Source organism: Eumetopias jubatus, unplaced genomic scaffold (genome assembly GCF_037043125.1).
Source record: "Eumetopias jubatus isolate StellerSeaLion01/CBP00866 unplaced genomic scaffold, mEumJub1_p1.0 scaffold_7, whole genome shotgun sequence".
NCBI classification, from domain to species: Eukaryota; Metazoa; Chordata; class Mammalia; order Carnivora; family Otariidae; genus Eumetopias; species Eumetopias jubatus.
The window spans coordinates 58871126-58943214 of record NW_028274813.1 but is presented as its reverse complement, the minus strand read 5'-3'; positions in this window follow the sequence as shown (position 1 = coordinate 58943214).

Below are 72089 nucleotides of genomic sequence, written 5' to 3'. Positions count from 1 at the left end.
AACGTGTGATGGTGATCAACTAGTTACATTTGATTTACCTCCTAACCTTCCCATTGAGATATTTATGAAAGTGCATGCCATTGCTGAGGCAAAATGTCGTGGAAACATAAAAATAATTTTCTGATTTGGCAACATCTGGGGGAATTGCCTCTATTGTGTGGATGATCACAAACTGAGGGTTGCTGGGGGGAGAGGTGGGTGGGGGAATGGGGTCACTGAGTGATGGACATTAAAGAGGGCAAGTGATGTAATGAGCACTGGGTGTTATATGCAACTGATGAATCACTGAACTCTACCTCTGAAATTAATAATAAATACACTATATGTTAACTAATTGAATTTAAATAAAATTAAACTAAAAAATAAAATAAAATGGAATAAAATAAACAGAGCAATGCTCTCTTCAAAAAAAAAAAAAAAAAAGAACCTTGATCTGTGTATCACCACCAAGGAAGTAGTAGGAAAAAGCAACTGCCCATGTGCTGTGTTCTATCTCAAATAACTGTCACAGTCAGGAGTCTTCTTCTGTCCTGGATCACAGTTGCTTTCTAATGTGGCTGAAGCTATTCCTTTGTCTCTAGTCAGGACCTTGGGAAAATCTACAAGATATATATATGTGTGTGTGTGTATATATATATATATATATATATATATATATATATATATATATACATACCATCTGTCTGGGCTTTTCTGTGCCTCACTTTTGATTGAATACCATGATGCCAAGCAGCAACAGTGAGTGTGAAATGGAAACTCTTCAGAGACAGATTTATAAGGCATTCCACATTTCCTGGACTCTTCAGACAGGATTTTGCAAAGGGATCACTGAAGTTCTGTCTAAACTGGTGTGTCAGAATGGTATAAGTTCCTCCCCTACTCTGGGATGGCAGGGCGCTTTGCTTAGAGAGGGAGCGTCAAGAGGATCAGTCATGAAGAGAATTGTGCCACATGCCTATTTGAGAAAGCTAAAGAGATAGTGGATATCAGAGATATCAGAGGTGTTAATATGATCTGATGATTTGTAATATACATGTATATACACAAAGTTGGACAGATATAGAAATAAATCATAATGGTTGCATATAAGAATCATTGATGGATGCTAAAATTAATGGGTGAAAGTGTAATGAAGAGCCGGATATTTGCATAGTTTGCGTCTCTCTCCAGAAGATGGTTAAAACGCATATCCTTGGTACTCCTGGGTGGCTCCTTTGGTTAATTGTCTGCCTTCGTCTCAGGTCATGATCCCAGGGTCCTGGGATTGAGTCCTGCATGGGGCTCCCTGCTCAGTGGGGAGCCTACTGCTTCCCCTGCTTGTGCATTCTCTTTCTCCCTCTCTGTCTCTGACAGTTAAATAAAATCTTTAAAAAATGATTAGAAAACATCAGACAAACCCAAATTTAGGGAAATTCAGAGAAACAATTGGTGGTACTCTCTCCAAAAGTTTCAAATCATGAAAGAAAAAGGCAGACCGAGGAACTTTCACAGACTAGGGAAGATTAGGAGATATGATAGCTAAATGTTGGTTTCTGCAGTGAATTCTAGAGTAGAACATTAGTGGGACTCTTGGTAAACTTCTGCTGAAGATCTGTGATAAGTTAATAGTATTATATCAATGTTAAGATTCTGGTTTCTATAATTAAACTATTTAAATGTTCATATTAACTTTAGGGGATGCTGAATGAGGTGTACACAGGAACTCTCTGTTTTTGCAATTCTTTTGAAGACAGAAATTATTTCAATATAGAATACTTTAAGAGAGTAAAAAGTCAGTCACAGAGTAGGAGAAGATATTTTACAATGCATATGTCTGGCTATTAACTTTATCATAATATATAAAAAGTATCTACATATCAATGAGAAAAAGAAGGCTCAAAATAGAAAGTCGTTGAATAAATACTTCATAAAAGAGATATTCAAATGGTCAATAAGCAAATGAAACAGTGAAATATCACTACAGGCCTATAAGAATGATAAAATAAAAAAATAAATTGACGGTGCTAAAAGTTAGGATTTGGAGTAACTGAAACTTCCATCCATTGCTTACAAGAACTCTTTGGCAGAATTTGCCAAAACTCTGTATATGTAAAACTTATGGCTAAGCATATGTACCCCAAAACATATTTATATCTCCAAACTGGAAACAACTCAAATGTGTATCAATAGGAGGTGGGGTAAATAAAATGTGGTATGTTCGTATAATGGAATACTGTACTAGAGCCATGAGACTGAACATATTCTGACTACTTACAACATGGATGAATCTCAAAAACATAATCTTGAACAAAGGAAGTTAGATATAAAAGAACACAAACTGTAATTCCATTTATGTAAATTTCAAAAATAGGTGAAACTAATCTGTGATGATATAAGTCAGAGTAGTAATTACCTTTGGGTGGGATTAATGGTTGGGAGAGGGCACAAGGAAGGTGTCTGGTGTGCTGATGATGCTTTCATTTTCCATCTAGTTGGCGCATATGTGGGCATATCCATTATGTAAAAATTCATCAAGCTGCTGTTAAAATTTGTAAATTTTATGTATATTACATTTCAATTTAAAAGTTTATATTAAACAGAGGAGAACAAGCCCCAAAGAAAGGAGAGAATGTGGGGTTGCTGGCTTCTTAGTACATCATGAAACATACTTGTTCAATATAGGTTTTACACACACACACACACACACACACACACACACACACACACACTGTCTCTGGTTGCACATAAGAGACCTACATAGAATCAGATTATTCAGGAATTAATGCAGTCTATGTAGAGGATTTGAGGTTCTGTAGAGTCTCTTGGATAAACATGTAGAGAGGCTGTGTTCATCCACATTCAGAGGAAGGCCTGAGAGGGAGACACTGTCAGAGTTGGGAACATGAGTGGGAACAAAGGGAAAACTGCCCCTGCTGCTTGGCGATCACCAGACCTGGATAAAATTTCTCTTTCAAGATGTATAAGTAAGGGGGAAAAACACCAAATAACCTTTACAAAAGTTCTATGTAATGTAAATAAGACCCATTGCTACAAAGTACTTTTTAAAAAATGTGTGAAATCATCAATAAAACCAAAAGGCAACCTACTGAATTGGAGAAGATACTTGCAGATGATATATCCAATAAGGGGTTAATATCCAAAATACATAAAGAAGTTCAATAGCCCAACACCAAAAATATCCCCAAACAGTCCAATTAAAAATGGGCAGAGGACCTGAATGGCCATTTTTCCAGAGAAGACATCCAGATGGCCAACAGGTACATGAAAAGATTCTCAACATCACTGATCATAAGGGAAATGCAAATCAAAGCCAAGATGAGACATCATCTTTCATCTGTTAGAATGACTAAATTAAAAAAGACAAGACAAGTCTTGGTGAAGATGTGGAGAAAAAGGAATCCTACACTATTGGTGGAAATGCAAACTGGTGCAGCCACTGTGGAAAACAGTATGGAGGTTTCTCAAAAAAACTAAAATAGAAATATCATATGATCTAATAATTTCACTGTTGGGTATTTACCCAAAGAAAAGGAAAACATTAATTTGAAAAAAATACATGCACCGCTACATTTGTTGCAACATGATTTACAATGGCCAAGATATGGAAACAACCTAAGTGTCCATTGATAGATGAATGTATAAGGAAGATGTGGTGTATGTACACAATGGAATATTAGGCAGTCATAAAAAAAGATGAGCTTGTGCCATTTGAGACAGCATGGATGACTCTAGAGGGTATTATGCCAAGTGAAATTGAGTCAGACTGAGAAACACAAATACCATATAATTTAACTTGTGTGTGGAATCTAAAATAATAACAACAGCAACAAATGAATAAACAGGTAAAAAGCAGAATCAGACGTATAAATACAAAGAACAAACTGATGGTTGCCAGAGAGGAGAGGGGGTTGGGCAAAATGGGTGAAGTGGAGTGGGAGATACAGGCTTCCAGTTATGAATGAATAAGTCAAGGGAATAAAAAGCACAGCATGAGAAATAGCCTATGATACTGTCATAGAGATGTAATGGGGACAGACGGTAGCTACACTTGTGATGACCATAATGCATAGACTTGTGCAATCACTGCGTCGTACACCTGAAACTAGTGTAACATTGTGTGTCAACTCTACTCAAATTAAAAAAAGCAGAAAGAAGGAAAGAGGAGATTCAGTGAAATAGTGAAAGGGAGGTTTGAAGATACTGCAGTGTTGGTTTTGAAGCTGAATGGAAAAGCCATGAGCCAGGGATTGCAGACAGCATCTAGAAGCTAGAAAAGTCAAGGAAATGGGTTCTCCCCTAGAGCCTTCAGGAGGAACATAGCCCTGCTGACACCTTGATTTTAGCTCCATGAGACCATGTCAGACTTCTAACCCACAGAAACTGGAAGGGTAATGAATCTGTATTGTTATAAAAAAATGTATGAAAGACCATCATAGTAAAAGAAGAAAATTTAGGATGTACATGCTTTCAGTTATTAAAAGACAAAAAAAATCTATGAAAGAGTATTTGAAGGGGACTTGATGAAGATCAAAAGAGAATGGCCATAATTAAGAAAAGAAGCCATAGAAATTAAAACTCCATTGTAGAATTAAAATCTGTATTGGGGTTAGTTAATTCAGAATCTTTTATGTAATGTAGAAAAAAAGAAAACTATAAGAAAGAAATGATAGATTTGGAGATAGAATATGAAGCTATGAATAATTGGTGCCCTTAAGAATGAGACCAATGAGAAGAGTAAAAACTGTGATTAAGTGTATAACCAAAGATATATAGAGAAAAGTTTCTGGATCTGAAAAAATTACCTGACACTATAGACTGAGGAAAATGTTCCAGGCAGAATAAATTAAGTTGAGGAGTCCTACATATAGGCTGGTGAAAATGTGAATTTCTAATATAAAAAACAATTTAAAGTTTTCAAGCAAGAAAAATAAACAGGTTACTTGCAAGGATATAAAAGCCAGATTGTCCTAAAGGACCATGATGAGAGCACTGAGGCCAGACACATGTGTAGAGTGGGGCCCAAGTAATTGTTTTAAATTGGTGCCCAAATGAAATACAAGAACAAAAAAATAAAAGAGAAGACAGGATGAAAAACAATACCATGATATTTCAGGTGTATATTCTTGGGTTTTACTGGCAAAAGAATGGGAAGTAAAAGAACATTAATATTTATGTCACTATTGGATTTTAGAATTAGAAAATAATATGTTCACATATGATTTTGAAAAAAAAACTTGATTATGTTAATGAAAAGCTATCTCTATGTTGCCCAAATAATTAAAGAAAATGAAAAGATAGATATAAATGAGCTTTTTAGATATATGTATATGTAAGACTAAAAGTGAATTCTGCAAATGCTAACAGCGATTAACTCTAGTTATTGAGACCATGGGCGACTTTTATATTCTTTGTTTTTGTATCTTTATAAACAGCAAAAAGATAGTAAAGCTGCAAATCAAAGTGAAAGCAAGCCATGTTTTCAGTTCATAAAAGTAAAAAGCAGAATCAAGGCACTGTTCAAATATTCAGGCAGGTTTGCCTTCTTATTTATCTGTGAATAATTGTGGACATCAAATGGGAACAAGGCAGGAAAGTCTCTGAAGCCATTTCTAGGTTCTAATCATATTGATAATGCTTCAGATTTGTCTCTTCTTTATGGAGCTATAAAATCTTTTTAGGGCCATTAGAGCTGCCTTATGTAATCCTAAAGGATATGTCATTCTCCCCCTTCACAAAGTGAGGCTTATTATATTAAGTAGAGCATCATTAGTGATTGGTCTCCTACTGCATCAGAGCACAAAGGTGATATGCAAGAGAGAAATTCAGGTACAGATAGCCTATAAATCCTGGAAGTTTAACTCTAAACTTAAATCTAGTTTCCTTGGATGCTGAATGGTACCACAATGCATCGTAAGATGTTTTTAATCCAAAGCAGTCAGACCTCAGTGGTTGAGATAAACCATAATAAAAAACCCACAACGACCACGACAAAATAGCCAAGAGAACTTATTGGTGTCTGTCCCCTAAGCCCACACACTAAATCAGCTGGCTGGATTTCAGCACACAGTGGGCAAAAAGAGGAAAGACACTCAAGTAGGACTATCCTAAAATCAGAGACGAGAAGGGTTTGTTCCAAGGCCTGGAGAAGTGCTGGTCTACGGCATCTGGACCCAGGCCTTCCAGGATGAGGACCTGTCCATTATGATGTATCCCCAGGTCCATTTTTTGCAACAGATGCACATGAGAAAAAGTCAAGCAATTCAAAAGAACTCCAGTAGAACAAATCCAGAACAGCTTCTTCATTCTGTCAAGCCTGAGTTTTAACTTTCCTACATTTCACCAAAAGCTCTGTCCTGGCTCAGTATGGCTTTAGACTTGACCCTTTCTTTAAATATCTTACCCCTTAAGTGTAGAAATTCAACAAAGATAAAGAACCTAGGTTCTAAAGAACCTAGATTAACAAGTGCACTGACTGATACACAACTGGTAGCGAGGGTGACCCAATTCTAATGCCAGCCTGAGATTTGGCAATGTAGGGAGTCTAGACATGACCACTTTGCTTCTTTTAAGCTTAACGAAGACATAGTTTAGCCTTCCTAGTTCAACACAGTTTAATTTTTACATGCTTCTGGTTGATTTTGAGAACAACCTGCAACTCACCTCCTCCTCCCCACTACCCCACTGCTACACACAACATCATGGGCTAACACAAACAGCAGGTTTAGGGGGCTACAGGCAACATCAATGAAGAAGAAGAATTAGAAATTATATCTGGTAAAGAATTCTGAAAGATGGTGAGTGAAACCCTACTTCCTTTGCCTCCACTCCCAACCCCAATCTATTTGCTTCTCCTGAGCCACGTGGTAGGGGGAGCTGATGGGTTGCTGGATCCAAGGGAGGTCTTGGGCTGTGGGAATCCAGGTGAGGAGAATGGGTGGGGCCTGTCTTCTCTATGGGCTGGGTAAGCACTTGGGAAGCGACACTAAAGACCCCTAGGGTGAAGCAGAAGCTCTTGGGAAGAGCTTGGTTTGCAGAGGTCTGTGTCCCCCAGACTGGGAGAAGGAGGATCAAAATTAGCTTTGTATAAATATGTCAGATATTCCAGCCCACAACAGGCCAAGAATCAGCTGAAGGAGTGGGCTGAGTCTTTCCAGGCAGTAGGCTTGGAGAGCATCAGACATGAGCTCCAGTGAAATCAATAAACAACAATAACAAAATAACAACTGATCTAAGGGACTTTGTGGAAGAAAGGTGAGTAGTCAGTACAAATAGAACACTTGCTTTGCAAAGCAGAGTTGTAGGAAGAGACAGAAGATAACTTAAGCAAGAAAAAAAATCAGAGCATTTAAGGAGATTCAAGTATAGCACAAACAAGACTTTCTATAAGTAGAAATGAATTGATTCAATGGCAGATCTGAAGGAGAAGATAATTTTTGAGATAGAAACTTGTGGGAAAATATCAAGAAATGGAAATCATTAGGGAAAAGAAGGTTGGATCCATTAAGACCCATTATATTCATTGTAGGAGTTCCAGAAGGAGAAAGAGGAACTGAAGAGAGAGTCAATAACTAAATAGCACGAAATGTTCCAGATTTGAAAAAGAGAGCTAACTCTGCACACTGAAAGGGCTTCCCAGATTCCAGTAGGGTGCATGAAAAAGGATGTATTGAGGCATGGTAACAACTATCAGAAAAAAATAGTCCAAAAGTTGAAAATGGGTAAAAGAGATTGTTGGGTGCTTTTTCCACGCAGTGTTGGGCTTGACTTTCTTTTAACTGAGCTATTTTACAGGTCTGTAGTGGCTGAGGTCAAGGTGCTGATTTTTGGGAGAGAGAAAGTAATTTCTGTGTGGTGCAACAGATAACCCCAAAGGATATAGTGTAGGGTACTGTAAGATATTAAACAGGTTTTTTTAAATCTACCCAGCAATTTTATCTTAACATTCCTTTATTAAATTACCTGTAGATAGTTACCTTCTTGAATTCTCATTGAACCTTTAAAAAACATATTTTGGTGGTTTTCTCCTTATTTTAGGAGTTTAAAAAAAATCACTGACAAATGTTCATGTTAAATTGTGCAAGAATCATGGTTTTACCTTCTTGAAAATGATCCTTGTGACAGTTTTGGAGATCAACCACTGAAATGCCCAAGTGCACTCACCGGAAGACCTGCTTTGCTGGAAAAGTCACCTCATGAGCTGCTTATGCTTACTCATGCCCGTCTTTTCTTGGCCCCCTGGAGTAAATGCCAAGCAGCAATAGAAGTTTAACTTGGCTGATGCTCTGTTTCTCGTTCTTTTTTTCTTTCTCCCTCCCTGTATTGATTTTGTGGTTTTGCTTTTTTCTGGTTCCAACATGGTCAATAAAATCATTCCCCATTGGTGGTGGCGATGGCTGGGAATTTGGTTTTATGGTCTGACCACTGGTGATCTCTGTCAAATGGATGATGGAGATCCAGTCTCTGAAGGGTGAGATATGACAGATTTGATCTGTTAATCTTTTTCTGTTTGCCTCCTTGTAAGCTCAGATCAATTGAAAAGCACTGTGTGACCATTGGGAAGGGCAGCAGTTTTCAGATCTAAACTGGTGAGTTTTTGTGTTTCTGGGTTTACTTTTGAACTGCAGCTGAAGTCATACAACTGGGCCAAAAGCTATGTGTTTGTGTGTTTGTGATTCAGAAAAACCTTTACCTCTTGTGGGTGAATATGAAATATCTTCTTTCTTCTGGAGGGTATTAAAACATTAGATTGCAAGGTCTATTAAAGGAACTCTGCTCTGATTGGTTTTTAGACATACATAAAATGCTAATACAAACTGAATATTCCCAGAATTCATAGAAAATGAAAAAAATGAATCTTGTTTTTCCTTAGGGAAGTATTGTTCTGTGAAATATTTATTTGTTTTATATATGAAATGTGTACTAGATTAGGATGGAAAAATGATGATGCCTAAGATATATGTTCTAAAGCTACAGTTGTCAGAGCGGTCTGAGGAAGACCCTTAGGGAGGTCTGAGAGGTCCTCTCTTTCCTGATCTGTATAGGCCAGATTTTCTTCATATGTGTCAACCAAAACATTTCTCAACAGATTAAATGTAGAAGCAGGTATGAGAGTTCAGCTGTCTTCTTTTAAGCCAGGCCTTCTCAAAGCCAGATATTTTTAAAAATAAAAAAAAAAAAAATTAAGCCAGATATTTTCAAAACTGTAAAACAATTCCACTCTTCTAATTTTTTGGTTTTAGAAAAAATATAAAAAATAGAGTCATTTAAAATTTTAAATGCTTATGTTAACCTGTTTATTATTTTTAAATGAATTTTTTATTTTTTATTTATTTATTTTTTAAAGATTTTATTTATTTATTTGACAGAGAGAGACACAGCAAGAGAGGAACACAAGTGGGGGCAGTGAGAGAGGGAGAAGCAGGCTCCCCGCTGAGCAGGGAGCCTGATGCAGGGCTCAATCCCGGGACCTTGGGATCATGACCTGAGCCGAAGGCAGATGCTTAACCACTGAGCCACCCTGGCACCCCTTAAATGAATTTTTTAAATTGCTGCTTTAACTGCTAATATGGTGAATAGCAATAGATATAACCTGCATAGAACAAGCACTTAGAATTCTCAAAAATTTGAGAACCATGGTGAATATGAAACAAAGGACTCAGGCCTTGAGACTAATCTTTTACTATTTTAAATGTACTAGGCTTTTGAGGAAAAAAAATCCTTCTTTCAGAAACTGCTAGCTCAGGACATATTAAGAATCCAAGTTCACATAATGAAGGTGACTCTTGACAAGTTAGACTAGGTTAATTTTCTTTATCAGTGTTCAGTGTAATACAGCATATATATAAAAAACATGATTTGGATACGTTTTCTCATGAGGAGACTAGTTTAATGTGAATAATATGAAGTTCCTAAACTTCCTGCTTTGGCTTACTAACCAAATAAACTAACATTGCAGGTGTAACAATGCTTAAGATTATAAAAATATAAATTTGTCTTCATAACTCTGAGGACATTTTTATTACAGTAATTATTTTTGTAGTATGTCAGTCTGAACATCATTTCCAAGATCTGTAGGCAACTTAAAACCTTAGAATTTAAAAAAATTGCATTAACCAGAAGATAATCAATGGATATACAGATAATTTGTAAGTATTATTGATACTGAAACCTTGATTGTTAAACATAATTTCAAGTTCATATCCTTTTGTATCTGATTTTGATACACCAAAAAGTGACTATATCTTTGTGATCTTCATGTTAATGAATGTTTTATTTTTGCCACTTTCTGAAGGTGTGAAGGGTATGTATAGCTGGAGAAAGTTTTGTTACCAGTATTCATTAATTTTGTAGACTGATAAAATCTTTAAGTATTATACATTTCTCAATTTTCTATCTTCTAGTTTGCTCTACGAAATACAAGTTATTTTAGTTAGAAGTTATAATTAATACGGTTGCTTGAAACTATAGTAGAAGCCTTGAGAGAGAAATACAACTGTGTTGTACAAAAGTACAAAACTATGTACTGTTGTTTTTCAAGAAAAAGAGAAAGTGATTTATCCTAAATTAAATGTTAGTTTGTCCCAGAATATAAGAGAAAATAGTGAAGGATAAAATCTGAGTGTGTATAACAAGTTGTAGAGAATTTAAGAAAGAGAATTTTATTTGCTTTGAATTATAATAACTAAGTCTGAAAAGAAGCTATGAAACGTATTAAAATTTTGGCAAAGTTTTTCCTGTTTTGAAGAATTTATTCATGATAATTTAAGAAACAAGAAGGAGCTTGTGAAGTTTTTACTGCCAAATATCATATTAATGGAAAACTAGAATTTAGCTTTCTTCCTGTTAAAATGATAAATTAGTCTAAGAACTCCTAATAAGGGGTAGTAAAATATTATTCTGCACCCTCTGTGAAATCTATTCAGATAGTAGAGACTCCATATCTCATTAGAATAATTTTCTCTTCTCTGTACTTTTATAATGTCCTTAATTATTTTTTAGAAAAGCAAAGATAAAGAACAAAGTTTTCTCAGTTGTGAAAGAGTTAAAATTTCTTACAATCATGTTACCTTGTTGAATTGTATCTTAAAATACCTTATTGAGACTTTGATTATTAGATAACCAAGTACTAGTCTCAGCATCCATGATGCTATCTTCATGAAGTGATGAAATCTCCTCTAATAACTCTTTTGATTTTCCCTTCTCAAGTTCAGACCCCAAAAACAGAAAAATAAAATCAGTATGTCTTTTGCACTTAAAATTACCTTTGAGAAAACCAGAGGACCCTGGAAAATTAAAAAGATTTATTATCTTACGTTATAAAGAAGAATGGTAGAAATAATTAGGAGTGTTTGCTATGTTCCATATTTCACAATTAGTTTTGATGCTATTGTAAGAACTACATGGGAGTAATTGTCAAATCAGAAGACATGCTCCATCTTCCTTTGTTAAGGTTGTATAGGTAAAATGTTTCTAATATAAAATTTTCAGAAATTGTACATTTTATGAGAAAACACTTGAGATTTATCATTATTTTTATTCTTAGGAAAAGCATTGATCAAACCCTTACAAAAACAGTTTTGTACTGTACCCCATTAAAGAATATTATTTTCCTCCATCCTGATACTATTGGTCACTATAATCAGTCGACCCTTGCCATCCAACTTCATTATTGAGCAAATTTCAGCTTCCTTTAGATATTTTCTTGAAGGCTCTTCTATAAGCTACCAGTTAGTAAAATGTATTTCAACAAAGAAAAACAGTTTCAGAGCCTCATGGGGTGGACGTACCAGGTACTCTGTGGATACTTTAAAGAACAGATATAAACTTCTGAGCTTTCATGGCTTAGACAACTTTCAGAGTTTACCAATGGACTGAGTAAGGAATTCAGGACTCTTTCTAGTCCTGAAGCAGATAAGCATGAGGAAGGCAGACTCTTTGGTCCAAGGTCCAGTGAAACAAGAATAAATTACATGGGACTAAATAAACTGATAAGGAAAGTTAAATTGTGATTATTTGAAATGTCATTTACATTATTTTTTCTGTTCCATTTTTTAATGGATATATGAACAATTTGTTCATAAATTATTAGTAGCTCTCAATTTAGTAAACTTTGGTTTTTTTAGATGAAATAAATATTTTAATGGTATCTGGTTTTCATTGACCCTCAAAATTCGGAAATACTTCTATTTCATATTCAACACTAAATACACTTCAATAACAATAAAATTATTTGCATAGGTTCAGTAAATATCTGTCCTCCTTTTTACCAGAATAATATTGGGCAAATTGATTGTGCAACTGAGTCCATACATGCAGTGTCATATCTGAGAATAAACCTCATTCCATCAGGTATGACATGCCTACCTTTCATAAACAAGGTTTGGTTTTATATAAAACGACTATGTTATCTGCCATGTGTTCCTTCTCAGAAAATCACCTGGTAAAAGACTCCAATCAAGAAATGAACCACATCTGAAAGTAAAATAAGGGAAGATGAAGAGAAAATACAGTGAGAACCAATTTAAATTATCCATTAAATAGAAAATGATAGGTTGTCTGGAAACATGTAAGAGCTTAAACAGGCCTCCTGCAATGGGAGGAACCTACTACAAGGAAAATTCAAACAATGGTCTAGAACAAAAAGTACTAAAATGTAGCAAACTATCTCAGTAAAAGCAAGAATTGGGTTGGAGGGGGCAGAGTAAAAGCATTCCAAATATCTCATGGGGCAAGGGGAGGGCACAGGAAGTGGTGTAAAAGTATACTCTTATTTGGCTGGAGAACATGTTTGTGGGGATAACATTTGGTATCATATTTCAAATATCAGTAGAGACAAATGCATCTAATTACGAAAGCAGGTAAATGGAAGGCATCTCAAATTAATAAAGAAAAAGTAGAATGAGTAATAATTAGATTTTATCAGAAAGAAATGAGAAAAGGATGTAACGTCAATGAAAAATTAGTAATGAGCATAAAGAAAGTTGGAAGAGGTAAGATCAAAATATCAGCCATTTGACTGAGTATAAATGCACTGTGTTCTATCATTAAAAGAAAGACTATCAGACTGAATTAAAACCCAAAACATGGCCACATGATTCTTATAAGACATATCCTTAAGGCAAAATGAGTGTTAAACATAAAAGAATAAGCAGAAAATCAGGCAAATGCAAAGAAAAAGAAGCAGAACTGGAATATTAACAACAAAAGAGGTGGAATTTAATGTTAAAGGCACTAAACCTAAAAATAGGAAACTGCTATGATAAAAGGCACAGTTTATGTGGAAGACATAGCTCTCAAAAACTTCTATGCAGCAAGTAAAACTATTAGAAATTCGAGAAAATAAAAACCCAAACACTGTTTGGGTGGAAAACTTCAATACACCTATTACAGAAATAAGAACACAGAGAATTCAAGAATACAATTAATAAGCATCCTCATTTCAGGGAAAAAGCATCACTTTTTCATCTATGGAACAATTACAAAAATTGATCATGTATTTGGCTACAAGGAAAGTATTTAAAAATTCAAAAAAGTAAAGATTTAGTAGACATCTTAGAAGTTATATTCTCTGATGTAATCCTATAAAATTAAAAAGAATTTGAAGTTATACAATACAATTTTAACAAGGTCTACATAAAAACTTGTATTGATAGGTCATCCTGTTGATCAAAAGGAAGCAACTGCGCCTAATGAATAATGCAATATCCTATTCTGAAATAAATGTGTACGCCCACTGTGTAAGGGAGGGCAAGGTTGACATGCTTTTCCCTTTTTCTTTTTCATTTTTTTTTAAAGATTTTATTTATTTGAGAGAGAGAGAGAGTGAGAGAGAGAGAATGAGAGCGGGGAGGGTCAGAGGGAGAAGCAGGTTCCCCACGGAGCAGGGAACCTGATGCTGAACTAGATCCCGGGACTCCAGGATCATTACCTGAGCCAAAGGCAGAGGCTTAACTGACTGAGCCACCCAGGCGCCCTCCTTTTTTCATATGTATGAAAAAGTTTTAAAATTGGAAGTTCACAAGTAGTGGAGATTCTATAACTCGTGAGAATAATATTCTGTACCGCCCGTTTTTCCCTCTTAGCTGAGGTATTAAAAAAAATTGTGTTGATCTTGGTGACGGCATGCTTGCTACAGTCTGAAAGTTAATAGGCACTTTATTTTTTCACTGAGTGATGTATAGATTGAACCAAAATGAAAAAATGATTCATTCACACTAAAATATTAGGACTCTGCGCTGAGAAATTTGTATTTTAGAGATTAGTATATATCACAAAGAGGAGAAAGGGCAGTGGTAGATATTTTGCAACACTTCTGTGGAAGGACTACTTTTAAATCCTCTAATTCCATCGGGCTGGCAAATACCTAACCTTCCTATACTCTGCTGTTCTTTTATATTTTGGAGCTCTAGAATACTTGCCAGGTTTCTGTGGGTGTCTTCAAAGCATTCATCAGCTGTTTGTATTCCCATGACCTGTGGGGGGTGGAGTGTGGGGAGAACCAATGGCCCCTTCCTAATCTTGACAGGAAAATCACCAGTTGCTTGCAGAGAAACCTCCAGACTCATGGACCTTTGATGCTGGGGATGCAACCACACAGAACTTTATTATTTGGCTGTGTTCGTGAAAATCATTTTCCTATTTGATCAAACTCAACAGCATGATTTTTAAGAATCCACGAAACTCTTGCCCAGGAAGATAAAATTGCAAGTAACTTTGTTGTTTGTTTCAGGAACATTCCCCAAATCCAAATTATTCTGAACACTAGACCACTCAATTTACCCTCATCCCAATATATATATTGGTGGAGTGTGGGGAGATAAATATATATATTTATATATGTTTATCTAATATATAATATATATATTGGGATGAGGCTAAATTGAGTGTATATGTGTGTGTGTGTGTGTATATATATCCCTTTTCAGGATGTTAGATAACATCAAATGACTTTATTCTTCAAGATTTACTTTGAAACCCTTGCCTTGCTGTGTTCACCAATCCTAAACTTTTATGTCAAAAACTTGATCTATCCTAATCAAGTTCCCCTCTGTTTACCTGTATAAAAAACCTGCCTAAACCAGTCCCCTAAAGCTTCATTACGTGGCCTATCTTTGCTCTCCTCCCTCTGAAATGCTACTAAAAATTGTTTAAAGAAGCGATCTCCCGCACTGCAGTAAGGAATACCCTCAATGTTGCTCTTTCAACAGGTTGTTTTGGGGACATTTTCAGGAAGTCAGTATTTGACAGTCTAGAAGTAAGAAATTCTGAAACAATTCAGACAACTGAAAGTCTGATTGACTTATTGACGTTATTTGAACAAATGGCTTACTTTCTGAAAAGAACTATTAGGTTGTTTAATTATGTGACACTGGTGTGCGGGAGCTGGCTTGTATCGGCTCTCGCCGACTTGCAGAGTTGATTTTCAAATAACAAAGTATTTGCAAGCTGTTCATTAAAATATTGCTAGCTTTAAATTAGTCATGGTAGAAGTATTTACAGCAAATACTACAAATCAGAGAGGGGTAGACCAGCATACCACTGGCTTATTGCTGGATTATTTTCATGCAGGATCCTTTGCTTATTTTGGGAGATAGGATGATAAACACCCCGTCTTATGAGATAATAAAAAATTTAAAGCCTCATTATTATCAGAAACGTATTCATATTTTTCCATTTCAAAAAATTATGGAGAATGATACAAGTACCAATAGAAGAATTTATTAAGTCTCACAGCTCTGATAATTTCCTAATTCCATCACTTTTATTCTACTATTGATACAATTTTAAATAAGGGAACTGAATACATAAAAAGTTTTACATGTAGGATTTTTAAGTTATTTAATATATTGCAGAAAATCAGCTTTGAAGGAGCAAATCTATAAAGGAACACCCACGTGAGAAAAGCACAATCAGTCCCAATGTAGGGGCTGACTTCTTCACTGTCCGAGATCTACGGGTCTTCAGCACAGTTTCCGGAGTTGTCCCCTGTGCTCCTAACTTCTGAGATGCACTGCTGGTCTTGGTTCTTCAGTGAGGGCAAGTGGATCTGCCAGATGAAATAGGCTGGAACTTTAAAAGGAATAACTTTTACTACTAACATTAATTATAAAAGCAAAAATAAAGTGAAAAAAATTAGAAAATGATGGTGACACATTGTACATAACGCTTAGCAGAAAAGCAATATCATCCTTTGTTTTCCTCCTCACCTTCCTATATGTTTGTTCTCTGATTTGAGGAAAGGGCTGCAGTGAGGACTGGCTAGAGTCTCCCCCCTTGGTAGAATGCTGGATGGCAAACAAATGGATAGGTGAGACTTGCACATATTTTATTATTTTATTATCACACATATTTTATATATTTCCTGGACTGTATTTATCCCTTTTCTGGGAACACACTGACTCAAGGAATATGTGACGATACAGCCAGGAGAGCCCTGTAATGCTGTCTGTTTGTCTTTCTTATTTTCTTTTTGTTGGAAGGTGTGAGTTATTAGAATGAGATCAACCCTGGGGGAATTTGATTGATAAAGCACTTAAAATTCAAACAAGGTTATTGTGCCTATAACTCTCCTTGAGTTTGGCAGCAGAATAAAGCAACTTCGCTTTCACAGTGTGAGTGAACAAAAGCCGAACAAACCTCTGAGATCCCCGGGTAGGTGCTTATTTGTAATGCTTTTCTCCTTTACACAGACCTTTGGTTTTCTAACTGAGACACAAACAGAGAAATAAGAAAGTGGAATATTTGGGTACTTATTTGTATAAATTTATAAAATCACAGAACACGAAGGGACCTTTGGGTAAACAACACTAGTCCTCCAAATTTATGGAAAAGGAGCAGAAGGTCGAAGTCACATCCTTAATTTCACATAGTTAGTGGCAGAATTAGAACCAGAGAGAGCAAGTGAGTTTTGTATTACTAAAATATATGGACTCCAAAGTTACTCTGGTTTTTCGCAGTAATGAGTGATGTGATGTTGGGTTTATAAACATATGTATTTTAAAACTTTCCCATTTTCCTCTTCCTAACTCTCTTTGTTAGGCACTGGGGAGACAAGATGAACAAAAGCAGTTCCTGACACCAAAAAATAAGGCTAGAAGGGAGTGGCAAGTGACAGTTAAAAATTGTGTGATATTGCCTCATTGGAGTCATGCCCAGGATACCCATGCAGACCAGGCTGCAGTGGTGGCAGTGGCTGTAGTGACAGAGGCAAAAATGATGCCGGTGGTCGCTGTGCTGGGTGGTGGTGTTAAGGATGCAGCGGGGAATCACAAAAAGCTTCTTGAAGAGGATAATTGGTGCATTGAGCTCTGAAGGATAAAGAATTAGCCAAATGATGGAGGAGCATGTTTCCTTATTTTTGCCCCTGAGTGCCTCAAACATAGATGCAATGCATTTTAGTTCCAGATTCTAACTTAGCTGACATGAGAACAATTCTGAGAGATTCTTCCAAATTCTCATCTTAAAGCTCAGCCTGGCCTTTCTGGTGTGTGGTGTGCATCTCATGCATGCATCATTACAACTCGCTGCACATTTGTAACCTATTCCATCGGAGAATGTATTACCGGCCACGATTTTTGGCCCTGTGTCAGTGTTTGATTCAAGGCAATACCTTCTCCATTGCCTTTGCTCTAGCAGGAAGTATGCCATGCATCATCAGACTGCCTGGTAACATTGACACTTTTATGTATCCCTGAGATATAATTTCTGTAGCTGAAAGGCCAAAAAGTTTGTAGAGCCGGATTTTGGAGAAATAAGCAAAATGAAGACAACCTGTTAAATTCTTGAGTGTTGATGCACTTTACAAAAAAATGGCATTCTGGGGACTAAGGTCACTGAGGTGAGGAAAATGATGTATGAGGCTGTCACATAAATCTTATCTGTGTCCTATAATTTTTAACCTGCTCCAGGTCAGTAGGGATTTAAAATATCTGGCCAACAGGAATGGGGCAGTCAAGATAGTCCTCAAGGAATCCTCAGAAGAAATGTAAATTATTTTATATCTATCTTGCTATAGGGACCAAGACCAAGAATCCATGAGGTCACTCTTGATACCCTAGCACATATTGGACTTTGCTTAACATGCCCACACATCCACTTCTGATCTCTTGGCAGTTGTTTTCATTTTAGTTCTCACCAACATATTCTCTGTTTCACTAACAAATATTATTGTCTTCAACAACCTTCTGAGGCATCAAAAACTAAATATATATATTTATCTATAGATATATAAATAGATATCTTCCATAAAATTGATTGGTGGTAGAAAATACTACCTATTTTTAGTACTGACTTGAATTGAAATGATGAATTATCAAGTGAGTAGTGGTGGAGTCCTTTCTAATATTGGTAGCTATTATTTAGTGAGTGCCTGCTCTGTGTCAGGTATTATACTAGTTGATTGTCATAAGTGAAAGGAGAATTTCATGCTTATAACACCCTTATCAGGTGGGTATTATCTTTCCACATACACGTTCACAGAGGTGAATGGATTTTCAAAGACCACACACTACAAAGTAGGAAAGGCAGAATTTGAGCTCAGAACCAATGTTCTTTTTGTCACATTTAGAAGATTTCAATTTTTCATAGATGTACCTAACTAGAAAATTTCTAATCTGCTTTCGCTGCATATGGATGCTGTGAAACAGGTAAATTGGGTCTTATTAAGACGTTGAGATATATGGCTTTAAAATGGAAAGTTTGAAAAGAGTAATGCAGGAAACTTTGTAGTACAGAGGAGAAAAATTTCACAGGGAAAGGGAACTTGAACTCAAACCTTAAAGAAGAAGAGAGAGGGAAGATATTTTAGGAAGAGGGATATTAGTGTGAGGAAATGTCACTGTTGAGACACACATAGAGAGTGATGAGAATGTGACTTTTCTGTGTGATTGTAGGTCTGGGACCTGGGCAGGGCCAGAATGGAATCAGGGCTGACGAATGAGTCAGTACTTATGTAAGTGAGGAATGGCATTGGAGGCTGAGATTATATTTGACCTCTATGGAGGGTGAGCAGTGGAAAAATTTATTTTTCTCACTTCAGAAAGACAAAGAATCAGAGTTGTGATTGCTTTTTAATTGAACATCCCTAAATCTATACATGCAAGAATACCAACAGAGATCAGTGCCTCTGGAAGGCAGAACTCCATGGCCTTCATCAGAGGACTGATAGATGAAAAATTTATAACCTTTACCCACCCTGCCTCTTGTCTTTAGAAAAGCATCTGGTGTCCCAAGAATCTTCAACCAAAAATCCTTCAAGGCATGAAGTTAAGAAACGAAAATGCAACAGGTCTGACATTGGTATGGTCTCTATGGGAAATGGGAAATCCGCTACTGATTTCCAGGACTTTTGTAAGTTTCTAGTAGAACTTTTACTTTACGTTTTGTTTGGAAACAATGTATTTTTATTTGACTTTCAAGTCCAGAACAAGAATGATTTCCTGCAGTGTGACTTTTTGTTGTTGTTGTTTTTATAATTTTTTTATTATTTTATGTTAGTCACCACACATTACATCATTAGTTTTTGATATAGTGTTCCATGATTCATTCAGTGTGACGTTTTGAAGATGGTAAGTGTGGGGAGAAGGAGCAGAATTGATGACACAGGCCTGAGGTTGTTCAGTATATGTCAAAGGGTTCCATAATGTTTCATGCTCCTACGGGAAACTATATCAACTCAACAGAAAGCAGGAAGGCCAATATTCACCTGACACGCTACAGTTCTACGTATCTTTTGCACTGCTTTATGATTGTAGGTAACTGGCCAACTAGGCAGGAGATTTTGAATATCCACTCCGGAAACAGGGCAGCTATCTTATTTGTGGGCCCAGTGCAAAACAGAAATGTCGGGCCCCTTGTTCAAAAAGCAGGAAAAAAGTACTGGTAAACATGTTTAAGATAAAACTTTTTCCTTTCTTCTGTAGTCTCCATCTTGACTTGTGGTGTTTTATTTTTTTACTTATTATTTAATGTCATTCTACATTTAGTATATAAATGTAGAAACTTAATATATAATTTAATATATAAATAAAAATTAATATATAAATATAATTTCATATGTAATAGTAAAATTTAATATACACATAAAATTTATCATGTAAATCTTATAGAAAATTTTAATGTTTAATATATAATTTAATGTATAAATAAAATTGTTAAAAATTTCAAGATGGCTGACTGGAAGGCATTAAGTCCATGGGGAAGCCAGGGGCTCTGCACACAGGTAATATGCCCATGAAGCCAGCCATATCTAGAAAGCAGTAGTCTAGAACTTTAGCCAGCACCAAGATAAGCATTTGGTGAGTGTGATTCCTTGAGGGGAAAGAAGGAAAACAAGAAAGAAATCAATGGCTTTGTATATCCTCTAACAGGAGATGGCCCAGAGTACCAGGTTATCATTCTGGGGGTGTGAGGCATGCAGTAGACAAGGGGTCTTCGGATGTCAGCAAGGAATAATATGTCATGGTCTTTCCTAGGATTGTGGAGGAGGAATCCAGGAGGAGCACATGGGCTGGAGACTTGTACCATTAGGTGAATCGCCAAGTAGATAAACTGACCCTGTCTATAAACTGCTAATGTGTGAATTCATGTCAATCTAGAAAGGAGTCTATTGGGTGAGGAGAAGAATTTCAAACCCTACTTTCTTCTCTGGGTGGTCAGTATTTTTACTCAATAATTTGGGAGGTCAAGTTAATGATAAAATGGAGCTGTGAAGGAGAGGGAATCCACTGAATGACAGCAACAAATCAAAAAAGGCTTGGCCCTCATTTCAGCCTTCCCAGTCTAAGAGGTGTAGCTCAACATGGAAAAAACTCATGTAAGCAAAGCACAGGAATAGGATGTTGAAAATGTGGATTCATAGTTGCACGTGTGAAAAAGACCTAGAAGCTTTATTATAATTACAGTAAATACTATGTGAGTCAGCAGCATGAAGTAGCTGGAATAAAATAGCTAATCTGCTATTGAGCAACATAAATAGAAGTATAATATCTGGGACAAAGACGGTAATAATGAACTTCAACTCTGACTCTTCAGACCACACCTGTGGTATTGTTTTTAGTTCTATGCATCCTCTTTTAAAAGTGACATAAACAAACAAGGCTATGATGATTGGAACTGAGTAGTAAGAGGGTAGGGACTCAAAACAATGCAATCTAAACAGCAGTGGAAAAATGGGACTGTTTAGTTTTGCAGAAAGGAAAACTTGGTAGAGAAGGAGAAGAGGTGAAATAAAGGTGTTTCTGAACATTTGAAGAGCTTTCGTGCAGAAGAGGCTTAGATTAACTAATTTAACTGGAGGGTGAAACCAGAGACAGTGGTGACTTCCAGAAGGGGACAGATTTCAGTTCAATGTTGGAAGGAACTCAGGGAATTGAAAGCAATATATATATATATATATATATATATACATATATATATATATATATATATGACTTATTTATTTATTTGAGAGGGGGTGGAGAGGAGCAGAGGGAAAGGGAGAGAAAGAATCTTAAGCAGATTCTGTGCTGAGCGCAGAGCCCAATGCAGAGCTTGATCCCACGACCCAGACAGAGATCATGACCTGAGCAGAAACCAAGAGTCAGGCGCTTAACTGACGGTGCCACCCAGACGCCCCTTGAAAGCACTTTTAAAAGAAGAAATGAGCGGCTTTGGGAAGTAATGAATTTCCTGTTGCTGGAGCATGGGTGTGATGTTATCAAGAAAGGTTAAGTTGTAAAGTCAGACAATGGGGGTTCACATTCATGCATTGACATTTACTAGAATAACTTGGTAAACTGCTTAATGTCTCCCAGCTTCAGTTGCTAATGGAGGAGATCTAACTTTACTAGAAGTCGTGTTTGGAATATTAGAGAAAATCTATGTAAATTTCTTGACGTATTCTCAAATGTTGTGCTCACAGGATATTGAATGTGCATTACAGGAAGTATATATCATTTGACACATGTACATGAAGATATTTCTGGTTGGTAGAGAAGCTTACTTTGACCTAGATCTCAAGATGTCCATCTGAAAGCCTTTAAAAAGTAAGAACTTGCTTAACGTTGTTCTTATCAAACGTTTCCCTTAACTTTCTTATATTATGAAAGCTAAGATCATAGAATTTGCCTACATATAAGATTCTTGGAGTTTTCCTAGTGAATTGTCAGTTTTTACATGGGGGTTTTAAATACGGCACTGCAGGGGTGCCTGGGTGGCTCAGTAGGTTATGTGCCTGCCTTCGGCTCAGGTCATGATCTCAGGGTCCTGGGATCTGAGCCCCGCATTTAGCTCCCTGCTCAGCGGGGAGCCTGCTTCTCCCTCTCCCTCTGCTGCTCCTTCTGCTTCTGCTCTCTCACTCATGCTCTATCAAATAAATAAATAAAATCTTAAAAAAAATAAATAAATACGGCATTGCAAATTTTGAGAGTCAAAACAAAAATTGAAAAGTAAGTGGAGTTTAATCTATAAGCTTAGAATAAAATATCTAAATTCTCATCTTGTCCTATGATCTTCCATTCTCCAAAGCATCTTTTAAAAATCGAGGTGTTTTCTGGACTAGGGCAGATGTAATCACTGAAGGATTATAGAGATCAATATTCTCACACCCAGTCAAGTGGGATAAGATAAATTCCATTTTATAGCTGGAAAAACTGAGATTATACCAGCAATAAAATTTATTGAGCGCCTCCCACATGTCGAGTGCTGGGTCAGGTGCTCTCTTTTGTTTCATACAGTCCTAGCAACAACCCCAATTGAAGCAAGTACTATTATCTTGAGTCATGGGTGAGGCACCAAAGTTGGAGGACAGAAATCTCTGTAAGAACACAGATCATGCCTCTCTTATGACTGCACTCACCTGGGGCCCACTGTAGTGTCTGGCATATTAGGGACACAAGAAATATTTGGAGCACCTGGGTGGCTCAGTCAGTTAAGTGTCTGCCTTCAGCTCAGGTCATGATCCCAGGGCCCTGGGATTGAGTCCTACATCAGGCTCCTTGCTTAGTGGGGAGTCTGCTTCTCCCTCTCCCTGTGCCTGCCGCTCTCCCTGCTTGTGCTCTCTCTCTCTTTCTGACAAATAAATAAAATCTTTAAAAAAATTTTAAAAAATATTTGTTGAATTAATAGATGAATGAACAACTGAGAACATGGAATCTCAGAACAAGCAAATTGAGGTCATAAAGTACTGTAAGTGGTGGAGGGTGACTCACTCAGGTCACTGACTTACTTCTGGGCACCGCATCAGGTGTGCAGGTGATAATATGCATTTTCATACTGAAAGACTATTTAATGACTGGTAAATGACATCGGGTAAACCTGAGATACATTATTTTTTATAGATTTTTATCTTCCATAGGTGTATTATTTTGTATTTGCATTTTAGGAAGTTTGTTTCATACAAGTTGATTCCACTATTTTCACTGTCTTTGATACTATTTTTAGAATAGCCCCTTTTCTCTGATTATGAAAACAAACACATGGGGGACTGAATGGAATTATGTAGACTTGGCTTTGAATCCCGACTCTATCATAGACAGCTAAGTGATCTTAGGCAAGTTACCTATGGAGATAGTATTTCCTACCTAGGTTCTTTTTTTTTTTTCTTTTTGATTTGGTCAGAAGTATATGAGATAATATGCACAATTTTCTTGGCATAGTGTCATGTACAATATAAACATAGTGTCATGTACATTATAAACATTATAAACATCAACACATATTAAACCAATAATGCTAAAATACTCATAACATGCTCATTGCAAAAAACCTTGGAAAACACAGTAATATTGAAAAGAAAATAATAAAACACTCATAATCACGTTTCAGAGATTACTGCAGTTAGTAATGTGTTGGGTTTTCTTCTACAAATGTTGTATACATTTTTGAATAGTTGAGATAGCACTGCATATATAATTTCATGAACTGTTCTTTTTGTTTTTACCTCAGCAGGCAACTAATTTGATTGAGAGATAAAAGGTGAAAAAAGTCAGGAGTGCCTTCCAAACGAGAGCATTTTGATGCTATGTTCACTGACCCTAAATGGGCACTTCTTTGTGTCTTAAATTACTTTTCTGCTCAAGGAGTGATGAAGTTGAAGTGTTGCTCCTTAGGATGTCAGGAAAGCAGTAATTACTCTGCTCTCTAATTGAAGAATAAATGTCCGGTTTTACTCTGTGCTTTTTCCAGGCCTGTGCTAATCAGGATGCTGGATCTTGGAGCTTTAAGATAATTAGTGATGGACATTTTGCTCTGGTTGTTAAATAGCCTTCCCTTTCCTTTGCAATGCCTTCTCATTAGTAATCAAAAGAGAAATTGCATCAGAGAAGCTGAAGATACATTTATATGGCTCAAATGCCACGACCAGTTTGAGAATTACTTAAGAATCTGCGAGTATTTGGAAACACTTGGAAACCAGGTGTGCTTGTAAAGATGACAGAAGGATTGTCTGTAACAATGGGCACACTCAGTGCAAGGGGCTGATGGTGAAATGTTACCTGGCGGCTTTCCTCCTGGCTGTCGGTTTCTCAGAGTGACTGAAACAGGACCCATCTAAGGTCAGGGACTGTGAGGGGTTGATGAACTGCTGCTTTTGGCTCTCACATCATCTAGGGAAGGCACTGTCTTGTCAAAATTACTCTTATTGTTCTCAGGAGAGAGAGGGAGAGAGAGATCCAAGGCAGTCACTGAATTCTCAGAGCACGAATACTATGGACTATGACTAGCTTAGAAAAAAAATCCAAAGCAGACAGAAGTCGGAAGCTGTATTCCTGTTTGGAGTAGATTGTTTAAATTATCATCAACACCATCACCATCATATATTTAGCATGTATGAATGAGTAGAGAAAGAGGGCCACTTGATTTGCTTTTTCTGTCAAGCTGGTAGATATAGCATGTTGTGGGGTGAACTGCGTCTCCAAAAAGGTATGTTCAAAGATACTCTGGGTATCTTGTTTGGAAATAGGGTCATTGAAGATGTAATCAAGTTAAGACAAGGTTTCACTAGATTAGGGGAGGGGAGCTAAATCCAATGACTGGTATCCTTATCAGAATGTCATGTGAAGATACAGGGAGACACACAAGGAAGAGCATCATGTGAAGACAGAGTCAGAGATCAGAGTGATGCTGCTACAAGCCAAGGAATGCCAAGAATTGCCGAGAGCCACACCAGAAGCTAGGAAGAGACAAGAAAGAATCCTACCCTAGAGCCTTCAGAGGAAGCATTGCTCTGCTCACACCTTAATTTTGGACATCTAGGCTTCAGCGCTGTGAGGAAAATAAGTTTCTGTTATTTGAAGCCACCAAGTTTGTGGTTATTTGTTATGGCAGCCCTAGCAAACTAATACATGGTGTATGTAGGGTTTATCTCCATTTATACTAAGAGCCCTTTTGCAAGAGGACTAGAGTTCTTTCCTATGCTCATACTGAGTTTTGTATTGCTTCTTATTCTTTATGGCCTACCACAGAAGAAAATGGAGAAACAGGGTTTCTTATAGCTCAGAGGGATGCCTGAGCACACACATCATCTTAAGTAAGCTAGGTTTCCTCAGAAGCAGACACTGAGTTGAGGATTTGTGCAAGTAGTTTCTTTGAAGATGAACCAAGGAAGTGCTGATGCAGGAGTGGGAATGTGAGTTAGGTATGGGATGGAAGGAAATACAGGCCATGTTGTTGATCAGTTTACACTGTAGGACACTAGGACACATCCCATTGGGGAACTCTGGGGGATAATCTACAAGATGACCTTAGACTTTTCTCCCTGGAGGAAGGGAGTTGAAGGATAGATACTTGCTTTTCACCATAGATGCCCCTTTACTTCCTCCAGGAATTCTGTCCTTGCATATGTCCTTGACTGCATGGCTTGTATTTTTAATTTACTTTTTACCTCTGTGAGATCTTCATTTTTGAACCCCAAAATCATAACGGGAAGGATTTTTTTTACAGATAAAAACAGATCAAATCATACATATTCTCTTACTTCTTTCTGTGATAATGCTGAAACCTTATAGCCTATCCTTTATTATGCATCATTCTGGAGGAAACCCTCCCCCTAGATTTGCCTCTCCACACACATCCCCGTGTGAGAACACTTTGTGCAGCCTTTGTCTACAATGTGGGCAGCTGTGCATAGTACCTGGGAAGGTTAAGAGAATAGATCTTCAAAAGGTTGCTTTGAGGTCAAATTTCCATATATTCCGAATCTGTGCAAAGCTAGGCAGTGTAACGCTTTTGAGGATTTGAATTTGCAAACACCTTTCTGAGTGGGAAAGCCTATTTAGTTGATCTTTTCAGAAATAAGATTTCCAGCCTTACTTTTAGTTGCTGAGTGAGAATGGCTGCTTTAGAAATGTAGTTTTAAGGCTTGGATTTGATTTGGCAAAGAGAATATATAAAAAAGTTAGAAAAAATTATGTAATTCTCTCTCTAACCAAAGAAATGATGAATGTGTCCAGCGATAGCACTTTTTATTTTTTGGTAGATATTCACACAGAAAGACTCACCCTGCAAGAACATGCTGTTCCCCACTCAGGGAGCCTTTTGGGCATTGCAAATTTTGCAAAAAATTCAAAGCATGCAGGAGAGAAAAGTTTTATATCACCTTGAACAATAGCGAGTGGCAATGGAACACCTGTCTAATGAACCTGGCTTTCATTCCAGCAGCCGCAATAGCAGCGAAACTTTCAAGGTGTGATGAGTTATTATCCGCCATCTGTTTCACAAAATGTTAATTCTTCTTGAACCAAAATTACAGTCCAGCGAATGAGCTCTTAGCGAAACAACAAGTCATCACTCATATGAGGCTACAGAGAGAACTTGAGTTGGAAATTATTAGCGCAAATGATTTGCCAGAAACAGAGTAGAATCTTATTAAAGACCAGAGAAAATGGTCAATTAGATAATGAGGCACAAAATAAGCAGTCAGTAATGGGAAGAGGGGAAAATGGTATCAACAGACGTTAAACTAGAGGATGTTTCTCATTCTGTTCTATCCTTGAGGAAATAATTACTATCTCTATAAAGGTTTCCATGTGTCTCTAGAGCAGAGTGCTGTATGAATGGTGACCCAGAGTTGTGAAACATAGTCGTCTGGGTTTTCCTTTGTCTTGAGATTGCAGTGAGATCCTTGGATAGAGGGCATGAGTCTAAAACCCATTTCCTTATTTGTAGATGATGTGCAATTGAATTTGAGATGACTAGCACATTTTGGGTATATACCATTTTAAAAAAATAATAGATATTTATGTGTAACATAATTCATAAACATATAGTATCTTTTAGAAATTGTGCAAAAGCTGTGGTTATGATTGGGACTGATTGGGACTACTTTTCCTTACAAGTTGTGGAATTAATCTATAGATATATCTTATATAAATAATATATACAGAGAGTGTGTTATATTGAATGCGACAGGTGATTTTAGATGTAATGTGTGGTCCACAAAATTCATTTGCGAATAAAGTTCTATTAAATCTCATTTGCTGATGTATTTTAAAACTGCAGATTTCTCAAAGTAGAAAAGTTAACTAGTTATCTTACATTTATTATTCTAAGTATAATATGCACTGTATTTAATAGTTTTCCTTCAGCTATTTATTTGGCTGTAAATCTTTGGTGTTTTAAATAAAATTTGTGTCCTTTCTTTTAAAAATTCCTGAACTCTGCATACCACTGTTCTATTAGGAATGCATAACAAACATAAAAGGAAATGAAATGGAAAGTTGTCTAGGGTCTGGACGGTAATAATGCTGCACTGAGAATTAGGATTAAGATGTTGAAAACCTTTGGGATGGGATAAGTTTGAGTTGAGAAACTAAAGAGTATATGCTGGAGAATATATGATTGGGTCTCAAGTATAGTTCTGAAAGCCATGATAAATACCTAAATTCAAGCCTGTGTCTACTTTATGTATACATTTATGTCTTATATTTATATCCACATATATAGCTATTTGTATTGACATATTTACAGTCATGCAAAGAATAGACATCACATTAATGAACTTTATAAATTATATTTTATGTACCTAAAATTTAATGACCCATGAATTCAATACAATTAATTCCAATTTCTTTGATCTTCAGATGACTTCCTAAAATGATGTTTGCTGATGTTGCTTATGATTTTGGTGATAAATGAAAAAAAGTGTATTTTTCTGGGAAGAATTGTCCTCCAACTCTTGGGTATCCAAGTTCTTAAGTTTTCTTCATTCTGTTCTGAACTTGAAGTGGTGAGATTTTTTTCTTGAGAAGATTTACCAGCTCTTAGGTGAATTTGAATGGCACTGCATGAAGGGCCAATAATTTTATTTTTAAATAACATTGTGCATTTGCTGATCAAATTATAACATATAATTTATTTATAAAACATTTGGGGGAGTTAGAAAAGGGTCATAGAGAAAAATAATTCATTCATAATTCTATTATCTAAAAATAGCCATTATTAGCATTTTGATATATGCCTTTGAAACATAGTTTAAAATTTCTAGACATCATCATTTTAAACTTCAAGCAACAATAATTATCTTAAACCACACTGACTTGTGCTCCCTCCAGCTGACGTTAAGAGCCTGAGCCTTCTTCTGTACCATACCATGTTATTTTGGACATGGCCAAGAATGATCCTACGGCTTCTCAAACAAGTGTGTATTCCACACTCCAAGGTCACCTGCAAAACGACTCAGATGACAGTTCTTCAGCTGCCTTGATGTCTTTATCTTCCTTGATAAAATGCCAAGTGCATTGTCTTCAGATCCTCCCTAACCCACAAAACATTGAGGTGCCAGAATGGACCAAATGTTTTGAGTTTTTCACGTGGCAGAAGTTCATACTGCACTGAATTCCATGCCCCATCTGCTACTTTCTGGGGCCCCCACACATAAATGTTTGGCCCTCATGCCTAATAGAGAATTTACAAAATTGTCTCCCTTTATCAGCATCTGTCATTTTTTAGAGCTCAAGCACAAATGTATGGGCCTGGGGAGCAACACCATGCTTTTTGGTACCATTTATTTCTTCCCCTCTGTGTCTAGCAGGATGTTTTCCTCTCTGCATAATAATGTGTACAAATAGATGCCTCTACTGGGCCTACCCGTACAATCAGATTTGCTGTCAAACCTAGACTCACGCAGAGATTCCCATGATATGTTGTTTTAGCTAGGATTTTTTTTCTTTGCAGTGGCAGGAAACATCACTCAAATGACCTTAAGTCATTTAAGTAAAAAAAAAAGAGAGAGAGAGAAAAGAAAAGAAAAGAAGGAAAAAAAGAGTTTTCCTCCTTCCAATTCTCAGTTTCTTAGTTTGCTTTTTTTTCAAGTAGTGGGCATGATGAGCATGGGTAGACTGAAACACCTCTGCACCAACACTGGCAAAAAGAAAAAACAAAAAACAAAACAAAACAAAACAAAAACAGACAAAAAAAACTTAACAATTATAGCAAAAGGAGAAAAATCCCCTTGACATTGGCTCTGACAAAAGTCTCAGTGAAGACTCTGATTGTCCTGGTTTAGATTATATGTGCTTACTATGTAGCCAGAGGATTGATTACTCTGATTGACTCTAGCTATGTTGGATACTGGATTACAGCTGTGTTGCATGCCCACCTCAAAGCCTGAAGAGGGGTAGAGAGAGGATCTGGCCCACCAGTAAGTATCAAGGACTGAAAAAAATTAGAATCAGTGTGAAGGATTGGTTTCCAAAAAGATAGTAGGCAGACTACCCAAATATCTACTATAATATTCATATTTTGTTGTGATTATAGAATGTACAGGTGGGGTTTCAGTCACTTTATTCATTATTGTATCCTCAGTGTCACGCTATATATTTAAACAATTGTCTTTCACTTAACACTATATCCTGACTATTTCATCATGTGATTAAATGTATTTTCCTAACCTGATTTTAGTGGCTCTACAGCGTTCTATTATTTAGATATACCATTATTTATTTAGCCGATACTTAATGTTGAATATTTATTTTGTTTGAATCTGAAACCTTCCTAAGAGCAAAGCAGTCATCCTGAGAGTTGCTACATCACCTACCTTGTTCTTTGTAGGGTTTCCTTCCCAGCCTTCTTGGAGTTGCGAGAGCTAGGTGAAGCAAAGTCAATGCATTAAACATTAACGTTTAGTGTATCATCTAGAAAAACTCCCTGTGTTTCTCTTCTACTCATACAATACTCTGACATCAGATGTGTGGGTTTTTTCCCCACTACAGCAACCAATTCTTTGACACCAACTGGTTGTCCTGCAATTTATTTCAATTCTGATACTAACAGTGGTGAGTGCACACCCTACAGGTTAAGGGCTCAGTTCCACAAGACTATCCCCACTTCAGACACCATTTGCAATAGTAGGTCCCCAGGTTACCCATAACTTATATCCCACTTGGTTACAAATCAGAGATTCCCACAACTCTCTGTTTGGATTTCACCATTTGCTAGAAGAGCTCACCTAAACATATCTCCCCAAAACCGAGTATTACTGGCATTTTTACAGAAATGTCATTAAGTAGGCATGATCAATTATAAACTCCATTTCCAGCCCCTCTCTCCTCTCTGGAGAATGGGAGGGTGGGGCTGAAAGTTTCACTATCTAACTTGGTTTTTCTGGTGATCAACCCCCCTCCAGGATCCTGGGAAGAGTCATCATTAGAACAAAAGATGTTCCTATCACCAAGGAAATTCCAAGGGATTTAGGAGCTTGGTGTCAGATGCTCCTATCATTCAAGAAATTACAAAGGTTTTATTCGGGAGCTCTGTGTCAGGAACCAGGGCCAGAGACCAATATATATTTTTTCTATTATTTCACATTTATTACTGATTTTGACCTCTCTAGGAAAGAAACAACAGGTCTGCACTACGTAAGGAGTTCTGAATATGCTGGGTCCTGCTCATTCCTGTTTGGACATCTAGACTAGACCCCTGTGATCCTATACTTTGTGTTCAGTATAAACTTTCCTAAATCACGCCCAGGTCTTTTGCCCAAGTGGCATTTGTGGCTCTGCCCTGATTCCGAATCACTTTGTTTGCATTTATATCTTCTAATTTTAATTTGCTAAAATGAGAAGTGGCGTCATTGTCTAGACTCCTTTCAGACCAAGAGCCCAAGACCACAAATACTTTGGGGTCTTCTCCTTTTTATAGCACTGTTTCCCCCTAAAGTCTTGCCAACTGTGAGAAACTAACCCTGGTATCATCCTTTAATATAGATTTCTCTTCTGTTCAGTGCTATCCAGCCAAAAGAAAACATGAATGTTCCTTGAGTAATTCACTTTGAAAGTTTCCTTGCATTTCCTTATAAAATCATATTGAATCACTGCAGCCTCATCCAAACTTCTCTGTGTCTCCATTCCTAAGATGTAAAATGAGACTGATAATAATACTTACCTCATAGGCCTGCTATCAGTTTACAATATTGCCTGCCACATACCAAGTATTCAATAAATATCAGTTAAATAGTTATTACTATTATTGTTATACTGCTCTTCTCTAAGAGTGGATTTTATATTTTAGGATGAAGACACTGGGCTTAATAAATGGGAGGGGCTAGCTTTTTGAAAATAGAATCTATAGGCTATCAAAGATGAATCACTGCCTTTTGTAATAACAACTTATATAGGAAATTTGATTTGTTGCTGTACATTCTGCACAATGCTGGTTCTTGTTTTCATGATGTTGATCTCTTCTGTATCTTGACTGTTCTATATGTGCTTATTTTTAAGGGAGCCAGCTCTCTCTGTCACAGTTGCTGTTTAGTTTTTGTAATGGTGGAAGGGATGTTTTAAAACCCTTTGATAGTCCTTGTGGGAGATGGATTCCCCATTGTGTGGCCACCATGAGCTTTTCTGTTGTTAAAGGATAAACTGACCCATATTAAAATTTTTAAGACCTTATTTGAGTAAAAATTGATTCAAATCAGGCAGCATCAAATCTAGCAGAGAGAAAGGAGCTCTCGGGAGCTCTAGAAAATGGAAGACTTTTAGAGAGAGAAGGGAGTGGGAACAAGGAAGTTATCCTAGGCAAAAAAAAAAAAAAAAGTTGGTTATTACAAGGACACTTTCATTTAGGGGATGACAGGAGTCTATCAGGCAGCTTCTTTAGCTAGTGTTGATTAGGACATTCTTAATTGACTGGTTTAAGATTCCATTTCTGGGAGAGCCAAAACTGTAAGTCTTGGTTTTGGTGACGTGGTGCTCAACATAAGTGACTCCATTTTGAGCCTATTGTCTTGTTTGTTTAACACTGTGTAACACCATTAAACTTGAAAGCTGGAGCTGATAAGCCCTGCTGTCTTTATATTCAGTTTATGTTCAATATCTTCCAGTCTTCTAAAGTACTACATAATAATAATATATTTTCATCAGATTAAGAGGCTGTCACTGACTGGGTAGTTGGCAGGAGGCAGAAGAACAAGCCTGGAAGTCAATGATCCAGATATGCTTCCCACCTCATGAAGAAGTCACTGAACAAAGCAATGGTCACTTGGAGTGATGGATCCAATGTGCATGCAGTTGTGGAAATGATAGAGACAATTCTATATGTCCCCCTTGAGGAAATACTTCTCTTCTTAAAGGTGAGCTCAAGGACAGAGGTCCTCTCTTAACACCTTCATATCTCTGGTGCCTAACTGTAATCAAATGCCTCCTGTTGACCAGGATCTGTGGCAGGGGACTTACCTGTTCTCACTGAATTCCCCTCACAGCCTGAGAGGTAGGCAGTGTTGGACCCACTGAAGAGCCAGAGGGAGAGAACCTCTTTGTGGTCAAATAGAGAGTGGCAGAATGAGAAGACACGTTCAGGTCTGTTTCAGGTATGCGGCAGGTCAGCACTATGGGCTCTGGAGCTAGGCTGCCTGAGCTGAAATCCTGACTCTGTCATTCACTAGCTATATGACCATTGGCCGGTCACTTCATCTTTCTGCTTCTCCATCCCCATGATATAAAATGGGGATGATAACCATACTTGCCTCATAGGGCTGTTACCAGCTTAAAGAAGTTTAAAGTATTGCCTGGCAGATACCAATGGTTCGAGAACTATTAGCTAAAATAACTATTATTATTATAATTATTGCAATGCTGTCCTTCTCTAAGAGTGGGTTTTATATTTTAGTCTGAGGGCACTGGCCTTAATGAATGGGAGGGAGTTAGAACTCTGAAAACAGAACAGGCCGAATATCAAAGATAAAATTACTGCTTGGTCTCCCTTATTAACCCTTAGTAGCTTTCCTTTTATTATGTTTGGGTTTTGCTCTGGCTCAATTTGAGTCTTTCCCTAGAAAGAGACAGAATGCTATAAAATTCTACCTGGGTAATAGTTTCAACACTAAACAGTGTGTCTATCGGAAGTCATAAAAATTCATGGAAAATTTCATTTTAAGAGTATAATTGATCCAACAAAGGAAAAGCACAGCAGTGATACCCATTTGCTAACTTTTTTTTGGATTTCTGTTTCCCAAAATAAATACATAATTCTAACTATTTTAATCCATTAAGATTTTCATTTTATAAAATGTTGAATAAATTATGTATATTCTATACAGAGAAGCTCATGGAATCCAATACATCTAATTTAATTTTTTTCCTTAAGTAATGGTTGGTTAAGTATTAAAATGAAAATGTTCTTTTCTTTTAGGCAAAGGAGGAATTTATGCTTATTGTAACTTCTTGCTTGACCAAATTAATTTTGTCCTTCTAGTTCACTACTCAGTGGTAAATCTAGAGACACATGGTGTTGATCATTTCTTTGAGGGTTTACAACTGTTCTGTGGGCATGGTTGGGTATTAAGAGAATGTGGGGGCAGTGAGATAGTTTGCTATATTTTACATATTTTGTTTCTTTCATTTGAAAAACATTTTTAGAAGTGCACAGATATTTTGTATTTTTAAAAGACATGAAAAGTATTCTTTATGTCCAGAAAAATTATGTTGGAAAAGTCATAACCAGGTGTTGGCTTTTTAAAATGAGTTTTAGAAATTTCCTTGTGGCTCCAGATTTCTCCACTCTAAAGTTACTCTTTTTCCTCCTCAAAGAAGGGAAATCAATATGCACAGTCCACACTTAATGGGTAGGATGTTAGACTCTACCTCTTTGAGTACAGAATATCTGCACAAGTGTTTGTACTTTTTCTGCTGGGGAAAGTTGCCTATTTCCTACAACTTATTTACTTATTCAATCACTTACTTATATCAATATGGATTCATGAGTACTCATGGGTGTTTATTTTACACTTTGAGTTATAACTAAATATTACTTTATCAATTTTGTTGCTTATATTGTTCCAGCTTTGTTGCTCAGAGCTCCACTGGGGGCTCTTTCAGTTGCTCCTGGATCCCTTGACTTACCTCAATCATTTTTTAAAGCACCTCTTTAACTTTCTGATACAAAAAGAGGCTCCAGGCTCATCTCATGTGTTTCTGGCCATAATCCTAGAATCAGCCATTTCTCCCAGGAGCTCTGGTTCCTTTTATTGAAGGATGGTATTTAAAACCAAGATCTGGGTACTGGGTATCCTCTTCCATACTGGGCTCTCTCAGCTGAAAGAATGATGACTTATATGTATGTATTCTAATTAATGTGTATACACTTATCTAAAAATGCTTGTGTATGTAGTGAACTACATATGATACAGTTCATCTAATGAGTTCATTCCGATGTTTCCAACTCTAATCCATTACTGCACAGATCATTCTAGCTCTCTTCCCTTGCTTATTTCTCGGTCCCCCTTCCACCCGCTGCCATCCATTTACCTAATTATTTAATTCCAGTATACATATACAGGGCTTTCAGAATTGTTAACCCATATTCCAATGGGAAAAAAGTTTCACCAACTAGAGCTTATGTGCAATTCCTATTGCCTTTAGTCTTATAGACTCCATTTCCAGAGTTACTTAGGTCAGCACCTTATTCCCCTACCCATATCAGTGAGGTTGTTTCATATGTTTGTAACATATTTAGATGCTTTTGTCTATCCTGTATTCTCTGTTGGGATCCTATGACCTCCTAAATTGATTTTTTAAAAAGTTTATACTTTGAGCTCTTTGTGCTGTACAGTTCTATAGGCTTTGTCAAATGCTTTAATGTCTTGTATTCACCATTACGGTATCAATACAGAATAGTTCTGACACCCTAAAAAATAATCACCTGTCCTTTACTTATTGAATCACCCCTGCCCACAGGTCCTTGGCAACCACTGATCTGTTTACTGTTCCTAAAATTTTGCCTTCTTTAGGCTGTCATATAATTGGAATCACACAGTATAGCTTCTCCAGACTGGCTTTTTTCACTTATTAGTATGCATTTAAAATTCATGTCTTTTTGTGGCTTGATAGCTCTTTTCATTGTGGAATAACATTCCATTTTATGCATATGCCACAGTTTATCTATTCTAATGGAAGGCATCTTGGTTGCTTCCAGTTTTTGTTGGTTATATATAAAGCTGCTATTAGCATTCATATCAGTTTTTGCATGGACAAAGGCTTTCAGACCAGTTGGGAAAATACCTAGAAGAGCAATTGTTAAATTGTATGGTAATTGAGTTTTGTAAGAAATGGCCAAACTGTTTTCCAAACTGGCTGTGCCATTTTGCATTCCCATCAACAATGAATGAAAGATCCTGTTGCTCAACATCCTCATCAGTTTTTGGTATTGTCAGGTTCTGGGTTTAGTCATTCTAATAGGTGTTCAGTGCTATCATATTGTTGTTTTAATTTGAAATTCCCTAATGACAAATGAAGTTGAGGGTCACTCATGTGCTACTTGCCATCTGTATATCTTCTTTGAGGAGATGTCTGTTCAGATCTTTTGTCCATATATTTTCATTGAGGGGTTTAGTTTTTTGTTGTCAACTTTTAAGAGTTCTTTGTATAATTTGGATACAAGTTCTTAATCAAATATGTGTTTTGAAAATATTTTCTCCTTGCTTATGGCCTGTCTTTTCATTCGCTCAGGAGTGTCTTTCCCAGAGGAACAAACTTTTAATTTTTATGAAGCCCAGCTTATCAACTTTTTTTTTTTTTGTGGATCATGCTACTGCTGTTGTGTTTAAAAACTCATCACCAAACCTAACATCACACAGTTTCCCTGTTTTCTTCAAGAAGTTTTATAGCTTTGCATTTTACATATAGGTTTATTATACATTTTGAGTTAATTTTTGTGTAAAGTGTAAGATCCATGTCTAGGTTTATTTATTTATTTTTTACACAGGGATATCCAATTATTCTGGTACCACTTATTGAAAAGACTGTTCTTTTTCTATTGAATTGTCTTTGCTCCTCTGTCAGAGTTTAGTTGACTATATTTGTATGGATCTCATCTGGGCTCTTATGTTCCACTGTTCAATGTATCCTTTTGCCAAGACCATGGTATTTTGATTACTGTATCCTTATAGCAAGTCTTGAAATAGAGTAGTGTTAGTCCTCCAACGTTGTTCTTATTCTTCTTCAGTATTGTGTTGGTTGTTCTAGGTCTTTTGCCTTTCCATATAGAATCAGCTTTTTGATATTTATAAAACAGCTTGCTGGAATTTTGGTTGGGATTGCATTATATCTTTAGATTAAGTTGGGAAGAATTGACATCGTAATTATCAACATTGAATTTTCAAATCCATGAACATATATTATTGCTCCATTCTTTCATTTTTTTTAAATCACTGTTTCATAGTTTTTTGTATATAGGTCCTGCACATATTTTGTTAGATTTGATCCTAAATATTTCATTTTTGGGAGTGCTATTGTAAATGGTATTATATTATTAATTTCAAATTCCAGTTGTTTATTGCTGGCATACATATAGGAAAACAGTTGAATTTTGTGCATTAACTTCATATTCTATGGCTTTGCTATACTTGCTTCTTAGTCCCAGAAGTATTTTTGTTCACTCTTTTAGATTTTCTACAAAAAAAAACTTATTCTCTGTGAATAGAGACAGTTTTATTTCTTTCTTTTCAATCTGTATACCTTTGATTTTCTTTTCTTATTTTATTCCACTGATTAGTACTTATAGTACAACACTGAATTGGAATGATGAAAGAGAAATCCTTGCCTCATTCCCAGTCTTGGTGGAGGGCAAATGCTTAGTACTGAGTTCACCACTAAATGTTATGTTAACTTATGTTTTTTGTAGATGTTATCAAGTTGAGGAAGTTCCCTTTCATTCCTAGTTTGCTGAATGGTTTTTAAAAAATTGTTAATGGGGGGGGCACCTGGGTAGCTCAGTGGGTTAGGTGTCTGACTGTTGATTTCTGCTCAGGTCATGATCTCAGGGTCATGGGATTGAGCCCCCATCAGGCTCTGCACTCAGTGCAAAGTCTGCATGCCCCTCTCCCTCTGTTCCTCCCCCCACCCTCTGTCTCTCAAATATAGAGATAAATAAAATCTTAAAGAAATTGTTAATTGGTGTTGAATTTTGTCAAATGCTTTTTCTGTGTCGGTGGAATGATTGTATGATTTTCTTTCTGTAGTGTGTTGATTTGGTGGATTATATTGATTGATTTTTGAGTGTTGAGCAGGCCTTGCCTATTTGGAATAAATACTAGTTGGTGTTGGTGTAGATAGAGTTCTTCTTATACATTGTTATATTCAATTTGGTAATATTTTGTTGAGGATTTTTGTATCCATATTGGTCTGTAGTTTTTGTTTCTTATAATATCTTTATCTCCTTTTTTGGTATTAAAGTAATGCTTTTGAATGAATTAAGAAATATTCCCTTTGCTTCTGTTTTCTTTAGGAGGTCAGTGTTATATTGAAGTCTGGTTCTGATGCTTGCTTTGTCTCAGACTATTTTTTCTTCCCTTTTGGTGTGGGTTGCAAGTTTTCTTGGAAGCTATCTATGTTGTATTGGATAAGAGGAACTGAGGGAAACAGGCTCCTCCTGTGAGGATTTATGTCAATATGGAGCTGGGCTGTATTTGTTGTTGCTAAAGATGCCAGACACTTAAAATTCCTCTGGTACCCTGACTTTGCATTTCCCTAAGTACTTCTCCTCAGAAAGAATCTGTGTCTTGTGGTTCTTTCATCTGTAATCCACTGTTGATGGAGTCCACTGAGACACTGAAGTTTCACTGGTGTGGTGATAGTTAGTGAGCCTGTGTCTTTGACCTGAGATCTTCACAAGTATTTTATTTATTTATTTTTTTAATAGCGTCTCCCCTCTTTCCTATCTCCCTTAGGTGAGACAGAAAGACTAGTTGGGGCTAGAGTCCCAGGGCTCTGAAACAAGCTCTGGAAAAGTCTTTTCTTCTGGAAAGTAGGCCTTTGTTATACAGAAGGCTCTGGGTGTATTTCACAAGGATTCCTTTTCCCTCTGCCAGGGAGACACAAGGGAATTTTCAAATTCTTTAAAGTTATTATGTAACTGTTCCTACAAGTTTATAGCTCCAGTGGCTTCTGTTCCAGATAGGGGAGATTTGGGCTCTGACTCCGAATTTGTGTTTCTTCAGATTCGGGAGCAGTGGGTTCCCCCCACCCCCCCACAAACTCAGTTCTTTCATGGGTTCTAAAAAGTCATTGATTTTCAGTTTGTTCAGCTTTTTCCTGTTGTTAAGAATGGAGTGAAGAATTCCAAGCTCTTCACGTGTCATAGCTGAAACTGTAAGTCCATTTTTAAATGACCTACTGATTTTATTCTATTAATCTCTAATCTGTTGCTTCTTCATAGGGCATGACATATCTCTACTGTGTTTTCCCCTTTCTTTTCCCCTAACTTCCAACTCCCCACCACTACCTGTACACATCCTGTACTTGTCCCCTGTGGACATCTGTGAGGATTTCTTTTTTTTGTTTTTATTATCTAGGAGTTTTACAGTTTCTTCTTAATTGAGTCTTTGATTCCCTTGAATTTATTTTGGTGGAAGGAGTGAACTATCCATCCTTTTTTATTTTTGACCAAATGCCAGGGCATTTTTTGGATAAGTCTATCTTTTCTCCAGTGATATAAAATAATTTTCTGTTTTGAATACTAAATTTAAAAATATATTTGATGTATTTCTGGAATCTCAGATTTATTTCCTTTATCTGCCAGATTACTCCTGTACCAGTACCAATTTATATAAGTTTCATAGCTTGGTGAGTTACTTAGAAACATGATATTTTAAAAATAGTAAGGCATTCGTGGTATAGTTTATTTTAAGAAGAATGATGTCTTTATAATATTTATTTTGCCTCTCTAAGAACAGATTTCTTTTTGTTTATTCATCTTACATTGTATTGCTTGGTAGAAATTTTTAAAGTTTTTTTTCTCATAGATCCAACACATTTCTTTTAACTATTTCATCTGTTCATTATATTTTCTTAACAGTTATTATTTCTATACAGGAAAGCAATTGATTTTGGGAAATTTTGTAACCAGAGATTTTACTGAATTATCTCATTGTGTTTAATAGTTTTTTAGTTGTCTCTTTTGGGTTTACGATTATTTAACCATATCATTTTCAAATAATGATAATTTTTCCTTTCTATTTTTTGCCTCATTTATTTCTCTTGCATAATGACAATGGCCAATCTTTTTTAGAACAATTTTAACTAATAGAACACTCTTCATTGTAATTGACTTTTCTTTTTAAACCACAATTACATCATTGTCTTGTTAAACTGTAAAGTCCTCGGGATAGAGACTTTTATTCCTAATGCCTTAGAGAATATCAGCATAGACTAGATATTTAATAGATAGTTGTAGAATGATTTAGGCAGGGTAAGGTGAACTAAGCTGAGCTTAGGTCAGTAGAAAGATACCCCACCCAGATACATTAGCCTATGTAAAGTGAGTATTCTTGAATGTCACAGAGATAGCAAAAGTGCCTCTTCATCAGACCAATGAAAGTCTGGTTTGAGTCCCATAGCTAGAATCTACGATATTTGATTACAACTGAGCTATATCCTTTAGGTCTGTTTCAGGTCAGTTGAAGAAAGGGAACACTCCTGCCCAAGGCCCATCTTTTAGTCAAAACTAACTGCCCTGGAAGACAGAGCTTTAAATTTTTAAAAGTTGCCATATACAGGGAAGTTGCAGAAGAGAGGTTGGAGTGCTTTGTAGATTCAACATATAGACATCCTGCAGCACAAGTCCCCTGGCATTTTCACAGAATCAGCAGGAACTTTCCCTGGTTCCTGGATGGGACTCCAACAATGGAGTTGAATTGCAGGTAGAAAGATGAAAGCAGGAGCTTAGCTTTCCTGTGCATGATAAGCATCTAGACTCTGAAGAATGCAGAGAAGTAGTCATATATCCAGAGTAGCTCTGAGAGCTCTATCAGTGGGGCCTGCCTGGAACACGGTCAGGGCAACAGAATTATCAGCAATGGGAGCATGAAAAAGACCGCTCCTGGTTAGAATGGAACCAGAGTAAGAATAGCAAGTGCAGTAAATAAACCAAAGGCACATGGATTCTTGAGTTATGAGCAGGGGCCAAAGTAGTCGCAGTTTAATGGGCTGTCAAATAAATGGGCAGACTTGAAACCCAAAGGCTTTGGCTTGTGGCCTGATGGACAAGTGTCTCTGGCTCTGTAGTGGTTCCTGTAACCCCAAAATGGCAGTCCAAAAATAGTGTTCTCCTTTTCAACTCTATTCCAATAAGTCCTTTATCATGCATCTCTATTTCAGAGAAGATTGCTTCTAACTTTTCCATTAGAAAAATGAATATTATGATAGATTTCATTTTTCCATTGAAGTTAATTGGCCATGGGCAATAATACCAAGCACTGCATCTAGTAGAAAGAAAAGCAGAGGGCTGTTGTTCACAAATTGCTGTGGGGAAGCAGAGATCACGGTTCATTTGAGGAGCCGAGGCTTCTGATTAGCTGTGCTACTTGAGGCAGATAGGATGCTTCTCAGTGCCTAGCAACTTATTCCCAAATGGGGTTTGTGCATTTGTTCTTTCATTCATTAATCCATTCAATTCTTTCATGTAACTCTTTCTGAGTGTTTATCAGATGGAGGGTATATCACGCTTAGAACTATAGATTCAAAGATGAACAGAACATCTTCCAGGCTAGAGTGGATAAGGTGTCAGTTTCCTCTCTTTATATAGTGTATAATTTGGTCATGAACCTCTATGGAAAGGTTAAAGAAGTGATAATTCCTCTCCTCAAGAAAAAGCCCTATTTTTTCATACAGTTCCAGGGAATGCCCAGCCACCTGACACATGTCCGTGGAGTCCTTCAGGTTGGATCTCCCACTAAGAATGCAATGGACCTCAGGATTGATGGCAAAAGACTATGAGCTTCATGCGTCAAGGTAGTGAAGGCCATGTTCTCTAACCAAGCTCTTCTTTGACATCTTATTCACTTTTATGACCCATTTGTCCCTCTTTCTGTTTTAATCTGAACTCTTAGGTATTTCCCCTCCCTATGGTAGCATAATATTACTGAACACCAGTGAGGGCTTGGCTGAGGATGAAGGCAGCATTTTGAGACACTGCCAGCTGACCATGTGTGTTTCTACAGCAGCATCCCAACCCCAAGAGCTGGAAGAGATTCTGGTTGGGTTGATCCACGGTCTTACCTAGGATCCCACAGCTTGTTAACGGTACAGTCAGAACACAGAATTCCTGATTCCCGGGTCTGTGCCCTTAGCACTGATTCAGCTCTCTTTTGAGACCCTGACTCCATCTCTAGTTCTAGCAACTGGACTGAAAACTCCATGTAAGTTTTAATAAGCACTTTTTCTCAAGGGATTTAAGAATCTCTTTGCCTGAGGTGTTAGAGACAAAGATGGGGTAAGTGCGGTGTTTTCCTGATTAAAAAGAACATGTTAATACTGTGCCACCCCATCACACACACAGTTTTAAAGGCAAAAAAAAAATATTTCAAAAGAAGCATTTTATTGTAAGAGATAAAACATTTTTGGGGGGAATCCCCTGATACATACAATAAATAAATTTTTAAAAAAGCAGTTTTCTCGACAAAGCTTTTTTCCCTATGGTGTATGACATCAGTGTTGGCCAAGTAGAAAAAAAATGCAGAAGCCAGGAAATGAAATGTTGACAGACTCACAACTTCAGAGGCCAAATGGTACTGTAATGATTTCTCACATTCTTTAACTTTCAAAAGACCCTAGAGACTGCTTTTGTTGCATATTTCATGGAGTCATCTGTCTTTTTTTTTTTTTTAACCAGAGCTAGTATATGTTCAAAACTTTAAATACATTTTTCCCTGTGTCAAAGGACCAAAACTTCACCCACTGTAGTAACTAGTAGGAAATTCACAGGGTTCACAATGGAAGGAAGAGTCTTGGTATATAGCCTGGAAGCCAGGTGCATATGCTGCTATGGAAACAGCTCACGTAGGCATTCCTTGTTATATATGTTTTCCTCCCTCAGCCAAGAATAATAAATGCCATAAATCACCTTAAATGACACATTCTTTTTAGGCATCTTCCTTTGGATTTGCTGATATGGTGTCATTTAAAATGACACTATTTCAATTGAGACTCTGTAAGGAGAAAGCCTACCTTCAAATGTATATTTTGCTGTTTGGGAGTAAGAGTGAGGGGTAAGATATGAAGGAACAGTGCTTTGCCTGGGGAAAAGCACTATGAAAAGTCTGTGAAAGAAAAGGTTTAAGCTTCAAGGTCTAAATACAACTACCACCCAGATATATGTAAAGAAGTGCAAGGATATTTGAATATAAAGCACACGGGGCTTGATATAGGGAAAGGATTCAATATAGGCAATTGTTATCCATGAATACTCCTACTCCTACTGCTACTAATACTTTTCAAATCGGATTTATAAAAAGCAACTGTCCTAATTCATATCCATCAAAATGGAAATGCTTCTGAAGCTATTTTCACATCTGTGGTGAAAGGTACCTCAATTTCCAAAAGAATACAGGTCATCCTAGAAAGAACACAAGAGTAGAGAAGCCCCTAGTTTTAAGTAAACCTACCAGCAACTTTTTCCAAGTTTTTTGGAGCCTATTGATAGCATCTCTAGGGAGGATTATCAATATTAAGGGTTAGGAATAAGTATACCAGTTTCTCAGGAGTTGATCTGGAGAATTAGATTTGGAATAGAGAATAATCTAAGTGCTGTTGGTGTTTTCGATGACAGTAATAGTGGTAATGGCAAAGTAGGGAGAGTGCCTGGAAATAATTTGTGTGTATGAGATTTATTTGGTATGCTTGTTAAAAATGTAAATTTCTAGGGGCGCCTGGGTGGCTCAGTCATTAAGCGTCTGCCTTCCGTTCGGGTCATGATCCCAGGATCTTGGGATGGAGCCCTGCATCAGGCTCCCTGCTCAGCCAGGAGCCCGCTTCTCCCTCTCCCACTCCCCCTGCTTGTGTTCCCTCTCTAGCTTCTCTCTCTCTGTCAAATAAATAAATAAGTAAAGAATCTTTAAAAAAATGTAAATTTCTAGAAGTTAGCTCCCAGTGATTTTGATTGAGAAAGTAGAGTGCGGGGAGCAGGAAGCTGTATTGTGAAGAAGTCCCTCATCTGACTCTGATGAGCTAATCCACACATATTCTACACTGTGAAATGCTGGAGATCCTGTTTTGACACTGACATGTATGCTAATACTTCTAGATTCTATTCTGGATAACAATAATAACAACATATAAAATACACTCATTTCGTATCCCTGGGGAGTTGTAGTATTCTTTTTAAGTCATAGTACATCAACATGTTTGATTTAAAAGTAAGCAAAACAAAACATGACATATATTAAAAAATTCAAGTGGTACGACTGCAGCCTGACAATTTATAGTATAACCAACATTTTAGTATGGTGTGCAAATGCAGAAAAAATTTTTACACATGTAAAGATGATCAATTTTCAAAACATAGCTCATTAGTATCTAAATGTTCATGATTCTGAGGTTATTTACAGGCTACAACCAATAATCTCCTACTCTGTATCATCAACTCAACTACTTTAGTCCGTTTTACAAACCTCAAAATCAACATACTTTCAATAAAACATAAGAACATAATGCTCTTAATCAATAATAGGATGAAGGAACTTAAATACAGTTTTCACAAGAAAGTCACATAATGTATTGACAGGAAAACTACTAGATTAATGGTACAATGCCTATCATATCATCCCAAAGATGACAAATACGTTCCCTTCCACACTTAGGCAGACATCATTCATTGATCATAACACTCTTCTCAGCTAAATCATGTGCTGCTTCAGAATCCTTTTCAACACAGTTAGTCACTACATCTGTCAAAGTTGGTTTGAAAATGAAATTTTATTTTCTATACCTGCCCCCCAAAATACCTCTCCCTATCACATACACACATTCCCTCCTCCATTCCCCCACAAGCTTTCAAAAACAAGTCATCTGTATAACTCACAATAAAGTCTTGGTAGAACACCCTATTTTGCCATACGTTAAATTAAGAGCAAAGTTTCCATGTCTTTTTTTTTTTTTTTTTGCTTTTCTAGAGATTCTCCCAAGAGTGGCATGTTTGTTCATTAACTCGCAGTAGGTAGTTTATATCAAGAAGACAGTGATTCCAATGCATATATTCAAATTCATCAAAGTACTGAGGAATCAAAGCCTACCTGTCTCTTTGAAGTTCCAATTTAAAATAAAGCAACCAATGAAAAACCTTCAATTTTTTAAGGAAAGCATCATTATGTCTCAATTTAAGCATTTTTAATGCTTAGCCAATGTCTTAGTCTGTTCAGTTTGCTATAACAAAAGTACCACAGACTGGGTGGATTAAACAACAGAAATATATTTCTTACGCTTCTGGAGACTGCGAAGTCCAAGATCAAAGCATGGGCAGATTCATTGTTTAGTGAAGGCCTACTTCCTGTTTTGTATCTTCTTCCTGTATCCTCACGAGGGAGAGGGCTCAAGGGAGCTCTCTGGGGTCTCTTTTATAAGGGCATTCATTCATGAGAACTCTGCCCTCATAACCTAATCACTCCCAAAGGCTTCACCTCACCTGCAGATATGAACACATTAAGGATTAGGTTTCAACATATGAATTTTTGAGGGGATATAAGCATTTCATCTGTAGCAGTCAAATTGTATTTTGTTTAGTTTTCTATAAAATCTAAATTTTTAAAAATTGTGATGCGTACATCTTTTATTTTTTTTATTTTTTATTTATTTATTTTTTTTTGAGAGACAGAGAGTATGAGCGGGAGGTGGGGGTGGATTTGGGTAGGGGAAGGGCAGAGGGAGTGAGAGAATCTTAAGCAAGCTCTATGCCCAGGGCTAATCCCGATGCAGGGCTCTATCTCATGACCCTGAAATCATGACCTGAGCCAAAATCAAGAGTTGGATGCTTAACTGACTGATCCACCCAAGTGCCCTGTGATGTTTATGTTTTAAATTTAAAAATAAAATTGTCATTTTATATAGCTTACAATATTCAGAAAAATACATAAAAGAAAATTAAAACCATCTACAAAATTTCTACCCAAAGAGAGTCACTTTTAACACTGGTATCTTTCTATCTGTTCTGTTATCTATGTATCTTCATGTGAATGTGTCTTTTTCTTTTATTTTCCCACAATATCTGGCTAACTTTGGGCATAGAGTTTGCCTCTTGCTTTTTTGAAATGTAATATTTCGTGAGCATTTAATATAAAATTAAGAGTATGAAGTTAGATTATCTTTTCAAAACATGTTTTTAATGTGTCTTAGTCTGGATCTTCCCAGGAACAGATGGCAAATGTGATTAAACCTGTGAGTATTTTGTTAGAAATTCCTGTGTGAGAGAAAATAGGAAAGGAGTTGGAGAATACTGGAATAACCATCACACTGCCATGCCAGACTGACCAGGAATGGGTCTGTCCCAGTACTGTGTTTCTTTGGTCATTAGCTGGGAGCAGGCCTCAGAGGGCGTGGCCTTGGTGCAAATTCAGTAATGGATTTCAAAATGCCAGGTGGCCCCTTGGTCAATTATATTTCCCATAGTTGGAAGTCTATGAGGCACATTCTCATGGTCCCCGAGTTAAGGTTGCATGATAGTCCATCATAAGGACTATGGACCCCACCCCATCTTTTCCAACAATTGTGCATCAGTGATTATTTTCTCAGTTGGGCTCCTAGAAATGAAGTTGCTGGATCATGGCTGAAATTGATTTCTAAATATACAACATTTAATATTTCTAAATAGTTTTCCCAAATGAATTTCTATATAAACTATGATTTATTTACTTTAATTTTTCTAGTTATTTGGAAGGTATATATCATTCTACTAGTGACTATCTTTAGGGTTTCAAGATAATTTTTCAGTTTGTGTTTGATACCAGCCTATAAGATAGCTACTTAAGACATTCTTATGCTCCCCTTCTCTTTAATTTTTCATATACTAACTTCTCCATCTTCATGAGTACCATATGGAATTTGAGGCCAAGATTATTGTCATTGTATTATATTATTAAATATAAAAAAACCTCTTTCAGGTATATGTAATTTCACATTAGCAATTCATGTAAAGTTAGAGATAATAGAGTATTATTACCATAAATAAGCCAAAATAGACAAGTAAAACCCTGTTTCTAAAAACCATACTTAAAAAAAAAAAGAATCACTTATTCCGGTTTGCTAAGTATGTCTTTTGATAATGGGTTTTATGTTAGCAGCCACATCCCAGGGGAATAGAGTTATCTTCACTGAAACAGAATTTTCCCTAAAATTGATTTTGAACCAGGGAAACTTGGAGCTGATCTAATTATGCTGCAGACTGCCACAGTGAGTTGGCCACCAAGAGCCTCCTCATCCCACTCATCACTGAAGTTCTCTCCTGTGTAGGAAGCTGCCTTCCATCTCCAGCCATTGGTTGGCATCATCGTTTTAATGAAGGCCGATCTCCCTTTCTCCCACTTCTGTGCTGCATAACATTTCACAGCAGAAATGCGTGGTCTCTATTGAACATGATTCTCCTGCCCACGTCAATGATAAAATAGTGACTCCATGCTGAAAATATAATTTCATATCCATCTGTCTGCCGAGGGGAGAAAGTTTTAGTCGCCTCGCACGGAGGTATTAGCAGTGTGAATAGACAGAACAACTACAGCAATCTGCATATACTTTCAACATGGGGAAATCAATTCTTCTTTGAAATGTAATTTTCTTATTTACCTACTGACATTTTTTACTCCTTGTCAGGGAAACAGGCCTCACTGTGTCTACATCCAGAGTGCCACCCTGCAAAATCATAAAGGGGTGGGTGGAGCAGGGAAGCTGGCAGAGGTGTGGTGGGTGATTAGTAGTCTGTTAAAAGGATAACAGAATTGTCCTGTGCAATATTAACCACCCATAACACCACTTAGTTTGATAACGGCTGGCCCTGTGAATATTTAACTTTCATAATGTTTGCTTTACTGATAGTGGGTCACTTTCATATGTGAAATATAGCCTATTGCTTATTATTAATTAGACCTGAGGTGACCTTCAGAATTTAATATTCTTTCAACAGTGATATTTGTAATTTACTACATGTTAGCATACATTCAAACTGTGAGAACATTTGGGTTTAAAATAACATAGGCTTGGAAAGAATCTTGATAGGCTACCTAACTTATCCATTCAATTGTCTGTTGCAAATCATTTACATTCTAGGTCCTGAAGGGCATTCAGTCCAATGTAAGATGCCTCCTATCCCCTTCTGTACTCAGTCTCTACCTTCAAGGGAAAAGGAAAAGACCTCGTAAGAATACAAGGCAGTGCTGGTTGACAGACATTCAGTCTCTTGGAGAAAGGGCAATGGGGACAGCAGGAAAAGACCTAGTAGAACAAGAAACAGTTGGAATGGGCCGGAGAGAAGGGTAGGGTTTGGGGAGGCAGGTGAAGGGAACAGCAGGAAGCCAGACAATTCCCCCTGGTGACTGTAAGGATTCAGTGACAGGTTTGTAGATTAACCAGCCTCCCAGCTGCCTCAGGCCATTCCTGACCCTGCGAGGCTGAAAGGCCTGACCACTGTTTCAGAAATGCTGATGGCTGGGGCAGGTGGATGCCTTTTGGAAAGCTATATAGCTTCTTTGATCTAGTGATTTATAGAAGGCCTCTGTGATATGAACACAGGCTTATCTTCTATGACTCTCCTCAAAGCACCCCATGTTTTTAGTCAAACACTCTGCTTCCTGTTCTTTGTGGCTTAAATTTATGAACTAATATTATGTGAGGCCAGGTGAATAAAGATAAGCCAGAAAGGGAACATGAGGCCAGTATATGACATGATATCATGTCATGCTTAAAAGTTAAGACTTCAATCATTAAAACGTTAGCAAACCATGGATGAAGTTGAGATTTTAATTGGGGCATGAGATAACTGGATTTGCATTTTAAACAGATGACTGGGTGTGGTGGTGATATTGCATGGTTGTCAAGCACCAGAGTTCTGGAGTCAGACTCCTTCTCTGATCTTATTAGATCTGACTTTATTAACTTCTCTAAGCCTCAGTGACTTCGTCTGTAGAATGGGAATAAAAAGCATCACCTTTCAAGTTTGTTTTGAGAATCAAGTGAGATAATGCATGTAACGTACTTAGTCCAGTGCCTGGCACAGAAAGAGAGAGCATTTAGTACGTGTTGGCTGTTACTACTCTTAGTATCCCTCCAGGAGTAATATAAAGGATGGATGGCTCTGCTGGCAGCTCAAAGGAAGGGCCTGGAGAACAAAAGACTGATAAAAATCCATTCATGACAATATTTTAGGAGAGGCATTGACACACTGAAGTAAGGCAATAGAATAAGGATTGAGGAGGGTAAACAAAGTTAACACTAAGATGGGAGTAAAATCAAGAAGACTTGGTTCTGAGTAAGTGTGGGGGGAGGTGAAGAAGAGGGAGAAATCATGGATGATTATAAGGTTTCCAGCTAGGGTCACTGGTGGTGTGGTGCCATTGGCCAAGATGCAGAACAAAGAGTCAGCAGAACTGGCTGGTGCCCCACTCATAACCACACCACACAACCTTCCAGCTGAAGGGGGTTTCCAATGCCTGAGGGCCTTGTCTGGTGACAAGGGCAAAGGAGATGGGAATTGCTGGGGAATTATGTCCTAGTGACAGCCCTTACCCACACTTGGACAGGATTTGTGTGTAAATACCTTGGCACACTTGCACCATTAGATGGGCTTACTCTGAGGTTCCTCTTCTACTCCCAGAGTTCCCTAATGGGAAACAGCTCTGGGTTCCCACAGTGGCAACTTGTTTGACAACTAAGCCTTTTGACTGCCTTCCCTTCCTGGTCTCACTACTCCAATTCTCAAATAGTCTTTTCTGGATCACCTTCCAAGTAAACTATTTGCATTGGAAGTCTTGTCTTGGGGTGTGCCCTGGAAGAAATAAAACCAAGAGAGTAGAAAAGAGGAAAGGAATACAGGAAATAGGAAAATAGTTTCTTTTTAGACATTTTGAGGGGGAGATGCCTTGGGATAGTCGAGAGATGGTCCAGAATGCAATGGAAATAAGGAAATGGAATTTAACAAGTCCTTGGGTTCTGGTATACTAGATTGATGAGTAAACTGCAAACAAAACAAAACAAAACAAAACATGGTAGTTGAAATTTTCAAAGAAAGCATATCCTCCCTACAAGGATAGCTTATAATGTAAGAAGTTTCAAAAAGCTATTGAAAAGCACTAGAATGGACTTAAAAATGATATACTTAGACAAGTGAGCTCTGAATAAGAGAGTGATGTGGAAGCCAGAAGACACAATTTCTTAGGAAGGAGAGTCCAATTTTTAAAATTAAAGTACAAATCCTTTTAGGGAGTCCAAGTTTCATCTCTGTAACAGCCAAGGTATTTCACATATAATAATAACAATAATAATACACATTTGTCAAATGAATACCACTTCTCTTTATCCCACTGTGAAGACACAGGAGAAAGCTCTAGTTATGGAATCAATAAGTCATGGGAATAAAAGGCACAGTATAGGAAATATAGTCAATGATACTGTAATAGTGTTTTGTGGTGACAGACACTAGGTGCACTTATGGTGAGCACAGCATAATGTATAGAGAAGTTGAATCCCTATGTTGTACACCTGAAACTAATATAACATTGTGTGTCAATTATACTCAGATAAAAAAATAAAAAAATAATACAGGAGAAACTGAGGTGGTGAAATTAAGGGGTGAAGAGTAACTTAACGGGTATTTCCGTATTACATAATCTTTTCTGTTTTTTATTTTTTGGTTGGTTAGTTCCCTACTCTTGTTTATTACACAGTAGATTCATATTGTGAAGCAGTAGGCCCTCCCTATCATTTCCCCTTCACTAGCAGTCTGTATTCTATGAGTCTATTCTCAATGCAACTAAGAGCAGTTAATTTTTGGCATGGGGTAAAAGAAAAAGGGGTTGAAGTCTTGAAGGAGGGGGAGGGAGAAAGGACAGGGATCCCATGCTACACAACTCTCATAACCTGCTCACCCTCATCTGCCACTACCCTTTCTCCCAAATTCTTCTTCACTACTTGATTATTGCTTCTTAGGTTAGAATGGGAAGTTTTAACATGATGTCATCATGATATAATTACTTTCAGGCTCTGACTTTTGATGTCACCAATTTTTTTTTTCCCTTTTCTGTAGTTTGAGACATTATAGAGCAGCCAAAGCTTTCAATCCCTCATACCACAAAAAGCTCTTCTATATTATGAAACATTTCCAATCTGTAGTCAATGACCTATTTATCGGTAGACATAGATGCAACAAAATTTCTGAACTTCTTGAAAAATTTACAGTGTCTTTTGAAGTTACAGTGGGATTTAATTTATAAGGCAAAGAGGCATTTATATTGTTTATGAAGAGAGAATGGATACAAATACTTGCCTGAGGTTTAATCTTTCCTGATTTCCTGTTCTCCTTTAATACATTGCATCTGGTTTTGCAGGACCGTCCAGAGAAACTTTATTGAAACTCTTCTAGAATGAAGAAGAAATGGCTTCTTGGTGTAAATGGATGAGATGAACGTAGTTGTTTACAATCAGGTCAGCCAATTTTATAAACTCTGGAAAATCACTGTTGTTTTAAAATATGTATATTAAAGAAAAATATCTGATCAACTCTATACATTTTTCAGTGTTCCGTATCCCTAAGTGTTTAGCACCCCTAAGATTGTACTCAATACCCTATTGTCTCCAGAAGTCTCTTTTCTACCTTGTCTACTGTTGTACTAAGTCAATTACCAAGTTGTCTTTTCCCGCTTATATAAAGCCATTAAACCAATGTCCTGTCCCGCGCAGATACAATAAGCAATCACTGACAGTTTTCCACTTAATTACATGCTTCACTGGGCGCTTCTTGATTGAAAATATTCTCTCACAGTTTCCTTTGTTTTATGCTCATGATCTCACCCCTGGAACATAAGGGATAATAAAGAAAGATCTGATTCAACAAGATGGCTTTTCTTGGTAGTAGCTGTACCTGTCACTCCAGTAATATACATAACATCTTGCTCTTCACCTTCAGGCTGGGATATTCTCCCCTGTGGGTCACTGAGTCTTTCATTTTTCAGGAGGTATTACTCAGCCCTTGGGTTACCACTTCTCTGGAAGTTTGTTCTTCAGAGGCCAAACACCTGCTTCCATTGGCCTTTTCTGGTATCTGGAAAAAGCAAAGTTGCTGTGACATTTCTATTCAGATTTTTTTTTTTTTTTTTAATTTCCTGACCTCCTGGTCATTGGGCCAGTAATTAGTGAGCTCCTGCAGCCTCCATGACTATGGCAGGAAGCTCTCAAATGGTTTTTGAAATAGAATCACAAAAATGCCTTTACTCAGCCAATAGTGTTATTTTTGGACCCAGAAACAACTTTGAGTTACAGTTGGACCAATGGATGCTTTGAAATGAAAATTTTGTTTGAATTCTTGTGCTTATATGACTGACATATATGACTTATATTACCTGATAGTCATGTTATTGCCATGGGCAATAATCACGGACAGACATGTCAACTTTATGAAGAAGAAACTATCTATTGGGTTCAGCATTCATTCTTTATTCCCCTCCCAAATTCTTTCTCCAGAAGAGCTGGAGAAAATATTATAGAGTCATTTATTTTGCTGAAAGTGTCAGGCTGCTAAAATAAAATTGTCCCAAGAAGAAGTAACAACCTGGGATTTATTTATTAATCACTGGTTAATTAATCACCATGTATATAGTGCCCTGTATGTAAAAATGTGAGAACTAGGAGGAACCTCAGAGAATCATCTCGTTTAATTTCATTATTTTACAAACAAAGAAAATGAGGCACGGAGGTGAAGTAACTTCTGTTAGCACTAGCACCAGAACACAGATCTTTAGCCCAGCACACTTTTTATTATATCCTGCTCAGGAGGTCCTTCCATGGGAAGGGAAGGCTGAGATTATTACTGTAATATTTTTTTCTGAGGGCTGGCATGGTAAGGCAGTGTGTTCTCGATCCCATTTGTAACCTGGGAGGTACCTAATATTGTCTCAAATACCTCAAGTTAAAAAATGTTTGTCCTTTTAAGACTGAGCCATTTCTCTTTATTCTTTTTCACTCACTTTGGAAACCCAAAATTTGTTGAAGGAGTTTATATGACAAAAAAAGATAAAGGGTCACTGATTGGCTTTTGTATCTTTACAATACAGGGGATAGAACCATTTCTACCCAGGGCCTTGGGTGATCTGGAGGAATCTGGAGTAGAGCTCTGGGTGCAGTCAGAGAAGGAACAATTAGGTTTGGTCACAGTTGTCAGACAAGAAGTAGAACCTGGGCTTGTCCTTAAAATCCAGGCAGAATTTGAGGAGATTCACAAGAGCTGGCGGGGTAAGGGTGCTCATTAAATGTGCACATTTGGAAATGAGCCTTGGCTCTCACTCCTGAGTAGGATTTTAGAGATTAGTGGGAAATGAGCTTGGCAAGCTAGAGTGGGCCTTGGTTGGCCTTGAAGACTTCCTGCTGTGACAGGATAAAGCCCACAGTAGGTTCCTGAGTCAGGGAATAGCTTTGGGAATGTAGGACTGTAGGAAATACAGTCTGATGCCTTGGATGGTTTGGAAGAAGTGGAAGCAATTTGAAAGGAGTATGTTAGAGTATACAAGACAGGAGGTGATGACCTGGCAGTCCTGTGAAGAGGAGAAATGAAGCTGATACAAAACCAAAGAAGTATAGGTTGTACTCAGGACAGATTCACTACAGGAGAATATGGGAAACACAACTTCAAGATTTCAAGTTGGAAAGAAGACTGGTGTAAGTGATGAATTTTATAAACATTATATTATAATAAAGCAACACTTGGTGGAAAGTTGGATATCAGGGATTAAGGGAAGGGAGATCCTACGGTGTGACTGTTTCTAGATTCTGGGACCTACCTCCAGTTTGTCACTCTTCCTGGCTGGATTGGGAACATGTTGGGGGTGAGGATTATACTCCATTTCCAACACATAGCCTAGAGAAACATACTAGGTGCTTAGTAGGATAATTTGAACCTGGGTATCTGGTAACTTTATAAACAAAAAAGGGTGTTAGATGGGGAAGGAATAAAATTTAGAAATTCTGTGATTATGGAAATGACAGGAGCCTCACATAGAAACAACTATGGTGGGAGATACTGGGTCTTGGGTGAAATGTCAGGCCCAGTGATAAAGTGTGAATTGGCAGGATGGAATTTAGGGTTGAAGTTTTGAGTTTGGATGAAGTGTCTGAGAATGGGCAATTAGGGAGAGAAGCATTAAAGGTTTGAATATAAACTATCAGTTCCCACAAGAGTGCTATCTGGAAAAAAGAAAACTATATGTAAATCCACTGAGTTTAGGAGTTTATCATTGAGTTTAGGAGGTTCTGTTTGCTTAGCAATTTTAAGCAATTCCCTCATTTATTTGGTATATTTTTTCTCTTTATTTCTTTTCTCAAAAAAACAAAGTATAACACCTCAACCAAGATCAAGAGAGGGACAAGAAAGACTAAAAAGCCCAATTCCCTTGCTTGGTGAAGCACATTAACCTTGAGGCACCGCCTTAAGGAGAGGACTTGATGACTAATGGGAAGATGATAAAAGAGAAAAAAATATTAAGACCTAAGGAAATAAGACAAAGTTGCCAAAGAAAACTTCTGAGTCAGAATAATATGGAGTTGAGCATGAGGGAGGAAATTATTATTATTATTTTTTATTACTAACATATGAAGAGAAAGTAAGACCAATAGAGAGCACAAGAGAGCAGATTATGGAAAATGTGATTGGAATGTCTGGAAGATCAAATTATCTTTTCATTACCGCATTTTATAAAAAGACGTACATTTCAGAGACTGAAATATGTTGTTTTTTCTGGGGAATTATATTGTTAAAACTCCATTATAGCTTCTTTCTTGATATTAATATACTTGCTAGGCCTGGAGAATCCTGGCTGACGACTTTGCAGCACAAATCAAAAAGGATTTAATGAAGATTATGGCTGAGTAGCATAAGAGGACAGAAGAACAATGGCCTTGAGCTATATGAACATCTCTCAAAACCATGAGTGCCTGATTCACCTGGAGCCTAGTCCAGCCTCAAGATCTGTGGTATGACTGGGCCATAATGAAAAGTGAGGGTGGATGGAGTGGTGAGATGACCAGTGATGAGATTGTGTAGTCCCTGTCTGTAAGCCTGTTTAAGGAGTTTGGACTTCTTTGAAGAAGTAGTGTGATCCATTCTCTGTTTTAGAACACTCTGTCTGACTAAAGTATGGTGATTGGATTGTTACGTACATTGGTGGGAGGAAGACAAATCATGTCGGTAGGAGACTGAAGATTAAAGCAGTAGGGATGGAGAGACGTGAGTAGGTTCAGGAGCTATCTGGAATAACAGGAACGGATGATGATGGATTGGGTGTGAAGTGGGAGGGTCGAGAATGACTCCTAGACCCCTCCTTGCCCTGAGCCACTAGGTAGATGCATGTGCTGCTCGCTGAGAGAGGGGAAGACATACCAGATCTGGAATATTAAAAAATTAAAGAAATGCTTTTTTTAAAATTGTAAAATACACAGAACATAAAATGTACCATCTTAATCTAAGTGTTCTGTGTGTTCTGTGTGTCTAACAGTAGTGTTAGGTACATTCACTTTGTCATACAACCGTTCTGCAAAACTGTTCATCTTGCAAAACTAAAACTCTATCCCCATGAAATGACTCCTCATTCCTCCCTCCTCCAGCCCCTGGCGATAACCGTTCCACTTTCTCTCTCTGTGAATTTAACAACTCCTAAGTGGAATTAAGCAATATTTGTCTTTTTGTGACTAGTTTATTTCATGTAGCATAATGTCCTTAAGGTACCTCTGTGCTGTAGCATGTGTTAGAAGTTCATTCCTTTTTAAGGCTGAATATTCTTCCACTGTATGTATATACCATGTTTTGTTTATCCATTTAGGACTTGGCTAGCTTCGGCTTTTAGGCTACTGTGAATAATACTGCTATGAACATGGGTTTGCAAGTGCCTTTACGAGATGCTTTCAATTCCCAGAAGTGAAATTTATGGATCGTATGGTAATTCTTTTTTCAATTTTTTGAGTAACTGTCATACCATTTTCCACAGTTGCTGCACCATTTCCGTTCCTTCCAGTAGTGCCCAAAGGTTCTAATTTCTCCACATCTTTGCCAACTCTTTTTATTTTCTGTTTTTCTTTGTTTTTTTCTTTTTAAAAACAATAATAGTCAATCTAGTGGTGGAAAACGGTATCTCATTGTGGTTCTGGGATGTGTTTTGATATGTGGAGCCTGAGGTCTTGTAAAAGATACCAGTGAAGGAAAGGGGAATTTTTGAGTCCTTTGTGTGCAATTTAAATAACAAGAGAGATGACAAGATAGTGATGACATAGCTTTTGAATCTCTTTAAAGTCCCCTCAGAAACCGGCAAAAAAAAAAAAAAAAAGGTAGATTAAAAAAAAAAAACACACTACCCCTACCAACAACAAACAATATGGAAACGTCTACAAAAAAATGAAGAATGAGCCACTCCATTAACTCCTAAATACAAACAGCAGACCAATAATAGCAACACGAACTATGCTATATAAGCAACTGTGTGGGAGACAGTTGGGTCAGGCAAAGAGAGAGCTGGAGAGGTCAGAAAGGAGCATGTTCTCTTTTAGTGTGGGAAGCTCAACAGACTCCTCTGATAATAGCAGCAAATATGGGGAGGGGACTTTGCACGTGCCAATGCTCCTGTGAGGGAGAGTGAGCTGTAAGATGGCTAGACTGTGATAGAGAGTTCTGGGTCCTATGAACTCAAAATTAACAGACCAAAGTGTCCTTCCTGGAAAAAGACCTTCACTGAGAATCCATTTTGGGGAATAGAAAGCAGATGGAGCAGGACGGGGATTCTAGCAGAAGAAAGAAAATCCAGATAGAAGGGGGGGAAAGGGGCAAAGAAGAGGCCAGTATGAAACCATATTTGTTAATATTTCTTAATAACAACACAAAAGGAAGCCCTAAAATTGTGAAGATAAGGAAATCACCCTAACAGCCCCCCTTGACTTAGCACTTAGGGACATCTAAAAGGACAGGCAAATCTGTCTCACCTGAACATGAGCAGCAGCAAAGGACTTTAGTCACGTCCTGTACAGATTCATTATAAGAAAAAGGGAGTACTAAGCAGAACCACATTTTTATGGGCAATCATGTAAAAATCCTTACTCTTTTGAAAACAATCTGAAAGAAATGAAAATATTTTTAGAAAGTATGCAAGAACAGCATATATTAGAAATAGAAAACTCAGAGCTAAAATAATTGGATAAAAGAAATTGAAAAAAGAAACTGACCAAATAAAAAAACTAATTAAAAAAAAGAAAAAAGCATTCTAGATTAAAGACTGCATTAGAAGGAGTTATAGATAATAGCAAATAGATAATGAAAAAGAGAAAAACAAAAGATTAAACATTTGAAAAACAAAAATAAACAGACTTCAAAGAAAGTTACAGATCTATCTAATGTTGACAAAAAATGCAATATATATAAGTTCCCCCAAACCAAAGCAAAGCAATGTGACAAAAAATAATAAAAACTATGTTTTAAGAATAGTTTCATGAAATTAAAGAAGTCTCGAAATGACACTATGTTTATGGGAAAATTGTCCCAGAATAGCTAACACTGAGACAGACATACACTAATAAAACTATTGGACTAATACGAATAAGAACAAAACGTTTTGAGTTTTTAGACAAGTTGTTGAGGTCACTTACAGAGGGGGAAAAAAAGCCGTAATTAAAACAACATTTTTTTTTTTTTTTTGCAGCAACACTTTATGCCAAAATAGTAACATTTACTATACTCAAGGAAAGAAATGTGTCCGGTTTTATATTCTGCCAAGCCAACTATCAAGCATAAATGCCATTGATACTCTTATGAACAAGTAAGAACACAGCAGTTACTGTTTCCAACATCGTTCCTGAGAAATCTCAGACAACTAAAGGGACTGGTGAGAGGATTACATATTGATCTGTGAGAATCGAATATGCATTTACTATACCACTCAGACTAAGTGATGACATTAAGGGAAGCAATAGAGTATAGGATAGTGATGCTCTGACAACATAGACATGGCACAACACCAGAAAATGGTGGGAGAGGAACAGGGTACACTTATAAACTGTAGTGTCAACTTGCGGAAAGACTTATTCGTATTAAGGTGAAGTAAAATGGTATTTCAGATTTAATCCTAGGGGAGAGGAAGAGGGACAAAAGGTAACTAGCTCTTTTCCATATTATTCATAGTAGGGAACCAACAGAAGGCATCCTAAATTACTAATGAAATTATATATATATATGTAGGAATATCATGCATTTTCCTCATCTAACTTGACTCTGAAAGCAGAAGAAAGGAGAGAGATCTGCACTGGAAGATCAGTTGCACCTTCCTTCTCTATCTTATAGGATACATAGACATTCTCCTGATCCTTAATTTAGTTGGGTTAGTGTGGTACAAGGAATAATGTCCCTTCTCCCTCAAGTTGTCTATATCGCAATCCCTGGTACCTGTGAATATGTTAGGCTACACGGCAACGGGGATTTAAGGTTGAAGATGGAATTAAGGTTGCTTCTTGCCTGCCCTTAAAATAGGAAGATTTCCCTGGATTAGCTAGGTAGACCTAATGTAATCGTAGGGGTCCCTAAAATGTGATGATGGAGGCAGAAGACAACCAGAAAGGGTGCACCCTGATAAAAGTTGGCCTGGTGTTGCTGGCTTTGAAGATGGAAGAAGAAGTCCATGAGCCAGGGACTGTGGGCAGCCTCTAGAAACAGGAAAAGGGGGAGGAAATGGATTCTCGTGTAGAGCCTCCAGAAAGGAATGCAGCCAAGCTAACATTTGATTTTAGCCCAGTGAAACCCATTCTGGACTTCTTAACTGCAGAACAACAGATAATGAATCTGTTTTAAGCCATTGCATTTGTGGTAATTTGTTATGGCAGCCATAGAAAATTAACACAATTAACTTAGCTATTAATTCATCTTTGTAGAGTTTATGTTGGGTATTGTGATTAGTGTTCAAAATCCATTCTACCTTCCTTGTAGTGCAGTGAAAATCAAATATTTTTGGTCCTAGTCCTACGGACCATACGATCATTTTTATATCATAATCCAGTACGTAAACACGTACACATGCACGCACACACACACACACACACACCCTGAAGTAAAAGGCATTGCAAAAACAATCCTTCTTTACTTGTAGGGTATATTCTACTCTATTCCATTTCATTAAAATTAAATTGATTTCACAGCCATTAAATAAATTGATTTCTCACCCATAAGTAATTCGCAACACAGAATTTGAAAAATGCTCTTCTAATATGCCTTCCTGCATGGTAAAACTATACTAGAATGCTAAAATTTTCTTTCCTGGACTCCTTTGATAAGGGTCCAGATGTGATAAGATTTGGCCAGTGAAATGCCCTGGCATGAAATGAGAGACTACATTTCCACTTTCCCCCCCTCTTTTGTTTCTTCTAGAGAACAGAGTGGAGACACCGGGTTCTCCACAGTGGAATCCTTGTGTCTAATCACTAGTTCTGTAGGTGTTGAGAGGTAGAACTTGGAGCAGAGCAAAGATGGCGGTGTGTCCCTGAAGTCAGAATTTCCAGGGGCAGCTTCCTGATTTGCCTTATTTGCTGATTGTGGCAAAGGAAGTGGTTCCCTTGGCAGATTAGTTCTGAAGTGTTTTTATGGGATCCATTCCCCAAGGGCCAACTTGGAGCCTGTTCTTCTAGCTCTACCAGCAATTTTATAAGCACCCAAATCTCTTTTTTTTTTAAACTTTCTTTTGAAAATAATTTCTGTTTTCTGCACATCAACACTGACCAGGCCAGTATTATAACTCTGTGCATATAATCAGTGAGAAGATCTCTTCTAAAAAGACATGGCAAATCACATCTATGGATCCTGGATGGGACTTGGAGGGTAATCATGAGGTGGAGTCATATCAGAGATGCAGAATCTTCCTATTTTTGAGCAATTCTGACTTTGAGTGATTATAGAGGTTTTGGAGGTGACAGTGATGAGTTGAGTACCTAGCATCATGCCTATTAGTAGAGGCCACAGGTACTTTGGGGGCGCCTGGGTGGCTTAGTCAGTTAAGCGTCTGACTCTTGATTTCCACTCAGATCATGATCTCAGGGTTATGAGATTGAGCCCTGTGTCGGGTTCTGTGCTCAGCAGGGAGTCTGCTTGAGATTCTCTCTCTCTCTCCCTTTCCCTTTGCTCCCCCTCCCCTGACCCTTGTGCACTCTCTCTCTCTATCTCTCTCTAAAATAAATAAATGAATCTTAAAAAAAACCCCACAGGTACTTTATATGATATGTATGAATATAGTTGAGATACGTATTTTCAATTTTGGGGTGACTTTTTTTTGCATTCTTTAGTCTTTAGTCTTTGAGAACCCTAAGGAACAAAAGGTTTTAAAAGCACAGGTTGATTTCATGTGTAAGCATACATAAATATGAAAAATATTTAATTACTGGTATGACCCAGTCATTGGCAGATTGGATCAGAAAGAATGGATGCTAGCCATAAACACCCTTGGCAGCTGAGGTGGTGCCCCACAGGCTGACTATCAGCCTTGTTTATTAATGACACATTGTTTGTCCAGAAAGAATTAAGTTTGTTTATAAAATTACGGAAAGATTAAGTTAAATGTAAACTTAGAGAAATAAAAAAAATTTTGGCCAAGGGCATTTGGGTGCTCAGTCGGTTAAGTGTCCAACTCTTGATTTCAGCTTGGGGCATGATCTCAGGGTTGTGAGATCGAGTCTCGCGTTGGGCTGTGTGCTGGGCATGAAGCCTGCTTAAGATCTTCTCTCTCCCTCTCCCTGTGCCCCTCCCCCAGCCCTCTCCAAACACCCCCCTCCCCCCGCCCTGCTCACATGAGCACACATCCTCTCTCTCTCTCCCTCACAAAAAAAAAAAAAAAAAAAAGAGTTAAGTAAAAAAAAGAAAGTAAAAAGGACAAGATGAAGCCAGGGGAAAAATGGATATATAACATGCATGTAATAGGATCTTAGGCACTTTTTAAGAGACGGGAGGAAAAGGAGGGTGACTTTCATCATACTCCACCAGGGGGCTCTGAACCTGAGACTGTTTACTGCTCTTTGTGTAGGATTTGAGGTCGCTCCCTTTCTCCATAATCCGGATTGACCATCTATATGTTAACCACAGGTTAGTTAAATAAATGCCTTCAATCTTTAGAAAAATTCAGAGCATTTTTCATTTCCTGACACAATAATTCCCCTGAGTCATCTCTTTTTCCAGAGGGCAGAGGGAAGAATAAATGAGAAATGGCTCCTCTGAACAGAGGGAGCACGTTTGAGTTCAGTTTCCTTGTGGCAGACTGGATCTGAGTCGTGGTGACCACTTAGGCATCTTGCAATTTATTGATAAAAGTAGGGTCTGGTTTTCAGCTTCCTTCTCTTTACCAGCTACAGTTGACCTCTAATAATCACCAGGCTGACCATTTCGTGCACTCTTCTTCTTATTGCCTTAGTAGATGTTTGCTCTGTGGAATTTTATTTAGCCTAGGTATTTTTTGAAACACTTGTTTTGAAATACTTGCTGAGGGTAAAAATACTAATAAGTGAATAAAGTTAGTGTCCCTAAAGCAGTACCTTCTAACAATACTTAAAAGAGTCCATGTATGAAGAACAGTGCCGGCCCATAGCAAGTGCTTATAAAAGTAATTGTTATTATGCTGTTTGAAAGTAACTATTAGAAACTTCTCATTCCCCATATTAGTCTTCACATTCAAGGGCCAAGTGGTTAAAGAGATAGGCTTGCCTACAATCCCAGCAAAGCCATTAAAGCTGTTTTTTCTCTTCAAACAAATGTCAAAAAAACAGCAAGACTTTAGTCTGTTAATTGCTAATTTCCCAAGTAGTTGAAACCAGAGTCTGCAGGGCAGGGTCTTAGGGTTTAAACCTGAAACCAGAGATTAGCGTGAAATGCTTTTTTCTTTTCTTTTCTTTTCTTCTCTTTTCTTTTCTTTTCTTTTCTTTTCTTTTCTTTTCTTTTTCTTTTCTTTTCAACCAGGTATTTTCCTCAGACTAAATCATCAGCCCTGGGGATCCTGGAGAGTCATAGCAATTAAAATATAGAAAGGTATATTTAGAAATCTCCCAAATTGTCTTCGTGGTAAATTTTGACAATCATTTAAACCAGGTAAAATTGACATCCATAACCCTTTCTTTGCTAATGGTAATAATAATAAATAGCAAACAACAGCCAACGTTTACTGAACCTTAATTATGTGTCCGATGCTGTGGAAAGTACGGCATGTATGTTACAGGATGTAAACATCACAACCACCTTATGAATTAAGTACAGATCTTAGAGGTGATGAAACTGGAGAGCAGTTAAACAACTTGTCGGAAGTCTTGGGTGATAGTATGTGGTGGAGCAGATTTAAATCCAGGCGCTCGGACTCCAGAGTCCCTTATAATTCTGTATGTCCTACCTTCCTATACCCCTATAGCCAAATAAACGTGAATCACGCAACACCCCACTGTTGCTTCTGGGCTGACTCCGCGGGTCTTGTATGAAATCTATTTACTGTAATCAGAATTGGTAGTTGGTAGGGTAACCGAAGAAGTCCGTGGGCATAAAGGAATCATGACAAATGATAAAACATTCAGTGTTTTATTCAGTGTCCTAGATGGCAGTTTAAACGCACAAGAGATTATTTAGGGGGTTACAATGGATTTTAAAATAAAGCTTTGATTTATTAAAGCAATAATATCAAAAATCTCATTTTTTCTTAGATGTTTCACTTTAACTGAAAATACTATGATTCTAAGTAAAAATCCAGGAAATTTCAGCAATGACTTTTAAGCAGGTTTTACAATTTCTTTTATGACTTGTAGATTAAGACTGTTCTAAGCATTGAAAAATATCACTCATAAATTCCTTGATAAGACTTTTGACAAAACTTCACTTCAAGTACTCAACTAACTCTCATAGTCTAGCCAAGATGGGAAGCAACCCAAGTGTCTGTTGATAGATAAATAGATAGCCACTGAGTGGAGAGTGTACTGAGAGGCTTCTGGGCACAAGTGAGCCGCGATGGATGCTATATTTGGGAAGAGCAGCATTTGGGAAAAGCAGGTGGTATCGGGTGTCTATATATGTGTGGAGGCCCTTATTACTTAGACAACCCTGTCGGCCCTATTATGAGTCACTCTCAAGGGAAAAGGCGTGTTAGCCCCAATTATCTGTCTACATGTTTGTGGTGGGTGGGGAGAGGTGTGGGAACATAGAGGTACTAGTAGACATTTCATGGAACATGAAGAATAACACCTTCCGGCCTTGACATCCAAATGTGGTTGCAAGCCCAGAACCTCTGAGTAGATATATTAAGCATCTAGAGACAAAAACCAAAACCAAAACCAGAAACAACCAAAAACCAACCAGGAAACATAAAAAAAAGAAAACAAAAAACTACAAATTTATCTGAGGAAAGTCTAGGACCTATGAGATTGGGCCAGCTAAAGATTCAGAGGAAGTAAGTAAATTGCAACTGTTTTTCTTTATCACCAGTTATTCTTCACAATACTCCTATGGAGTAGGTATTATTTTGCAAATAAGAAAATTGAGACTCAGATGTGTCAATTAATGTATCCAGGATTTCACAGAAAGCAAATCACAAACACAGCCCAGGTTCCCTGACTTCAAATCCTGTGTTTACATTCTGCCAAGATCTCATATTTTTTGGCAAGCAAGAGCCAGGAGAGAGAATTTTGTGTTACTTAGCTACATACAATTTGGAGATGGTGCTTTTGGGCCCTCCTGGCAGGACATATGGTTGTATCCTAAGGGGAATGGGCCTTCTGGGATTCCCCGTTCTGCTCACAGATAAAACATTCTATTTTGGGCAAGTCTCTCTCAGCCTCAGTTCCTCTTACAAATGGAGACAAATTCTGTTTTACATTTATTTATTTATTTATTTATTTATTTATTTATTTATTTATTTATCTATCTCCCTCACCAGAATGTCATCTCTATGAGAATGGGGACGTTAGCTTCTCCCATGCTCATAGCACTGAATAGAGACAGTAAATATTTGGTGAAGGTGTGAAATACATGACTATACCCTGTACTTACCACCTCTACTGGTTTCCTAGGGTTGCTGTAACTAAGTGCTACTGACCAGGAGACTTAAAACAACAGAAATCTACTGTCTCCCAGTTCTGGAGGCTAGAAGTCCGAGATTCAGGGGTCAGTGGTGGTCACTTCCTTCTGAGAGCTGTGAAGGAGAATCTGTTCCATGTTTCTTTTCTTGTCAATGTTTGGGGTCTTTGATTTCTGCTAGGTCACTCCATTTCCGCCTTCATCTTCATATGGTGTTCTTGTGCATGGGTTTGTATCTGTCTCTCTCCTTTTCGTAAGGATACTGTTGGGTTAGGGGCCCATTCTACTCCAGTGTGACCTCATTTTGACTAATTACATCTGCAAAGACCTTCTTTCCAAATAAGGTCACATTCTGAGGTATGGCATGGGGGGGTTGGTTAGGACTTCAACATACGAATTTGGGAGAGGACACACAATTCAACCCATAATATCACCCAAACACACTATTAAATAAGATAGTCTTTGTCCTTGAGGAGCTCAAAAAGTTCCAAAATATGACCTATGAAGCAATTTCAGGAGATGTTTAAAGGTTTTAAGCAACAAATGTTTTTGTTTGTTTGTTTGTTTGTTTTTTACACAATAAGTTAAGGAACTTTTGAGTTAAACTGTTTAAGGAGTTTATTTATTTCAGGATTTCTCCAGGCTTTACAATGTGAATATATGTTGTGTAACACCCTTTTCATGGAAGATCTCACATTATTGTTTCCTACAGAATCAATTTTGGGAAATGCTGGCAAAGTTTAAAAACACTCCTTTGAGAGTTAGGTAGTTGATCTTGGAAAATATTTGATGTTGGCTCCTCAGGTTCTTTCTTTATTTATAAAATGCACCAACTACTCACAGAAACTTCTATGGAGGGTTGTTGCAAGGATCAGATTTGTGAAAGTGTTTAAAATTGGTAAAGGATTATAGATATTTAAGGCATTGTGCTTAAATACTAATAAGGAAGTTACCCCTTGAATCAGCTGGATAAAGATATTAATTAGTTTTAGTGTCTAGATTTAGAAACTGGTATAGCCAAAACTTAAAAGATGCCTCTTAATTGTTTATTTGGAATAAAAATATAGCTTTTTCTTAAACATTTTTTTATTTTTAATTTTTATCTTTTACCTCTTTGCTCATCTGCTATATTTTGCTTCTTTGTGAAGAAAGCATGCCTGCAGCATGGACTGACATGATTGTTGTTGGCTCCTCGACTACACAGTCCAGTAGCTCATCTAGCTATTGCTGGGTTGTAGCCAGTTTGGTAAAGGATCCCTGACTTCTGCAGTGAGGGATGGGGTGCAAAGAGGAGGAACAGTTATATATCTTGATTTGGGGAGAATGGCACCTATTTTATCTCAAAGCTATGTTCTAACCTGCCATTCTTTTCTGCTTACTTCCCAGGAAGTTGGTGAGCATGTGTGAGGAGTACCCAGATATCTAGGAGCTTGGAGAAAACTGGTCTGTTACTATGGCACCAAGAGTGAATTAAGTGTGTGTGTGTGTGTGTGTGTGTGTGTGTGTGTGTGTGTTTCCAGGTGTTAATCCTGCCTGACCAGAACACAGAGTCTTGAGCCCAATTGTTTTTTAGGTTTCAGGCGAGAAAGCAAGTGGAAGATTATGAAAAGTATATCAGTATCTATTTTTAGAATAGGCATTGTTGGGTTAAAAATGACATTCAGGCATGGGAGTGAACGCTCATCAGTCCTTTTCCTTGACAAAGGAGAAATGCAGATAATTCACACGGGTACAATTTTGGTAATAACGATGGTTACTAAAATGGATGCACTTTATACTCAGTGAGAGAAAGCAGCATGACAACACTTGCTCATTTCACAATTGTAAAGCCTCTTCATGGCAACTAAAAATGGAAGAGCCAGCCTATGTTTGTAAGCAACTTATTTCAGCCTCAGACGATCCATTTAAGCTAAACAACATGATGAGATGCTTAAGCTAAACAGCATGATGGGATGCTAAGATTTGGTAAATATGCAGACATGTGTTTGAATGAGGAAACAATGTGATGAAAGCAAGGCACAAATGGTTCAGAGAAGTGGAACAAGATGCTTTTCTCTGGTACATTTGTGAGGCATAGATTGGCTCTAGATAATGGAACAATAGCACTAATCCCAGATATTGACAGTAACAGAAATCTGAAGTTCTCTATTCACTGGATTGTTGTCCGCTCTTAGCAAAGTTTTGATTTGGGGAATCTCCACAAGGTGCAAATACATTTGGTAAAAGAAAACTGATGTTTAGATTCATGCCACCTCTTGATAATATAGGAGGCTGATATGTATTCTTTGACCTACTTTCTGAAGAAGGGGACACACTTTGCTCTCAATATTCAATACATTTATGCTTGAATTAGATGTTACTAGGAGTAATATTCCTAGTACCTATTGGAAACAGAACTCCTATAGAAGTTTATCTGCTATTGAGTGTATGTTGCTCAAGAGCTATAAAATACCTGCCCATTTTCCTTTATCCACAGTAGTTTGCTTGTAAGAATTGAACAGTTAGTATGGTGACTAACATAACATAAAAAAAAAAAAGAATTGAAGAGTTAAAAATCATACATAAAATTGATTATGGTTAAAATGTGAGTAAATAATGTATAAAACAGAGAATGTCTTCCAGTAGGATGCAAACATAAGGAGTTGCTTGATTTTTTGGTCCTTATTCAATAACTTTTTCAATAAATATATATTGAGTCTCAACTATGAGCCAGGCACTTTGAAACCCTTTCCTTATTTAATTTTAGGGAACTCTCGTTAACAGGTGATAAATGAATGTACTTTAAATAGTGATCACAATGCACATACTACAAGATATTTAAGTTGAACCATATAGAATTGCTGTGTCTGACTACTTTTCACTTATAAAAATAACAATTCCGTAAGTTTACACACACACACAGACACACACACACACACACACACACACACATGCATATACACCTTTGGCTAAACAAAACTTGCTTGCATTTATGGTCATGGTTTTATTATATATTATGTTCATGGCTTATTTCTATTAATTTCTATGGAGTAGAGCTAACTATTGCTGCATAACAAACAGCCCTAAAACTTCAAGGGCACATAGCAATGAACACCTGAGGCACTCTGCCTGTGTTTCAGATCATCTGGTCTGCTGCATGTATCTCCTCATCTCCCTGGCTCAGCAGACTCCCAGTACACGTCCTTGCTGTGGCAGTGTGAGACGTGCAAGAAGGCAAGCAAAACGTGCAAGGCTTTTTAAGACCTAGACATGGAACTGGTCCGTTGTCACTTCCAACATCCCATTCCATTGGCCAAAATAAGTAAGTAAGGCACAGATGCAAAGATGAGGGGAAGAATTGAGGTCAAATATACCATCTACACAATGGACTCCCAATAAAAAGCAACATGCTATCTCTTTATGTCACTGAAGGTTGCTAGAAAAGTACTTTTCTGTAAGGAAATGAAAGCATCATCATTGTTGTCAACGTCATATTCACCATGATCTCAAACACATGCCATGCTTCTGTAGTCCAAGCATGCTTCTAAAAGCTTTATGTTTAATTTTTGTGACAACTTTGTTTTTGGATGTGTTCTTCCAATTTTTTAATGCAATATTTTTCTTTCCACAAAACTTTTGTTTTAAAAGTTTTTTGATGCCTATGTTAAATTGTACCTTTCCCCTGTATTATTTTCTTTTTTGGGGGGTTCCTGTTTATTATAATAAAAAAATATTGTACAGTTACAAACAAGACAAAAAAAATTTAGTAGACACTTTTTTGGGGACAATGCTACTAAAATTTATTTATATAAAAAAGATTGCTAGCATTTCTACTTAGTCAGCATATTTGAAGCAATCTTTCTTTACGCCATACTCAGATGTAGTCTAATTTTGCTGTTTATTTATTTTTAGCTTTTTAGTTTTTCTTTTTAATTCTAGCATAGCTAGCATATATAGTGTTATATTCGTTTAAGATATACAATATAGTAACCCAATAATTCCTTACATCACCCGATGCTCAACACTCCTTAATCCCCATTGCCTATTTCACCCATCCCCCCACCCACCTCCCCTCTGGTAACCATCAGTTTGCTCTCTATAGTTAGGAGTCTGTTTCTTGGTTTATCTCTCTCTCTCTCTCTCTTTTTTTTCCTTTTGCTTGTTTGTTTTCTTTCTTAAATTCCACACATGAGTGCGGCTGAATAATATTCCATTACATGGCAGTATTTAGAGGTACAAGAGGGAAAGCAAAATGGATTAAATTGCATTAAATGTGTAGATTCCTTTGGGTAGTATAGACATTTTAACAATATTTGTTCTTCCAATCCATGAGCATGGGATGTCTCTCCATTTCTTTGTGTCATCTCCCCCTATTATTTTCATGTCTAGGCATTTAAGAATTATTTATACATTTAAGAATTAGGGAAATGCTTTCTAATTCATTCATCAACAGTCAACTTGCCCAGCCAGCCCTACCTGCTAGGTGCTGGACTGGCTGCTAGTGCTACTGAATAAAACAAACTCAGGGCTCCTTGTTTCAGGGCAGTGTTTTAAGAACTTACCTGGAAATCTGATCCTGGCACCCCATCATTTGCAGGGTGGTTGACACAGGCTCCACTTGGAAAGGAATGCTGTGACATTTTAGAGTAATGGCCAAAAGCAGCTTTTTTTTTTTTTTCAGGCTCCTCCCAAACCATCAAGGAAGTGCCACTTGCTAGGAATATTTAAGAAGTACATTTGAGGGGTACCTGGGTGGCTTAGTCGGTTAAGCATCTGCTTTTGGCTCAGGTCATGATCCCAGGGTCCAGGGATCGAGCCCCGCCTTGGGAGTCTGCTCCTCACTCTCCTTCCGTTCCTCATACTCATTCTCTCTCTCTCAAATAAATAAATAAGTACATTTGATAATAATGTTATCTCTTTGAGGAGTCATTCTTGTTAGAAAGTTTTTGGCTTCTCAGCTTTAAATGTAGGGCTCTTTACTGGATTCCAAGCCAGAGTAGAGGTAGTGTCTGTCTCATTCTTCAGTGATGCGCACACCTAGCTCGGGTCTTGACCAGCAAAAGGAGCAAGGCAAAGGCTATGTGAGGTTGGAGGAGCTTGCCTTCTACTTAACATTGATTGCTTTGACAAAATATTCATTTTTTTAATGCAAAAATAATTATGAACCTCCCATTATGGGCTGGGCATGATGCGAGGCATTGGAGACAAAACAAGGATCTGTGTCAAAAAGAAGCCATGGGAGTGGAGACAGGAGATACCTGTCGGGGAGAACTGAGGGATCTCACTTGTTTCTTGTTCTTCCTTCCTCTGGGATCTGTGAACAAGGTCCCTTTCTTCATGCTCAGACAGGAAATCATCTAAAAGAGTTGCCTTTAAAAATGATGGATGAAATGATGGTTCATGCACAACAAGGTTCTCTGCAGACCTTGACATTCTGCTCTCTGACACTCAGCCAGAGTCTTGGCTTTCCTGCATTCTGGGCTCTGTTGAGCTGACAAAATCTTTTCTTCAGTTTAAATGACTTATCGTACAGGGACAATGCCTTCTGTGGAAATGTGCCTGAAGGCTCAATTATTAAAAGAAAGATGACTCTCAACTAGAATGTGTTATACTTTTAGTTTTTAATCTTATTTGTATGTGTTCCACACGGAACTGGTTTTACACAGAGGTACTCCTATATACTGATCATATAATAACATAGAATTAACATGACTCATTAACGCTCTCTTCCCAGAAGGATTATGAGCCATTTGGGTTAGCTGATCTATCAGGGTGCTACAGTCATAAAATATATTGTAAAGTATTTGTTTGTTGACTGTGATGACACCTAAAGAACAACTAAGCAAATATGCGGCAGCCTGCTACACTGCCACTGGGTAAGCTACTAGTAAACTCACAGTTTTTTGTTTTTTTAAGATTTTATTTATTTGACAGAGAGAGAGAGAGAGGGAGAGCACAAGCAGGGGGAGCGGCAGAGGGAGAGGGAGAAGCAGGCTTCCCACTGAGCAAGGAGCCTGATGTGGGGCTCGATCCCAGGACCCTGGGATCATGACCCGAGCTGAAGGCAGACACTTAACCAACTGAGCCACCCAGATGCCCCTAAACTTACAGTTTTACAAATTCTTCTCTGAGAGATTTCTTCAAGCAAGGAGTATGTGTACACACAAGTGCTATTTTCCAAAAATATCTGTGTTGTCTACAAAAGCAGAAAATTTAAGATAATTTTTAAAACACAGGGAGCTGATTTTATAACCTCTTTCTTCTAGAGAGTGGATTTTAGCACTTTCCCTACAGCGAGAGCCACCGGGCTGTGCAGATGGCTGGTCACATGCTCTGTTGCCTATTGGGAGTGTCCGGTGAGATGCAGTGGTGCTGACAGGACAGTGTAGGGAACCATCAGTGAACGGGACAAACACTAATCCTTTCCTTGCCTGAACATAAGGCAAGAGGTGGATACCTTACTAAGTGAATAGAACCTGTCTTCCCAGGGTCTAAACGAGGAGGAAGCTTAGTGGATTTTCCTCCATGTGAAGTGGGTTTCCATTCCATAAAGCCCTGTGTCTCTTCTCACCTACCACCCAGAGATTCATTGACAGGATGCCTCTCTTGCTTATGAGTAACCCATGTTAGCTCATAGAAGCAGCATCTTTTCAACTGCTAGAAGAGAGGACAGAAATGGGAGAAGCAAGTAAACAACCCGACAGTGATTTCATTTCCTTTCTTCTTTCCTGCTTCTCTCTCTCTCTTTCTCATCCTTTCTCCCTTCATTCTTTCCTTTCCTCGTTTTTTGCAAAACTATGGCTTACCTATCTGCTCCTGTCATCCCTTGGGAATGAGCGAGGCTGTCGGTGGTAAGATATTTCCTGGCAAATTGGACTTAGTACCACTCTCTGATTTTGTTGCCACACTAACAAAGTGATGCACTTGCTTTCTCTCCTTGAAGGGAAAGGTCCAAGCAACAGTTCCCAGCAGGGAGGCTGACAGATGTCAATACCCCAGCCAGAGCCTCCACCTAAAGCAAATTGGACTCAAGTCCAGGATAAACTTCTATGTGTTTCTTTGGAATTTTTGGAATCTTAGAAGTCTATCATCGAACAGATGATGAGGACTGGTTTTCCACATTTTTTTTCTTTGTACCTTCAGTGGGTTATCAAAGAGTAAAAATCTTCCCTACAATTTTGAAAGTGAGCCTTTTTTCCTATCCCTTCTCCTGATTACACACAAACTGTGGGAAATTATAGGGATAACTCGGTTAACAGTATTGCTCAAACTTTAATGGTGCTGTAAATCTCCTGGGAGTTAAGATTCCTTTTCAGTAGGTCTTGGTGAGGCCCACGATTCTGTGTCTCTAACAAGATCCTAGGTGATGCTGATGCTGCTGCCCCAGGACCATACTCTGAGAACTAAAGAGCTATTATGTTTGAATACCCATGCTTTAGAATGGCCTCTGGAGTATGGATTCCTATTTTTCAAGGATGTTTACTTTGCCAGATCCAATTTAAAAATGTGTCCTTAAGTGATGCTGAGCGGGATGCCTGTAGCGAAGCTCTGCAAATTAGCTTGAAAGATAAACTGAATACCAATGGATAGTCTGCCCCCAACTAAAGACTTCTTACTGTTGAGGTTGTTCACTGCCTTTATAAACTTGTCTTTCTGACACGGCAAAAGCGCAGAGAACCACAAGGAAAACGTATGACTGTAAGTCAATAGCAGAGGTCATCCCAGCCAATGGGCTACCCATGGCTGAGGCGACAAGAGGCCTCCTGTTCCTGATGATGACTTTGTGAACCTGGACAACAAATTGACTCCTTTCTGACTCAGTTTCTATAGCTTACAAATTGTGAAAGTAAGAGGACAGCTCTTTTCCACCTGGTGAGCTGCTTTATTGAGATGACACAATCAAACCCGGGACCTAGGACTTGCATAGGATGGCATATTTCAGTCACCTCAATCCAGGTACAGGTGTAGAAAATATAATTTTGAGTAATAATGCTCACTGTATGCCATGTAGTCCAAATGCTTACCATGTAGTAACAATCCTACTAGGAAGGTATTATAATGATCCCTGTTTTATGATAGAGAAATAGAAGTAACCAGATGATAACTTTGTCCTGTGTCAAACTAAGCACCTGGACCTTTTATGGTAAGAGGTTACAAGGTGAGGGCCTCCAGATATGTTTTGTTTGCTCTGCCTCAAGATTTTTAAAAAGTTGAATTCATTGTTAACAGTTGCAGGCTTTTTCCTGCTTCTTTTGAAAAGTCAAAGTATCAGGCAGCTTTAGACTTGCAACCCTGCCCTTTGAGCGGGTGTCTGAGCCTCGGCTTGCCACAGTTCTCAGCTGGCCCCTTTCACTTGCGTGTAGTATTTCCTGGCACCAGTAACTGTTCAGTTTTGAAATCCCTGTGCACACTGTCATGGTTAAGAATCTTTATACCACTAGGAATCATCACCCTTAGTAAGTATTTTGTTGAGCTTTCCCAGGGTAGAAGTCACTGTACTGAACTCCAGAGGGTCTGGGTACGAAAGACATATGGCTCAGCCCTCGAGATTTCTTTCTGCTGTGATCACAGTCATGTTTCCAGTTTTAGAAGTATAATATTTCCTGCTATGTACCATCAAGGAACAT